This window comes from Homo sapiens, chromosome 6 (genome assembly GCF_000001405.40).
Source record: "Homo sapiens chromosome 6, GRCh38.p14 Primary Assembly".
Taxonomy (NCBI): domain Eukaryota; kingdom Metazoa; phylum Chordata; class Mammalia; order Primates; family Hominidae; genus Homo; species Homo sapiens.
Genome location: NC_000006.12, coordinates 103,042,254 through 103,114,342, shown reverse-complemented (window position 1 = coordinate 103,114,342; position 72,089 = coordinate 103,042,254). Strand labels below are relative to the sequence as shown.

Genomic DNA, 72,089 nt, shown 5'->3' with positions numbered 1-72,089 from the left:
CATACACAGGTATACACACATGCATACATACAAGAAAACAGATAAAGTGTATTAGATATCTATGTTCAATGTATCTTTTCATCCTGTAACTTTCTATTCCTTATTGCTTTCTTATAAAGGAATAAGAGGTGTATAATAACACACTCATATTTTCAAGATAGTTGTATGGGATAATAGTTACTGTTATAGAAGAATATAGGACTGAATTACAAACTGCCTATTAGTGGTGCCTTTAGAAACAAAGATCATCATGTCAATTGCTGGTATTCAGTGTCTTCTCTTCTAGCCCCAGGAAGCTAGAGAACACCAGAGAGTAAAATAGTCACCCCCTTGAGGTCATTCTCATCACATGAGCTGCAATTCTTAATAACTTCTACCTAACAAACTCTACTTTCATGAATCCCACCCATTTTAAGATGCAAAAACTTATTTCAAAAATCGGAGGTTATCTCAGGCTTTGTGGTCATAGAGACATATGCCAAGACCTTAGATATTCCATTTAATATGCTATGTGATATTGAACAAAGATTCATCAGGTGAAAACTACAAAGTCACTGAATGAAGTAGCACAACAATAGGAGTAGAATGATTGGTCCGTAATGACTAATAAATAGTGAACTTAGTATTACCATAAAATTACCATTTTTTAGAGAGAGAGAACTTTGTTAGAACATAGGTTTCCTCTGTGTGTTATACTTTACAGATGATTAGTCATGCCTTTCAAAATATAGAGGTGTCCAAAATCAAGTCCAAACAAGCCTTAAGACCTTAATAACTGCAGGCAGTGCAATAGCTGAACATCTTTTAAACTCATCAAGAGTAGAGGGAGAGGGGGATGTACATCACACAAGAAGCAAAGCCAAAAGTGAATATTTCACATTGAAACCTACAACAAGGGTGGTTTATATCACTCTTAAATTATTCACTTATTTATTATTTCAATAACTATATTATCTATTGTAGTTTTAGCACCATTCTTGACAGACTTTGAAGACACAGTGCTGAATATTCAAGGGGCCTCTGCTCTTGTGAATTGCATGAATACAGATCTGCAGAAATAAATTATTTTGTTGAAGTTATTTCATGTATTAGTTTTTAAGTGTATGCTCCTCTCTAATAAATAAATAATTATAACAATTTTAGATGGTTGTAAAAGAAAATAAGAGCCGGAAAGTTGGTAAAATGAAAAAAAGGAAAAGGAGATCATAAACACGAGACTTGATCATATTCTGAATATAAAGAAGTAGAATAGAGCTGCCAACTGAGGTTTGTGGTTCATGCATTATTACACATATAGCTAATGCAGAGTATTTTCATTCATTCACATAATTAACATGTGTGCCATTAATGGCAATAGTAATTCAAGAGAAAGAAAATAGAAGATTAGAGCTGCACAGTCCAATAAAATCGCTATTTGCTACATCTGGCTACTTAAATTTAAATAAAATAAAACTAAAACTTTAGTTTCTCAGTCACACTAGCACATTTCAAGTGCTTAGTATCGAAATTCTGCTAATGGGTGCCATATTGAACCACACAAACACATACTATTTCCACCTATATGGAAATTTCTATTGGACATTGCTGCTTGACAGTTTTAAGTGTCAACAGGAACTGCCAGGGATAATATCTTAAAGTGTTCTGAAACTCAGAAAAAAGGCTATGATTATTGATAAATAATGTAAAACAATAAATATGAGAAAACATCTAAAAGGTGAATATCGAATTTCAGGCAGGAGGATTAAGTACAAATGTCTACACGTTGCAATAGTCAGTAGGAAAAGGTAGAAATCATGAATGAGATGATATGAAAAAATACAAAATATTTTGAGAGCAAAAAGAGAACAAAAGAAAGAAGTTTCTAAAGGATTAGACAGTCTTAAAAATAAATAAACAGCTAAATAATAAAAAACTAATAGTTATTGGAGACTAACAATCAAGAAAAAGATGACTACATTGGTGAATTAATACCTCTAATATATTTGTGTCTGCAATTGGAGTACTTTTCTTAAATAAGAGAAGTTGTAAATGAGAAAAACTTGGACTGGACCTTAAAATATTTATTTGAATAGTAATATATTTTAAATTATTTTGATTCATAATGGGAAATGAAATGGGAGACATGTAATTGAGCATGGTTCAGATTATATATTCAGCAGAAGATTAAAGAGCCATGCCTGGGCAATGGTTAATCTAGTCACCTGAATATATCTATATCTTCTGTATACATGTTACACACACATATGCATATACAAATGCACACACATACATATAGAGGTTCCAAGTGTAAGATAATTAGACTCCTTGGAGTCCCCAATGTACCTCTGTGTAAGGAATAATATAGCATTACTATATATCACCTCAAAGTATCTTTCTGCACAACATAATTCTCTGAAAGAAGTTCACTACTAGTGCCAGGACTATACCATATAAAACGGCAGTAAAAATGCCACTTTTGAGATTGCTTATAAATTCTTGGGAACAAATGATTCCCTATTAAGCTACAGTTTAGCAAGAGCATTGATGAGACACCAACTAACAAGCAGAATCACCAGTATTTATCTTGGATTATGAATATTTATCTTGGCAAAGAGTGGCTGTGCCAAGACTATAACATCGTAGAGGGTCTGGCCTTACAGAAACCAATGATTAGCAGGCAAGGCTGACTTAGAAATTGTAAAATTAGTTGTATGCAACCAGGTTTTTTAGAACAATTTTTTTTAATGGTTTTCCCTAAAAACCATTCTGAAAACACATCAGTGATTCTCACTGAACTGCAATTTCACTAAGGAAGTTTTCCTGATCCTCTCTTCTTGTCGTTGATAGTGTTGGTGATGGTCTTCTGCTGATGACTCCAGAGAAGAGGAAGAAGGACATTATATATTTAGCCTCATCTGGAGTCCATATCATTCCAGCACTTAATGGCAGTGTCACCAAGTCTACCCTATCTTACTAGCCTCTGCCAGACTAAACCAACAAATCTATAATGAGAATACTTGATTTTTTTTAACTCGAGTGTTAGGTAGATTTTAAGTGTTTAGTACAGTGTGACAGACAGAAACGTTGTAACTCTCTTTAGATTGAGACTGCCTTGTATTGTAGAAAGCAGACATCGCCATATTACAATCATCTGGTTGAAGATAGGAGGTGCTCTGCATGAACGAACTACCTCTAATGATCCCAATCATTCTGACTAATGAGGATCCTTCAACTCCTCTTTCCTTCTGCCTGTACTCCTTTCAATATTTTTCAGTCTGTTGTGTTCAGACTGAAACCTTGCTCTCTTGCTCTCTGGAATGAATTTCTCTACCATGAAGATATAATTTTGCCTCTTGATTCTCTGAGCATCATGACCTGGAACAGAAGTTCAGACATAAATAAATGAAGTTCCAACTGGCAGACTCCATGAAGGGAAGATGGGCTCCAGTCCTGTGATGGGGTAAATGGATTGTTCAACTCTAGTTGAGTCTTACCTCAGAAGAGCCAAGTCTGCATTTCTTGTAGATTATGTAAGAAGTAAATACAAACACAGATCTGCAAGACAAACTTTTTAACCCTTGTTACGTTAGACCTTTTCAGTAAATTTTAGAAGCTATTGACACATTTTTGCTTTTCTGTCTTGTAATACAGTACAAAATAAACCATTTTAGCTACAAATGGCTTTCTCTTTAGTATATAAATTTATGCTAGTGGTATGAGATTATGTAAAACATCCTCTTTCTCTGATGCAAATTGGGTAGAAACATTGATAATGTGGTTCAAGTAAAATATTATATGTAAACAAATAATCATGACACACTGCATAGGCAGTCAAGAAAAAGATAGCAAAGGTATTGAATAATCACCTAACAAACTTATATTTGTATTACATTTGATCTTTATATCAGAAAATTTAGAGTTCTTATAGTGGCAGGGACATTAATTTTCAGAACTAAGTTTCTGTAATAATTTCATTGGCTACACTGTGGCAGGTTGAAATATAAATATATTAAATGAAACCTGAAATCACATTTTTAAATGGAAAACTTTATATTAGTTAAAGTTTGCTTTTAAAAAAGCCAACTAGTTGTGAACTTAAATATCCATTGTTTCCTTTTTCTTTAATAATAGAACACAAGATTTTTAGCTGAACACATAGTTGTCTCAAATAAACAGTACAACTCCCCAGCTTCCCTTGCAGCTACTTAAACTCATGTTCATGGGTTATGGGAGTTGCATGCGGAAGTTTCATGCTTATTTGTAAGAAATGCCCTTATATAAAGATTCATACTCTTCTTTGGTCTGAACACATTCCTACTGAATGAAATATATGTGTGAGGAGTACAACTAGAATTGCCATATCAGATTATGAAGAGCACTCTGAAGACTGCAAAGCAGTTAGATGATAAGTCCATCTAGACTGCAACTGCTGTACTAATGCTGCAGTGTGTAGTTTAGTACTGATTTACATGAGATATTTTCTGTTGCGTGAGTCCATGTCATTTGTGATTTTCTGTTAAGTACAGTTGCACCTAATTGTAAAAGTGCTATAAGTTGTAATCACATCTTGACCAAGAACTTAAATATCACAAATAATAAAGTGATACAAGAGACAACATTTTGTCTCTGAAAAATGTAACCTATTTTATGACACTTTAAAAAAGAAAAGATGGGAATTGTGAGTACCATGTAGTGTACCTGACTTTTGTCAGTGGTTAAACATTCATTTTTGAAAAATGTGTTGTTTTTCTATCAATTGCTCAATAAATACATGGTTTTATTGTTTATGCTATTTAGATTTTTGCTAAGCAATATAAGAGCAAGAGGTACAAAATATTTGGGGTTTTTGTTTTGTTTTGTTTTTGAGATGGAGTGTCGCTCTGTCTCCCAGGCTGGAGTGCAGTGGCACCATCTTGGCTCATTGCAACCTCTGCCTCCTGGGTTCAAGTGATTCTCCTACCTCAGTCTCCCGACTAGCTGGGATTACAGGCATGCCCCGCCACACCCAGCTAACTTTTGTATTTTTAGTAGAGACGGAGTTTTGTCATCTTGGCCAGGCTGGTCTCAAACTCCTGACCTTAGGTGATCTGCCTGCCTCAGTCTCCCAAAGTGCTGGGATTACAGGTGTGAGCCAACACACCTGGCCGATATTTTGGTTTTTAATAAGGTTACTCTGTCTTTGAACAGCAGCCTTTACTTCACCAGCTGTGTACTCTAAAGCTGTTTACTTTGCCTGTCTGAGCCTCAGTTTCCTCAGAAGTAGGATGAAGATAGTAATAATACTTCACAAAGCTGTTGTGAGACTTAAATATGATATAAAATAAAAAGCTGTTAATATTTTACCAGACATCAAGATCATATTTAAAACTTTCATTATTGTAATGATGAAAATGAATACAGAAATGATCAATACATGAGATAAGACTACATTTGAAATGTACCACACATTTTATTTCTCACATTAATGTATTTAGATATTTATTTCACGTAAACTTCAAAATAGAACAAAAAATAAAGAATATCTTGGTCATGTGCATCAAAATGAGCTTAAAGGTAAATCTTATATTGAGTTAAGTTCTGGGAACTATAAAGGGTTAAACAATGAAGTGTAATCTAATCTAAGTGAAGTGAGTGCTTCTGCAAAATTATATTTACTCCAATTATTTTTCAGTATCCCTTCTTAAAATCTAATGGGTCAGGATTAATATAATAATTCTAGTACAATTTAGGAAACTTAGGTTTTCTAGGTTTCCCGCCTGGAGTCGGACTGTGTACAAACTAACTTATTTACTGGAGACAACCTGTTAACTAGAATTAATATAGCAATTGGCATTTTCATATGATATTTTTCTAAATTCAATAAGATATAATCAATTGATTTTAAAAAACAAGCTTTATCATTTTAGACATATTTGGAAATTTATTTCTGACTTGATTGTAGGAAAATTAGGTTTGTCAAGTCACAGAGTTCATGAGCACATCAACTAACCCAAGCAATCATGGTTACCAACAGTACAACATATGCAACTTAATGACACAATTTGCCAAAAATTACAAAAACTGAATCCCTGCTGAACTCTCTTAAGTGGGGTACCTAACTTCAGATGCTTTTGGTTTGCATAATGGCTTCCCACATGAAATAAGATAATAAGAAGCAGAAAAGACTCACAAGCAAGGCTTGACTTGTTCCAACTGCTTGTGAATTAAAAACAGCTGTGGACAGTAGGAGGTTGGTCTCTACTTAAATAAAATGTTGGCAACATAGATAATGATATCTCTTTCTTGAAACAAAATGTTAAGAATCATTAAAAGAGAAGTAAAGGACTTATAAACATTACCAAGCACTTTCAGTGAGGTAGTTATATTTTAGGAATATTTAAATTTTTCAATCCCTTGATTTCATTTTCTGTACTAGTCATTTTCTAAATTATATTTAAATCATTGCAAATATCACACAAATTTGAGCTCCTTTCTTTTTTGCAAATAAAGTTTTGAACCATGATTAATGTAAATTAACCATAGTTACATGCCGGAAACAGAGCAACATCTGATTTGTAAACAACATTCAAGTTTAATTGAGCTGTGAATATTATAAGTAATACTGGTAAGCACTAACCTGTCAAGAATAGAAGCAGATCTTCCAAAACATAAGCAATGAATACAATCATAACAGACAGTTGTGTCTGTGTGCTTTGTCTGTGCCTGTTTAAATAAATATCAAACAAGTTTGTATGATATTTGCAATGATTTACATAGACATAGACAAAGTGCATAGACACGTGCTTTCCCATTTCTAATATATATAATATATAAATGTATTATATTATTACATAATAATAGGGAATATTTGTGGACTGTCTTGTCTTTTGGTATCAATAATTTCAGAAATAAGATCTTTGGAAAGTTGTTCCTAATCATTTCAAAAATTAATGCATAACACAATTGTCTGTTATGATTGTATTCATTGCTTACATTTTGGAAGATCTGCTTCTATTCTCGGCAGGCGTGTGCCTACCAGTATTATTAATAATATTCACAGCTCAATGAAACTTGAATGTTGCTTACAAATCAGATGTTGCTCTGTTTCTGGCATGTAACAAAGAAATAGAGGACAGCATCTTGCAAACTGAAACAGAGAATGTTTTTCAAGGGATTAATAGCAGTCACTGGTTTCATGATTCAATAATTCATGATCACAGACAAAAAGGACAATTTTCCATCTCTTACTTTTTTTCCTCAGTTGTTAAAAATGTACCCATGAAAAGGTAACTTATCTTTTAGAACGTTTTTTTAAAAATTTACAATATATGCACTATGAAAATGTAATATTCATGAAAGAGAAAAAAAGGACACTATAATTAATAAATAGTACATTGTCTTTTCACTGACTTTACATTCAATTTTAGAAGAGGCAGGATCGTAGGGACAGAACTGGATGGGAGATGGATATCTTAGCTGTAGCTTGTTAGGAGTCACTAACCAGCTCTCAGATGCTGGAAAACATCTCTGCATGATTTCATTTTCTCAATAAAAGTTTGACACGAAGTCTTGGAATTAAGAATTTTAAGAGTCCAAAGGCTAATTTAAATTTTTCAAAACACCTGATTTGTAAAACAATTACTCATCAGGAAATTATGTCAACAAAAACAAAGAATCTTTGTATTTTGAGGAGTCTATGTCAATCCACTTTAGCAGCATGAATTATATCACTCTGAAGATAGTTGAAAATTTAATTGACAATATGTACCTATACAGACATACATATGTATATTGTGTATGCATTTGCACATGTATATTTGTGTGTGTGCATGCACACGCATGTCATTTCTGTGTTTCTGTGCAACACAACTTCATTTCCTGGAATATATGGTATAGAAAGTGGAAGGTAGGATTTTTTTTTATTAAAAAGTTTAGAACAATTTTGAAGGATGATCACTGTATTCCTAATATATTTCACTTCTAGAATCTCTTCCCTGCTCCCACCTCCCGATTTCAATTATCACCTCAATGCTAACATGCCTTAAATATATAACTTTCTTTGGTTCTGTCTCATATTTCAAACTGTGTACTGAACATTTTAAGTCTGTAACCTTATTATCACCTCAAAGATATCTGCTCTGTTTTCTTTCTTATTATCCCTTCCTTTCCTCTTTCAAAGAGGCCACTATTTTAGTGGTTGCTTTGGCTAAAAATTTCGCAAACGATTTTGCTGTTTTTGATGGAAGTATAACATCATATACACACAAAATTGTACAACTTGATTAATTTACCCAAAGTGAAAAGAGCACAAAATTATCACCCAGATTAAGAAGCAGAAAGCAGGGAGATTTGTGAAGGCCCTGAAAGCCAGGGAATGTGGAAATTGAATCACTAACACATAATCGCCCCCATATTGAGAGGTCTTTATTCTGCATGGAAAGCTTAGTTTGTCAATGTGAGAAGAGCAGACGAAGCTGGGAGAGTGCTTCACAATGGAAGGTGAGATTCCCAGTTTAGAGCTTAAAGGCAACTTCAGTGAGAGGTAGGCTGGGCCTTGTTACCAATTGAGAGCACCTTTTCCAGGACAAAACCTGCACCAATGAGAAACTGCTAAGAACAGAATTTAAATTGGGCAGGACAGAGACATTAAAGACAAGACAAGAGAATATCCAGATAGAGAGTGGAGAGAGGAGCAGACTAGGTAAATCTCAAGAAATCAAAGTTAGATTTTTTAACATTTCTTGATAAGAGCAGGAAGGAGTCCTTATTGTCGGTGTAAGTTAAATAGCACTACTTTAGAAATAAAAACACAGCAGAAAGACATGCCCACGCAATGTAAATATTTTAGCCTCACAGTTTAATATGAAATGAAATAACTTTAGGAAAATTCTAGAACGATTTATGAAAAAACAGAGAGTTATTAAACCTTGGTCTTAGCTTCATAGTCACCCTGCTGTACTCTGCTTTATGATGCCAAAGCAGTGGGCAAACCACATTTCTTCACCCCAAGCTGTCTACCTGTTATGCTTGACCAGTGGAAAGCACTACCCAGAGGTCTGGGAGGCTAAAGAAGAAAGAAGAGTCATGTGCTTTCCCATTTCTAGATAAATCTTATAGTCCCTGTCAGCCTGACCCTAACAATGTGTTTTAACCTGACAGCTGAAGCTCATTCCAGTAGCAGCTGTTGTTTCTTGCTTGCAGATTTGTCACGAAACTAGTTTTACTTTGTTCCCTCAGAGATACCAGCACCAGCCCAATGGCACCCCTTCCTCATAGGTCTATGTCCTAGGCCCATGGGGTCCCTCATCTGAACTCAGATACACTGACATCAACCACATATTCAATGGTACAGAATCTACCTGGAAAATTTTAACAAAATGGTCAAAGGTAAGGCATAATCTAGTAAACTGACCTGGATTTATAAAAGATAAAAGTTAATATGGGCGTGAAGGAAAAATCTGAGTCATTTATAAAGAAAAGATAGACATAAAACTTTATGTGCTTGGTGCCTTATGTAGAAGGCAATGTAGAGTCATATTTATAATCCTTAAATGAGAGCCATAATGAGCCCAGGATTTATATCAATCTGAACTGACCCTCAAATTTAACACTGCAGGCAAATTGCTTTGTGTGTAATAATTCAGAGAATCTTGTTATCTTGAACCTTCTCCTGAGAAAACAACTGGAACATGGGCTTCAGAGAGAAAAAAGTTACTAGAGTTGTTTGAATGTATAACTGGTAGTATGTGAGAGAGAGATATATATATAATATTCATACATACATATCAAATATATATATTTACATATATAGTTTATTGTAGAACTAATCATAAATAGTAGATGATGAAGATTATAGACTCCATAATGCTTATACACTCTGGGAATAAAATTATGACAAAATATCAAAAAGTACAAGAAGGGGGAAAGCACAAGACAAGTAGAGTAAGATCCCAGATTTTCACAGAGATGTTATCTGAAAGTAAGAAGGTATTACTAAAATTAGATGCTGGATATAATGGAAGGGAACAGTAAGAAGTTACTAAATAAAGATATTGTTCACAGTGAGGAATTACTATCAAAAACTAAAGTTAGACACATGCCCCCATATTCAAAGATAATATAAAACAAGGAGCACAATGAATCTCAAATGAACATAAAATTATTTTATTTAAATAAAACATAAAAATAACATAACTAAGGCCAAACATATTAGATTTATCAATAAAAGTAATAAGTTTAGTTCAAAAATAAAATGCAACACATCAATTGGCTAACAAAACAAAAGCTAAACCTGGGCTTTATGCAAGAGAAAAACTTGGAAGAAAGAAATTCAGAGCCAGGCACAGTGCTCATGCCTGTAATCCCAGCAACTCAAGAAGCTGAGATGGGAGGATTGCATGAGGTCAGTAGTTTGAGACCAACCTGGGCAATATAGTAAGACCTCATCTCTACAAAAATAAACAAATAAATAAATAAATAGCTGAGAGTGGTGGCTTACACCTGTTGTCCCAGCTACTATGGAGGCTAAGGAAAAAAGATTGATTGAGCCCAAGAGTTTGAGACTGAAGTGAGCTATAATCCTGCCTCTGCATTCCAGCCTGGGTGGCAGAGCCACAACCCAACTTAAGAAACAAAAATCACAATGGTTAAAAATAGAGAATAAAAATTCCCAATTTAGTCTCAGATATGTAAAGATCTTAAAAGCCACCACTACTGTTTGTACAACCAGAAAAGAAAACAAATTGCAACCAAGAATTTCATATCCAGCCAAACTAAACTTCAACACTGAAGGAGAAATATGTTTCTTTTTTCACACAAGCAAATGTTAGGGGAATTCATTATAGACAGGTCTGCCTTACAAGAGGTCCTAGAGGGAATACTAAACATGGAAACAAAACACTGTTGCTGGCCACCACAAAACACACTTAAGTGGATCATTGGCACTATAGACCATAGACCATAGACCATTGGCACTTTAAAGCAACTACCCAATCAAGTCTACATAACAACTGGCTAACAACATGGTGACAGGCTCAAATAGGGCAGCAAACAAACATACTTCAAAATAGTAAGAGCCATCTAAGTGAAACCCACACACAACATTATACTGACTGGGCAAAAGCTAGAAGTATTTCCTTTGAGAACCAGAACAAGACAGGAATGCCTATTCACACCACTCCTGTTGAACACCCTAGCCAGAGCAATCAGACAAGAAATAGAAAGCAAGTTGGAAGATAGGAAGTCAAACTATCTCTCTTCATGGTGCACTTGGCCAGGAAGCATGTGAAAAAATGCTCAACATCACTAATCGTTAGAAAAATCCAAATGTAAACTACAATGAGATACCATCTCACAACAGTCAGAATGGCTATTATGAAAAGTCAGAAAATAACAGATGCTGGAGCATTAGTGGAGAAAAGGGAACACTTGTGCATTGCTGGTGGGAATGTGAATTAGTTCAGTCTCTGTGGAAAGCAGTTTGGAGAGTTCTCAAATAAATGAAAACAGATCTACCACTCGGTATAGCAATCCCATTACTCAGTACATACCCAAAGAAATATTAATCATTCTATCATAAAGAAACAGGCATGCATATGTTCATTGTAGCACCACCCACAATAGCAAACACAAGGAATCAACCTAGGTTCCTATCAGTGGTGGACTGGATACATACAATGTGGTACATGAACACCAGAGAATACTAAATAATCATAAAAAAGAACAAAATCATGTCTATTATAGCAACATGGATGCAACTAGAGGTCATTATCCTAAACAAAATAATGCAAAAATGGAAAACCCAAATACTGCATGTTTTCAGTTATAAGTGGGAACTAAACATTTAATACACGTGGACACAAAAAATGAAATGATAGACATCAAGCCCTACTTCAGGTAGAGGCTGGTGGGAGGATGAGGATCAAAAAACTCCCTATCAAGTACTATGCTCAATAGCTGGATGATTAAATAATTTATGCACTAAATCCCAGTGGCACACAATTTCCTCATGTAACAAACCTGCACATGTACCCCTGAAAATAAAATAAAACATGGAAAATAGGTGAAATTCATGAAATCTTAGAAAAAGAATTCAAAACATTTTTTTCCACTACCACAGTCTCTCATAAGCTCTTTTTTTAAAAAGCTTTTATTTTAAGCTCAGGGGTACATGTGCAGGTTTGTTACATAGGTAAACTTGTGTCATGGGGTTTTGTTGTACAGATTATTTCATCACCCAAGTATTAAGCCTAGTACTCATTACTTAGTTTTCCTGATCCTCTGCCTGCTCTGACCCTTCATCTTTCCAAAGGTGCCAGTGTGTATTGTTGTTCCCCTGTATGTGTCCATGTGTTCCTATCATTTAGCTCCCACTTATAAATGAGAACATTCAGTTTTCTGTTTGTGCATTAGTTTGCTAAGGATAATGACCTCCAGCTCCATCCATGTTCTTGCAAAGTATATAATCTCGTTCTTTTTTATGACTGCATAGTATTCCATGGTGTATATTTACCACATTTTCTTTATCCAGTCTATCACTGATCAGTCTATCACTGATTGGCATTTAGGTTGCTTCTATGTCTTTGTTATTGTGAATAGTGCTTCAGTGAACATAAATGTAATATAATATATTATATATAATATTATAATATATATAATATTATATATAATATATTATATATATAATATATATTATATAATAATTTATATAATATAATTTATATTCCTTTGTGTATATGCTGAGTAATGTGATTGCTGGGTTGAATGGTATTTCTGTCTTTAGGTCTTTGAGGAATCGCCAGAGCATCTTCCACAATGATTGAACTAATTTACACTCCCACCAATGGTGTATAAGCATTTGCTTATATACCACAACCTCCCTAGCATCTGTTATTTTTTGACTTTTTATTAATAGCCTATCTGACAGGTGTGAGATTGTAACTCATTGTGGTTTTGATTTGCATTTCTCTAATAATCAGTGATGTTGAGCTGTTTTTTATATAATTGTTGGCCCCATGTATGTCTTCTTTTGAAAAGTGTCTGTTTGTGTCTTTTGCCCACTTTTTACTGGTGTATTAGTCAGAATGTTCTAGAGGGACAGAACTAATGGAAAATATATATTTTTTCATTGTAATATGTATAATACATATTATATAGTTCATTATAATATATATAATATATATATAAAGTGGAGTTTATTAAGTATTAACTCACATGATCACAAGGTCCCACAGCAGGCCATCTGCAGGCTGAGGATCAGGGAGAGCCAGTCTGAGTTCCAAAACTGAAGAACTTTGAGTCCAATGTTCGAGGGCAGGAAGCATCCAGCATGGGAGAAAGGTGGAGTCTAGGAGGCTAGGCCAGTCTCACCTTTTCAAGTTTTTCTGCCTGCTTTATATTCGCTGGCAGCTGATTAGACTGTGTGCACCAGATTAAGGGTGGGTTTGTCTTCTCCAGCCCACTGAATCAGATGTTCATCTCCTTTAGCAACACCCTCACAGACACATCCAGGAACAATACATTGCATCCTTCAATACAATCAAGTTGACCTTCAGTATTAACCATCACGAATCGGTTGTTTGATTTTTTCTTGTGAATTTGTTTAAGTTCTTTGTAGATGATGGATGTTAGACCTTTGTCAGATGCATAGTTTGCAAACATTTTCTTCTATTCTGTAGTTTATCTATTTACTCTGTTGACAGTTTACTTTGCTGTGCAGAAGCTCTTTAGTTTAATTAGATCCCATTTGTCAATTTTTGCTTTTGTTGTGATTGCTTTTGCTGTGTTTGTCATGAAGTCTTTGCCCATGCCTTTGTCCAAAATAGTATTGCCTAGGTTGCCTTCCAGGCTTTTTAGTTTTGGGTTTTATATTTAAGTCTTTAATCTCTCTTGAGTTAATTTTTGGATATGGTGAAGAAAGGGCTTCAGTTTCAATCTTCTGCATATGGCTACCCAGTTATCACAGCATCATTTATTAAACAGCGAATTCTTTTCCCATTGCTTTTTTTGTCATGTTTGTTGAAGATCAGAGGGTTGTTGGTGTACAGTTATACTTCTTCGTTATCTGTTCTGTTCCATTGGTCTATGTGTTTGTTTTTGTACTAGTACCATGCTGTTTTGGTTACTGTAGCCTTGTAGTATAGTTTGAAGTCACATAGTATGATGCCTCCAGCTTTGTTCTTTTGCTTACAATTGCCTTGGCTACTGGGGCTCCTTTTCATTTCATATGAATTTTAAAATAGGGTTTCTAGTTCTGTGAAGAATTTCAGTGGTAGTCTAATAGAATAGCATTAAATCTATACATTGCTTTCTGGAGTATGGCCATTTTTACAATATTGATTCTTCGTATGCATGAGAATTGAATATTTTTTCATTTGTTTGTGTTATCTCTGATTTCTTTGAGAAGAGTTTTGTAGTTCTCCTTGGAGAGATCTTTTACTTTCCTAATTTCCTGTATTCCTAGATAACTTTTTCTTTTTGTGACAATTGTGAATGGGAGTTTGTTCCTGATTTGGCTCACAGCTTGACTGTTGGTGTATAAAAATGCTAGTATTTATCCACATTGATTTTATATACTGAGACTATGCAGAAGTTATTTAAGAGCTTAAGAAGCTTTAGGGCTGAGACTATTTGGTTTTCTAGATTTAATACCATGTTGTCTGCTATCAGGGATAGTTTGGCTTTCTCTTTTCCTATTTGGATGCCTTTCTTTCTTTCTTTTGCCTGATAGCCCTGGCCAGAACATCCAATAATACATTGAATAGTAGTGGAGAGAGAGGGCACCCTTATCTTGTGCCAGTTTTCAAAGGGGATGCTTCCAGCTTTTGCTGATTAAGTATGATGTTGCCTGTAGGTTTGTCATAGATGGCTCTTATTTTTGGAGGTATGTTCCTTCAATCCACAGTTTGTTGAGAGTTTTTAACATGAATTGATGTTGAATTTTATGGAAAGCCTTTTCTTCATCTATTGAGATAATTATGTGGTTTTTGTCTTTAATTATGTTTATGTGATAAATCACATTGGTTTGCATATGTTGAACCAAATTTGCATCCCAGGGATAAAGCCTACTTTATTGTATTGAATAAGCTTTTTGTTGTTCTGCTGGATTTAGTTTGCCAGCATTTTGCTGAGGATTTTTGCATCAATGTTCATTAAGGTTATTGACCTGAAGTCTTGTTGTTGCCATTGTATCTTTGTCAGGTTTTGGTATCAGAATGATGCTGGCCTCAAAGAATGAGTTAGGGAAGAGTCCTTCCTCCTCAATTATTTTGAGTAGGTTAGTAAAAATGGTACCAGCTCTTCTTTGTGCATCTGGTAGAATTCAGCTGTGAATCTGTGTGGTCATATAATTTTTTTCTTTTTTGGTTAGTAGTCTATTACTGCCTCAATTTTAGAGCTTGTTATTGGTCTGTTCAGAGATTCAATTTTTCCTTGTTTAGTCTTGGGAGGGTGTATGTGTCCAGGAATTGACCTATTTCTTATATACTTTCTAGTTTATGTGTGTAGAGGTGTTCATAATATTTTCTGATGATTGTTTGTATATCTGTGAAGTCAGTGGTGATATCCCCTTTGTCATTTCTGTTCGTGTTCATTTGAACCGTCTCTCTTTTCTTCTTTATTAGTCTAGCTAGTGGTCTATTTTAATTTTTTCAGAAAACCAGATGCTAGATTCATTGATTAAGACTGGTTTGTCATGTCTCAATCTCCTTCAGTTTAGCTCTGATTTTTGTTATCTCACAACTGGATATTTATCCAAAGGAAAATAAATCAATATATCAAAGAAATATATGCATTTGCATATTTATTGCAGAACTACTCACAATAGCAAATATGAATTCAACCTAAGTATCTATCAACAGATGAATCAATAAATTAAATGCAGTATATATAAACAATGGAATACTATTCAGCCATAAAAAATAATGAAATCATGTCATTTACAGCAACATAGATGGAACTGGAGTTTATTATGTTAAGTGAAATAAACCAGGCATACAAAGACAAATATCACATATTTTCACTCATAAGCGGGAGCTACAATACTTGGTATTATGGATACAGAGAACAGAATGATAGATACCAGAGACTGAGAAGAGTAGGTGGCTGAGAGTGGGAGGATGAAGAGAATTTGGTTACTGGGTATGAATATATAGTTAGATAGAAGAAATAACTTCTAATGTTTGAAATCAGCATATGTTAACTATAGTAAGCAACAATATTTTGTATTTTTCAAAGTAACTAGAGGAGAGGACTTGAATTTATACCAACACATAGAAATGATAAATACTCAAGGTGATGGGTACCCCAAATGACCTGACTTCATCATTACACATTCTATGCATGTAACAAACACTCATGTGTACCTCACAAATATGTAAAATATTATCTATCAATAAAAGAAAAAATAAACAAAGAACAGGTTTTGTAATAAGACGGTGGAGAGGGCTAGACAGAAGGGAAAGTTTAAGAGAAGGGTGAGGAAGGAGGAAGAAAGAAAAAACGCAATATTGTCAATGTAAAAGTTTAATAACCACAAGTAAATCAATATTGCCAAAGAAGAGGATATTATAATGAGTGTAAAGCAAAGGCACAATGAACACATTTGTTGAAATGTACAAATTGCCAAAATAGAATGGAGAGAAATAGAAAATCTGATGACACTATAACATATATAGATAACTTGATTCTCCACTTAAAAAGTTTCCACAGGTCAGAACAATTCCTAGAGAGTGCTCCTGGAGCATAATAAGAAATCCACATGGAACAGGTAAACACAACCATACATTTTTTTAAAAAATGTTTATTGTTGAAATAAAACTAGAGGTGGTATAGGAGATAAAAATATCAAGGGAAATATTAATCCTAAACAGAGATGGAAATATAAATTAAATATTAGCATTCCAGGAATGCTGTGTTGATCCAAATGTAAAAATTAATTGTCTATGAATCTTTGTGTGTAATTTCTTATATTTAGTTAGATGTCAACAATCAATCCTGATTAAAAACAAAACTAAACAAAACAAAAACAAGAAACACCATGTTTCGGCAGGATGTAAAGTGAACAAACTCGTATATACTACTAGTTGTATGGTCGCTTGGTATAATTATGTTAGAAAAGTTAGCATGCACTTACTCTTCAACACAGAAAGTTTACGTTCAGGACTTAACCTAGAGAAATGCTTGTGCTTTGAGCCAGGAGGCATGTAGAGAAATATTCACAGATTTGTTCATAGATGTTTAAAAAATAAAAAAAAACTAAATGCCCAACAACTATAGAATGGATAAATATAAATTGTTATAGTGGTATAAATGAGCTTTATTTGCATAAAAAGTTAAGGAAGTACAACTACGCTTATCAAAATGAAATTTGGATGAAATAGAAATATCTGTGAAATAATGAAAAACAAATAATAAAAATAAAACAAATATTGGGCAAAAAAGCATAGAAATAAATGCCTTTTTAAAAGGTTTTAAAACTTGGAAAACTGAATAATATTAATGCATATGCCACATATATATATGTGTGTGTATATTTGGCAAAACTATTAAAATAAGTAAAAAAAAAATTTACACAAAAATTGGGAAAATGGTTACCAAAAGCATGAAGAAGTAGGTGAACCCATGTGGGACACCTATGGTTTTGGTAATAATGTTCTCTCTCAAGTTAGAGGGCATGAGTACAAGACTTTTATTTTTCTTAAACTGTTTATCTCCATTATATGCTGCATTTAGAAAGTTGTATTTCACAAAATGAATTTTTTAAACTGATTTTAGCTAATATTTTGGAATCAAGGGCATCTAGGTTTTAGCAATTTAACAACCTAAGAAATAAGCCAATGTTGTACGTAAGAGATTCTGTCATTTTCAGAATAAACAGAAATACAGGGGGAAAAAAATAAGACTGTGGATTATCCATTCAGGCTTATAAAAGATATTATCAAAATTATTGTTTCATTTTTCTTTTTGATATTTAATTCTACCTTTCTTTTTGATTGGGAGATAAAAGTGCCTGGCAGATAATTAGTGGAAAAGTTCAAATTTTATTCCATTGAGCCCAAAGTCTTTTAGTATTTATGTCATTTAATGCATTTCTTGTAACATTATAAATGTCTGAAGCACTTTGTAAAGCTCAATTAGTGTCATAGTTATAAAATCATTGTTAACTACTAAAACTATTAGTTGATGTGTTCTTTGATAAATTTTCCTCAAAGTTATATCCATTTAAACTTTTAGTTAATCATATGTAAATGAAGCAAGGCTTAAACTTAACAGAATTGCTGTATAAAAGTTAATCAAAATTAAAAAATTTCTTACAATTTTTATTACAAAATTTATTTATGTGAATGTTGTGAGAAATGTTACTCAAAATGCTGTATAGGTCAGATCAAAATATATCTTACTGGCCTATTCATTAAAAAAAAAAAAGAAAGAAAGAAAAGGAAAAGAAAACTCCTTAATTCAGATTAGTTTTATATGTACAGGATTTTGAAGAGTCTAACATAAAAATTAGAAAACTCATAAAACCTCAGTAAAATATATCTAAAAACTTACATATTTTATCTTCAGTATACTTTCTCTGTAAAGGGCAAATAATATGTATGTTAGGTTTCATACATATGTGGTCTTTGTCACAACCCTGAACTCTGCCCTTATAGCTCAAAAGCAGCCATGGACAATACACAAACTAATGGGTGTGACTATTAGTGTTCTAATAAAACTTTATTTATAACAACAGGTAGCTGCCTGCTCTTGCAGGCCTTCATTTGCTAAATTATGTTGTGGACTTTAATTAGCATGTTTAGTTTTTAATACAATTATAAAGATGATAAAGTTCCGTTGTGGACTTTATTTAGCATGTTTAGTTTTTAATACAATTATAAAGAGGATAAAGTTCCTTTGTGTCCCAAGTATCTTTTTTGACTTTACACTTGTTTTCTGGTTTGTTTCTCAAAATCACTTTTCTTTACTGAAAACTCTTCTGTTTAGGTTATACTAATTGTAGCCCTGATTACTTAGCTTAAGAGCCTCCAATCCACTGTACCTGATTTCAGGCCTATTCCTTTTCCCTTATTTCAGCTACAGTAATATATTTCCAAACACAACATTCATCAAATCTCTCTACATCTTAGTATACTTCATGGTGTCTTGTTGCTTTTTTTTTTTTTTATTGAGACGGAGTCTCGCTCTGTCACCCAGGCTGGAGTGCAGTGGCACAATCTTGGCTCATTGCAACCTCCACCTCCTGGATTCAAGTGATTCTCCTGCCTCAGCTTCCTGAGTAGCTGGGACTACAGGTTCCTGCCACCACATCCGGCTAATTTTTCTTTTTTCTTTTTTTTGTATTTTTTGTAGAGACGCGCTTTCACTACATTGGCCAGGATGGTCTCCATCTCTTGATCTGGTGATCTGCTCACCTTGGCCTCCCAAAGAGCTGGGATTGCAGGCATGAGCCACAGCACCTGGCTGTTGCTTATATTATAATTATGTACCAATGTTCTTTTGTTTAAAATAATAGTTGATGATGATGGTGAGGATGATGATGATGATGATGATGATATCTGAATGCAATACTCATGTGATCCTTAAGATTAATATAAAACTTAATTATTGAAATTTAATGTGTTAAACGTTTAAAATTAAAGGCCAAATGAATGATCAAAGTTTGATGAGTTTGTAATTACCTTGAATTAATGACATTAATTATTGTTCTAATAATACTGTATATTGGCTTATGAGGTATATTCATGAATTATATAATATAAAAGTATTTTTGGATATTTCCAAATATGTGCAGTTGAAAATCGTGATTCTAACATTTTTGTGTGAACAAATGATTTAATATGTATGTATTTATAATTTGCCATACCCTCAACATGTGAACAAGAATAAGTTAAGTAATGTAAGGAAAAACATGGATTTCCACTTCAGGTATTAGGAACATGGCAAGGTCTGGGTGAGTCTGGGGTTTTCTTAAGTATCTATGTTTGTTCCATGCCCATTTCTGTTGGAGTGTATGTCACTGCAAAAGGAATCAATATGTTCACATGTCATGAATGTTTTGGAATGCCTGTTAACATAACACTTACTTTATAAAATGCAATTCTTATTTTCATGAATGAGCATTCTAAGAAATGTACAAGCCATCTCCTTTAACCAATGAAAAAATTATTTCCTGGGAGGTCCCATTATGTACCTTAGAACTTGTAAATAATTTTAAAAAATCTAGAAATAGATGTCCAGTCCAAACACCTATGAATTGAAATAAATTGATAGTTATTTCTAATTTTCTCATTATATTTTGTTTTACATTAATAAAAAATGTAAAATATTTTCTTCCAAGTCAATGGATTTTCATCATTCTTAAATGACACATCCAAGACAAATGTCTATATACAAAAAAAAAAGGTTTGATCTTCACTTGATGAAGTTATGTCAGGAGTTGTTTAATTTTAGAACAAATTGAGGTGCTAAAGAATAAATACGTTGCTTTATGTGACAAACTGAAGTTTAACTCTGATGATCCCATAGCTAATTTTAAAGTAATCTTGTCACAATATTGCATTAATTTGGAAGTATACTGGATGTTGGATGCTAAGGATTGCTTAAAAGCCAAGCAATGTATTCCTAATTAACGAGATGTGGATTCTATTTGTTTTTATTGAAATAATATCTGTTTTGAATACCATTATTATAATCTCTACTGAGACATGCAATAAAATTCTACTGCAGGGCCAGGCATGGTGGCTTACACCTGTAATCCCAGCACTTTGGGAGGCCAAGGCGGGTGGATCACCTGAGCTCAGGAGTTTGAGACCAGCCTGGCCAACATGGTGAAACCCCATCTCTACTAAAAATACAAAAATTAGCCAGGCATGGTGGTGCATGCCTGTAATACCAGCTACTAGAGGGGCTAAGGCAGGAGGATTGCTTGAACCTGAGAGGCAGAGGTTGCACTGAGCCAAGATCATGCCATTGCACTCCAGCCTGGGCAATGGAGCAAGATTCTGTCTCAAAAAAAAAAATTATACTATAAATTATGATATAAAGAATATGATTATAAGGTACTCCACTTATACATTTCACAAAATATATTTCAGAACTAGTTCAACTTGGCATAAGTACTTAAAAGCCAAATTTAATAATGTAAATATATATAGATATTTCAATTATTATAAATATTCTAACAATATTGCTTATAATTTTCTTTAATTTGTGGGAGAAACACTTTATTAATTGGAATTTATAGGGCCATTTAAATAAAAGCTATAATATTGAATTCAATTAGAAGCATTAATTATTCAAAGTTTCTATTGGGGGAACCCACCCCCAGTATTTCAACATAGGTTCTTTCTATTTTCCGTAAGTGTCAGCTGGCTGAGAAATAAAGAGAGACAGTACAAAGAGAGGAATTTTACAGCTGGGCCGCCGGGGGTGATATCACATATCGATAGGACCGTGATGCCCGCCTGAGTCTCAGACCAGCAAGTTTTTATTAAGGGTTTCAAAAGGGGTGGGGGTGTAAGAACAGGGAGTAGGTACAAAGATCACATGCTTCAAAGGGCAAAAAGCAGAACTACTAATAAGGGTCTAACAAAGATCACATGCTTCTGAGGGAACAGGACAAAGGGCAAAAGCAGAACCACTGATAAGGGTCCATGTTCAGTGGTGCACGTATTGTCTTGATAAACATCTCAAACAACAGAACATAGGGTTTGAGAGCAGGGAACCGGTCTGACCACATATTTACCAGGGTGGAGTTTCCCAACCCTAGTAAGCCTGAGGGTTCTGCAGGAGACGAGGGCGTATCTCAGTCCTTATCTCAACTGCACAAGACAAACCATTCCCAGAGCAGCCATTTATAGACCTCCCCCAAGGAACACATTCCTTTCCCAGGGTACTAATATTCATATTCCTTGCTAGGAAAAGAATTTAGCAATATCTTTCCTACTTGCACATCCATTTATAGGCTCTCTGCAAGAAGAAAAATATGGCTCTTATTGCCCAACCCCACAGGCAGTCAGACCTTTTGGTTGTCTTCCCTTATTCCATAAAAATTTCTGTTATTCTGTTCTTTTCCAAGGTGCACTGATTTAATATTGTTCAAACACACGTTTTACAATCAATTTGTACAGTTAACACAATTATCACAGTGGTCCTGAGGTGACATACATCCTCTGCTTATGAAGATAACAGGATTAAGAGATTAAGTAAAGACAGGCATAAGAAATTATAAAAGTATTATTTGGGAACTGATAAATGTCCATATTAATGTGAAATCTTCACAATTTATGTTCTTCTGCCACAGCTCCAGCCGGTCTCTCCATTTGGGGTCTCTGACTTCCTGCAACAAGTTTCATAACATCAACAATGCTTGTCAATTGTATATGAGTACCAAAGTAATCTTATTCATTTTATTTATAAAAACTGTTAATATTTTTGAATATATATGCATACTGTACTTAATTTTTGACAATTTTCACTAAACTGGTCTTACATTAGACCTAAACTTGTAATTCTGGATTACTTTCAGTAATAGTAGTTTTAGTGTTAAATGAGCATATTATATGTTATCAGGAAGGAACAACACACAGTGTCATAAGTGGCTTTTTCTCCTTCAAACATGTAGAATATAATGACAGATAGGCAACTATGTAGGATAAACTAGTTGTAACATATCATGAGAAATGTCTTCTTCCCTTTGATTCCCTTGGGTAGGCTGTTGCTTATAAGATTGCCAGTATTAATAAAATGCCACATTCAGTCTATGTCCCTGAACTTTATTATTGAAGACTGTATTCCTATTGTTTTGTTCTCTTTTTTATACTTTTATTTAAGGTTCAAGGGTACATGTGCAAGTTTGTTTTAAACTTGCATCATCGGGGTTTGTTGTACAGATTATTTTGTCACCCCAGTACTAAGCCTAGTAACCAATAGTTATTTTTTCTGCTCCTCTACTTCCTTCCACCCTCCATCCTCTTTTAGGCCCCAGTTTCTGTTGCTCCCTTCTTTCTGTCCATGTGTTATCATTTAGCTCCCACTTACAAGTGAGAACATGCAGTATTAGGTTTTCTGTTCCTGCACTGGTTTGATAGGAATAATGGCCTCCTGCTTCATCCATGTTCCTGCCAAGGACATAATCTCGTTCTTTTTTTATGGCTTCATGGTATTCTATAGTGTATATGCACCACATTTTCTTCATCCAGTCTACCATTGAGGTCTTCTTTTGAGAAGTGTCTGTTCATGTCCTTTTTCCACCTTTTAATAGGGTTGTTTGTTTTTCTCTTGTAAATTTATTTAAGTTCCTTATAGATGCTGGATATTAGACCTTTGTTGGATGCATAGTTTGCAAATATTTTCTCCCATTCTGTAGGTTGTCTGTTTACTCTGTTGATAGTTACTTTTTCTGTACTTGATATTTATAAAAGTAAATATTTAAAAATATGAAGATCTTCTTGTTTTCTAATAAGCTCTATAGCAGTGAGCCAATAACCCTACAGGGGCAAGAACACCAAGGCAAAGCTCAGTTGCCCCTGGACAAGTCCGGCATCCTGGTTTTCTATGGACTAAATGCCCCCTAACATTTTCCAAACGCTTTTACATAAAAAAATTTAGATATTGGATTTTATATAAAATTATTGATTGTAATCCATTTTCTAACTAAAACCCTCAATTCTTAGTTTATGATCATATATCCATTTATGAAAAGTTAAGTACTTAAAAATCACTTTTTTATATTTGAGCAGCAAGAAGTTACTTTCTATTGCTAATTATGGCTTTTCACTTATCCCACTTTATATTATTGCATTTTTTTGAACATCCTCACAGAATTGTGAGCATTTGTAAATTGAAGTGTTTCTAAATGACTATAAATATTGTTTTCTATGTAAAACAAATTCACTAATTGGCAAGAGTGACCCACTCCAAACTTACTACCAGCAAATATAGATGAAAGTACCATGTATTCTCCCCAAATTAAGATGATCTCATGTCATCTCTAATTCTCTACCCCAAAACCCAAATGAGCCAATAATAAAATATTCTGAATTTTTAAATATTTTAAGTCTATTTTGTTTCAATTATACAAATTGTGATTTCTAGTGTTTAGAACTGCTAATTATTTTTCTATATTCATCTAGTATTCTTGCTTAACTAGCAGCCTTGCTTAACTTTCTTATTACTTTGACATGGGCAAGATTGTTCATTTGGAAGTTACCTTTGAAGAAAATGGGAAGAAGCCCCGGTTAGATTATATGTTTGTCTAAAACAGAGACAATATTATTTAAAACAACTATAATAACTCTCTTTGTGTGATTGTCTCATAATGGAGTTCCTGTATTTAACCTTTGTTCATTCCTTACAGGAGGAAAATAATTAGCATTTTATAATGATAATTTAGATATGTCTAAAACCATCTCCCATTGCTTTTCTTTTTTCTTCTTCTTTTTTATTCTTCCTCCCTTTTCTTGGTAAAATTTGAAAGTTTATTGATCATTATGTACATACACTAGAATTATCTAGTCCTAATAAATATTGAGAAATGTCTAAACAAAAATAAAAGTAAAATATAAACTGTGTAGAAAACTTCTTTTGTTTAAACCAAACTGGAACCTGTAATTGAGTTGATCAGCAATTGCTAACTAGTTAACAGATAAGAAGAACCTGAATTCCAATGAAAGAGGAAAAACTCTCAAAATAATATAAAAGTTTAGTTTATTTACCATAGGTTTATGATTTATATTTAAAGAATAGTTTCCTGTAATATCCCTGATGTAGAGAAGACTTTTTGGGCACATTAGTATTAATGTTAAAGATTTAAAGAAAAATATGTTAGACTTACCTACATTTAGTAAGTGAATATTTTATTTTTTTCAATTTCTTTTTCTAATTTTTTGCTTCAGAAACCTAGCAAATATACATAATAATATGTATGACAACGTTAATAGTACCATTACGTTTAACAGTAAACAATGGGAGAATACTAAGTGTGTATTGTAAGCTTAATTACATGCAGTTTACTCATTTAATGAAATCCTAATGAGCAATAAAAAGAAATAGGTTAGAGCCATTTGTTTAATAAGTTTATACATAGATGATTCTCACAGAGATAAGTATAAAATATTTTATACTCAAGAGGCAGAATAATTATACACATACACATTTACTTTTTGATAATCATTTACAGTATTATACCTAAGAAAATGTAAAGAGGTTTGAGTAGAATAATTTCTTCTAGCAATTACCTTTGGGAAGCTAAGATAATAATATAATTAGAAAGGAATACGTGGTATTGCTAATACTTTTTCTTACATTGTCTGTTGGATATAGATATGTTTGTTGTATTATACTTTACATCTTGTGCAGATCATAAGTATTATAAACTATGTTTTAAAATTAATGTCATTAGTTTTATTAAGTTTCTTGTAATATGGGTTGGCTTAACTGCAAATTACGTCTAAAACATTTCAAATGAATACAAAGTAAAATGTATAAAATGACAAAATTCAAAGCTCAAAAAATTTTAAGAAGGAAGAAGAGAAAGAAAAAAGGAAAAAGAGAGAGAGAGGCAGAGGAAATCATAAGGGGTTAAATAACAGTGTCCTCCTCATTAGTGACAAAAAGACAATTTAATACTTGAAAGGATTTTCTTAAGGGAAATCTTGCATGAAACAAACATGTTTAATTGGAATTGCCAGAATCAATGCAAGGGGATGTAACAGTTGCACTCTTGACAGAACCGAAATTGCAGAACTAAAGTTAAATTCCTTAGCTGTAAAACAGTGAAATGGTACAGTAGTAAGCCATTATGCAAAGCCTATGTTATTCTGAAGAAATGGAATGGGAAATTGGTGCCAAGGAAAAACTGGAAGGATCATTTCATACAATGTATTTTGGCTTTCAGCACTCCATTAAAATACTCCTGGGCCAGGTGCAGTGGCTCATGCCTGTAATCCCAACACTTTGGGAGGCCGAGGCAGGCGGATTACAAGGTCAAGAGATCAAGACCATCCTGACCAACACTGTGAAACCCATCTCTACTAAAAATACAAAAATTAGCTGGGCATGGTGGTGCATGCCTGTAGTCCCAGCTACTTGGGGTGCTGAGGCAGGAGAATCACTTGAACCCAGGAGGAAGAGCTTGCAGGGAGCTGAGATTGTGTCACTGCATTCCAGCCTGGAGACAGTGAGACTCTGTCAAAAAAAAAAAAAAAAAAAAAAAAAAGCCTTGCAGAAAACCTAAATAAAAGTACACATTTAAAAAAATTATATAAGCACTTTTAAAATAGAAAAAAATCAAACTCATGCATGAATACTTAAGATGATAATATAGAAGATCAGATAATATTGTGACTTCTGAATTCATATGGAATGACATGTATTACGATGAGTGTTGGTATGCAGTCATAGTTTTAACTACCCTCTGGTCTGATGTAAGAAAATTAAGATTTAGCTCCTGCATGCCCCAGAATTGAAAGTCTATATTAAAGGCATGAGAAAGCATGCCCTGTTGAACATTTGTTCTTCTTCATTGTAGCAACCACAAGAGGAAATTGAGATCCAAGGCATCTTTAAAATGAATGATGTGTACAATAGGAAAAATGGGGGATAGTTTTACTTCAGATTTTAAGTCCACACTAGGTATGATCTTAACAAACAGGTAACCTTAGGATTGAATTTTCTAGGATGAATGTGGTGTGTGTGTGTGTGTGTGTGTGTGTGTGCATTTAAAAATTGGACTTTAATTTTTAAAGTAACTTTGGAGATGGACTAAATGAATTTGACTTATGTTACATAAGAACAAATACAAATAAAAGAACCTTAATTCTCCCTATTGAAAGTATAGGAAGATATTTTTCCTTATCTTAGAGTATTTACTTTGGAAAAGTTGAATTTCTAAGTTATTCCCCTGTTTCTTGGAAATGCATGTAGATTTTGTAGAAAGCTAAATAAACCTCTTGCAAGCCTTAAGAATAAGGGTTGTCTTTCTCAAGTACCTGGGAACCATCACTTTGAAATGTCATAATCAAGGAAGATAGTGGCCCTACTCTTTCTGTCTGTGGGAAGGATGGAACCTAACTCTGACTGAGCTGGCCTTCAAGTTGCAAAACTAACTCTTGTCATAAAGATTTTAAAAAGTTTATTTTGGGGGCGATAAAGCCAAATAGCTAACACAGGTAGTAAGTGCAATTATCAAGTAAACAGAATAAACTATATGTGGCAAATGGCACTTTACGTAGTCTCATCTGAGAACTAGTTATTTATTGTTTATCTTGAGAACATGTATTTAATGAGTTGTATCTGCTTGGCTGTATAAAATGGTGAGATTTCTTTCTGTCTTTGCAATCTTTTAGTGGATTGCCTGAGATTCATATCACATTCTAGTTAAATGTTCATTTAATAATAAATTATTTTCTTTCTCTTCTCCCTTTGTGAAGAGGTTTTCTGTGTTGGAAGAGTATTTTGTTTTGTTTTTAATTATATTTCCTTAATAATTGCCACAATAGATTTGTTAAATCAAACTAAAATTTTGCCTGAAAAGGCTTCCATGCTCACATACTTGAGATCTTATGTACAAACCACAGCCTAACTTAGTAGGGCAGCAAACTAAAAACCTGATTTAGGAGAATGCTGCTGTAATAATAGTGGAGTCTTAGCCAATCACAGCAGCCATACTTCAACCACTCACAGATGGCCAAATGTTCAAACTGTGCTAAAATAAGTCAAATGCTGAGCTGTAACCAATCTTCCATTTTCTATATGTTACTTTACTTTTTCTATTAATAAATATTTGACCATGCGACAGTCCTGGGAGTCTATCTGAATCTATTCTGATTCTGGGACATGCCCGATTTGTGAATTTTTTTCTTTTCTTTTCTCTTGCTCAATTAAATTCTATTAAATGTAGTATTCCAACATTTTTCTTTTAACAGATTATATATTCTGAAATTATTTTAAAATCTTCAACAGTCAAATTTCTAATTCTAACAATTATTTTGAACATTGTGAATTAGACAAAATTTAATCATGACTTATTTTCTTATAATGCTACGGGCAATGATGTAGGAGGCACTTGTTATGAAGCCATCTGTCTTCTATGTAAATTCATCTTGTAAAATCCTCTAGTTTCTGAAAATTACAAAAATTTTTAAAGTAAATTATGTAACATTCTGAAAATCATTAATTATATTATTTAATCAGAAACTGCTAAATGTCCTTCTTTCACAATGCCTATGTCAAGAAAATAACTAGGTCCTAAGCTAACATGTCACTTTTTTGTTCTCAGGGTCTATTCAGAATGACCATAAACTGTTAAGATGCTACTCTCTATAATGCAGTAGCATTGTAGGCTGATGCTTAAATCATTATGTGTGTTTATCCTTCTAGGCATGAGCTGTCTGAAAGAAGGGTATTATTCCTAGTTATTGTTTGTGAGAATCTTGAGGGAAAGAGAATGAAAGAGCAGACATGAATATTCCATTATAGGCTGTCTCTCCAGTGTGCAGCCTCTTCCAGAGACTGACTGTATTAAAAATTATTTTAAAAAATGGAAAGGCAATGAATCTGGTTGATCAAACTCCATCTGAATATATTTTGGTTATTTATATTAAGGATATTCTGTCAAATACCAATGTAATATTAAATATCAAATTGCACATTAAAAAAGATTTGGACATGCTGACATTTTGGTTGTTCAACTCTCTTCAAATTATTTTTAAATGATTTACCCCATTTCTAACTCTTTCAGTGTCTGGGTAATAAAAATAGCAAAAACCTATAGATACCTGGTGCAAAATTAAAAACCTATGCTTATTTCTTGGAAGTTAATAGAAAGAATAAAAGAAAGAAGTATACAATAAATGTATTGTGATAAACAAATTTTAATTTCATTAATATTTTAGAGTATATAATTAAATAGGAAAAATAGAGTATATAATTAAATAAGAAAATGGTTAATTTATTAATCTAAGGCACAAATATGCTTACCAACAAATTTTTTGCAATTCAATTATGTGACTAGAAAATCTATATTCAACATCATAAGTTCTTAAGATGACACCTTCTACAATGAAAAGTTAAATATATCAAATAACTTCTTTTAACCTATATTATCAATATTATGAGACAGCAGACTAAAAAAATCAGATTTCCTTCATCCCTTCCACCTTATAATCCAGCAAGTTCTCTAAAAAACTGTGAACATTACTTATGTGACTATTTTACCCCCAAGTGGCTGTATTAGTACAGAATGAATTGCTAGTACTGATACATCCATGTAGGCCTAGTTGTACAACGCAGATGTCAAAGTATTGCATTCACTTTATCCATGGAATAAAACGAACGGCTTGTTGGCTTGTATACATTTTATAATTTTTCTCTGTGCCTTATTTAAGAATGCCTTTATACAACATAAAATTGTTGATCTAACTTTATAAGATAAACCCAATGTAAATAGATTTACTTCTAAATTATAGGGGAAGTTAAGATAAATAAATGAATATTATATGGCAAATAGTAATTTAGTTTTCTTTTTTCAAATTAAATGCCTATCTGCCATTATTATTGTCAATATTAAAATATACCACAAAAAAACTTACTTTTGAAAACAAATATTTTAGTTTATAAAATACTAGGTATTTTTAAATTTTGGTGATGTGTAAAATTTCAAAACTCATTAAAAATTGTGATGACCTAAAAAGATGCAATAACTCCAGTTTAGAAAAATTAGTTTCACTATTGCCTTTACATTACATACACACATGCACACATTCGTTTTGTGTGTGTGTATATATATACACACATATATATACATGTGTGTGCGTATATATATATACACATCCATATACATATATATACACACATCCATATTTATTTTTATACATTGTGCATATAATTTTCTGGTAAAGATTAAATATAACTCTATATTTTTGTATTTTGTATTTTGCTGGATGTTAGGACTAATATTATTTAAAAAATAAACCCTAAAAAAGTTAATTTTATAGAAGTCATCAAATGGTAGTTACCAGAAACTGGGTGATTAGGCAGAGTGTGGGTTAAAAAAATGGTGGTCAAAGAATACAGAATTACAAGTAGACAGATAGAATAAGTTCAAAAATCTATTGTACAGCACTTTTGCTTATAGTTAATGATACTTTATGTTATTCTTGAAAAATGCTAAGAGAATAGATGTTAAATGTTCTCACCACCAAAATATCTATGTGAGGTAATGCATATTTTAGTTACTTAGATTTATCCATTCTACAATATATATACACCTCACAACATCATATTATACACAATAAATACAAAATTATGTCAATTTAAAATAAAATATATTTCTTTAAAAATCAGCTCTAAATATTACTATTGAGAACAAAAGGTATATAAGATTTTAAAATTTGTTTTAGGATTTTTTCTGTTTTCTTCCACCTCTCCAAGTCTTACATACCTTGTTTTTTAGCTAGGTAATTCTGCAACTATCAGGCTTTTGATCCTGATCCCTCCAGTCATGGAGAGATTCTATTTACTAAAGATTCCTTCATGAGATAATAATGTTTTCATGTATTAATTTATTTAACAAATATTTATTGAAAATCTACTCTGTGTCAAGCACTTTTTGGGATGCTTATATTAGTAAATAAAAAGTATATCTGCCTTCATTGCACTGTCATTCTAGTGAGAACACTTCAACAATAAATAATAGATATAATAAATAAACAATATGTACAGTATGTTAGAAGATTAAAGAGCTATAGGATAAACAAGGAGAGTGATACCCATGGGAATGAGAAGGAGAGTAGTTCCAATTTTAAATATGATGACCAGGTGACCTTCTATTGGGATAAGACTTCAGAAAAACTTAAAGGAGGCGGGAGATTAGCTACACAGATAATTAGTGGAAGAATATTCCTAATATACATAGACATGATATTATAATTAAAATGCATTAAATTCATTGTTATATGGAGAATAGATTGTAGGACAACAAGAGTAGAAATAGGAGCAGAAAGCAACAGCAATCTGCAGCTAGAAGAGGCACAGGAGAGCTGAGAAGAAAGACCCTGCCTAGCCTAACTGCAGTTAAGCTAGACCTAATAACCTTTGTTTGAAGGGTAAAATAAAATAAAACATATATAAAAATAGAATAAAAGCCTTCAGTCAGAGACTGAGCCCTGCTCAAAGAAAGGTCTTAGTTTTGTTTTAAGATGATTTTTTTTTCTTTAGACGTAGTCTTGCTCTGTTGCCCAAGCTGGAGTGCAGTGGCACGATCCCTGCTCACTGCAAGCTCTGCCTCCCGGGTTCATGCCATTCTCCTGCCTCAGCCTCCCGATTAGCTGGGACTACAGGCGCCTGCCACCATGCCTGGCTAACTTTTTTTTGTATTTTTATTAGAGATGCGGTTTCACTGTGTTAGCCAGGATGGTCTCGATCTCATGACCTCGTGATCTGCCCACCTCGGCCTCCCAAAGTGCTGGGATTACAGGTGTGAACCACCGCGCCCGGCCTTAAGATGATATTTTTTAGAACCATTGTAGGTCCCCCAAAAAATTAAGAAGAAAGTACAGAGGTTTCCCACATTGCTCTGCCCCTTCACATGTACACTCACTTCCACTGTCAACATCCCCAGCAGAATAGTACATTTGTCACAAATGATAAAACTAAAAAGACACATTATAATTGCCTATAGTCCATCGTTTACATTACGGTTTATTCTTGGTGTTGTACATTCTAGATTTGGGAAAACATATAATGACATGAGTTAAAAGAAAAATTTTTGACAAATTTACTTTAGCAGAGCATACTGGAGCAATGAAACAATTCATGAGTTGGTCAGCACTCTGAACCAGTAAAAGTTCAGAGAGCTCCACACAGCAACATGGGTAGACAGTATTTATAGATGGAAAAGGGAAGTAACATAAGGAAACAGCTTGATTTTCCAGCTTAGCATTTGCTTTCTATGGACATGGTCTGGTCATTTGGCAGCCTGTGATTGTCTGAAAGCTTTGCAGCTAGGATTCAGCTACTTGTTACAAGAATATACTCTTAAATTAGGTTACAAATGGTTTACATACTAAGTTAGGTTAAAATTTGCTGTACACAGACACAGCGTTAGGGCAAATTTAATTAACTATTTCCTCCTTTTGGTCAGCCTCTCAATTTTGAGAGATCGATTAAAACCTTGGTCATTAATGCACTTTCTGTTGGCCTCAGTATAGAATTCACAATTCTCCACATCAGGTCAGTTGAATGTTTCTTTATGTCGTCTTTGTGTCATCATTATTCTAACCATAGACCATCTGACATTTAACAGATGGCAGCATATGAGCGTTTAAGACTCTTGAGACGATATGATGCACGAGGGAGACCCTTATGTTGCCTATCAGGAGGATAATGCTAAGAGACTGAAGTATACTCCTTAACAGGAGCCCCCTTGAACTGAGCTGATCAAAATCAAATATATCAAAAATGAGCCATGAGAGAAATCTACTTGTTTTAACCAAGTAGCTTGTTTGTTGATTTCTTGCAGCCGAGTTTCTGCCATACCAGATGTATTTATCCAAGTGTAACAGGAGGTGTTAGCTATTACACACTCCCCCTTGTTCAGCCAAAGTAGTCTAAAACAATCTTGTTATCTAAGATAATGTTAGCAAGAGAATTTAAAGAAGTTTTCTGGGCAACTATAGCTTTGCAGTAGATTCAGCTATAGTAGATCATGTTTGATACATATTTCTAATCATAACCTCATTTACTTTTATGCCAAACCAAAGAAGGAGCATTCTACCAAAAAAATCCCCTTTAGAATGATTTATGCCTGCTGGCAAATCTCACTTTATTCTATGGTATAAATTTTGAGGTGTTCAGTTTGCAGTTGGTTATGGGGTGACAGTGGTACCTTTAGAATCCCAAATCTACATAGAACTCTTATTTTTCACATTTGAGACATGTATCATTGATTGTTACATCCTCCACAGATAAAGATACATCCTGGAGGGTAACAACAGACAGTTCTCTGTAGGATGCCTTGTGCATTAGGGGTCACCAGTAGGGAAGCACTAATAGTATTTGTCTAAGACTCCATTATTGAATTATTGTACAGTTGGATAACACGATAATTGATAATTAAGAGATTAAGGTTATAAATTTTTCTATAAACTGTCAAATTATCTTTCTTTTGCTTTTCTTATGTAATGTCTGGCATAATTTCACTGCAAAACACTCAAAAAACTCAGTAGGTTTTGCCTACTGTTAGATTTAAATGAGGAATCTTAGTATGTGAATCTAAAAGCCTAACCCTATACAAAGGACCAGATATTATACTTGTAATATCAGTACAACTTGTTAAAGGGTGAATCTGAGAATCTCTAAGATTCATGTAAGAATTTAAGTTTTACATGATATAGCCAATATTCAGTTAACTTAGCTGAGGAAGCTATCAATTATAAAATCTAAATTATTGCATTAACTTGCCATATATAAACCAAAAATAAACACAGAGAAAAGAGAAAAGGGTTTCATGATGACAAAGGAGAGAAGCCTTAATCCATTATCTTGGGAAAGCTGTCCATGCCTTGGATACAATCTGCTACTGGAAAAAAAAAAAATTTCCTGGTCAGCCTTTCCTTGAGGTCTTTAATAGGTGTATAGTACCTAGTATCAAGGGTGTGAAGGGGCTCTCTTGAGTTGAGAGATGTGGATTCAGGACTCCAGGCCTGAATTTCGTAACAGAGAAGTTGCTATGGTCCCTGCCAATGGAGTTCAAGGGCAGTTCTTCTATGTTGTTTTTCTTTTTGCGAAAGACTCACTCTCCAGGTTCTGTGTTACAATGGGAGTATATTCCCATTGTACAATGGGAGAATATTCTCATTGTACAATGGGAGAATATTCCATTTCGCCTGCGGAAAATATACTTTGGTATAAGGCATTAAAGCTTTACACTATTGAGACTTGCTAGAGTATATAAGATTGGGAGATACATGGAGTTTTACTATTAGAAGAATAGGCCTTAGAGTAACTATTTTATTCTGCATTTTGTAGTGGAACTGGATATAATTGCCATTAATCCATAATATCTTTGACCAAAGCAATACAGTCAATTCAGTTCATTTTGCCTAATGCTATTGTGTTTGTAATACTTTTTTAAAGTTTTTTTATAACTTGTCCAGTAAAATGAGTACCTCCATTTCTGAAGATACCTCTAGGGATGCCCCATAAAGAGAGCACATTTTTAATATCTTGGTAGCTACTATGATAGCACTGGTCTTCCTGCACAGGAAAGCTTCTATACAACCAGAAAACAGGAACTGAAAATGGCAATTGACTGAAGTCCATCTGTATGTGTTGAAATGTTCCATCAGGTGCTATAAATATATTACCTGAGGTTTTTATTGTCTTAACAGAATTATGAACTTGGCAAACCAAACATTGGTTAAAAACCACTTTAATAATTTTTACAAAGTAATCACCAACTTTCTTCCTTTATATGTAGTATCATTTTATTTAATCCATGATGAGTCGTAGTGTATAGAGCTTTTAACAATGGAAGCTTCACAGGCTTAGGAAGAAACAGACAGCTTCCCAGGCTCTCCATAATTTCACACTTAGCATAGAATCTACAGTTTTTAAAATACCAATTTTGTTTCTCCAATTCAGGTGCATGGCACTGTTTATTAAATAGGATATCATAGGTAATCTGATCTGAATCACTGTTATGGAGCTCTTTCAAATTTCGTATCTTAACAATTTCAGTACTGGCTGACAGCATGAAATCTGCCAAGGCATTTGTTTTTCTTCTGCTGCTTGATGTTGGGTTAGCAGTTTTCTGAACCAATTAGTTTCTTCCTTAGATTGCTGAAAATTCTTACCCAGTCCAATGGTATGATATTAAAGTTATTAGAAACCTGTACCTTTCAGAGTTCTTTCCATGAATCTCCTTGAAAATGAAACATTTTAGACTTACAGTTGCTCAGGAAAGTACCAGAGTAAACAATTAATCATCTGTAAATGATAAGACTTAAAACAGTGATGGTTAAAGATCTGATGAGAGTTCATTACAATCATGGTACAATTGACAAGAAAATTTGATCATTTACATTTCATAAAACATTTTAAAATAATTACTAAATGATATGGTTTGGCGCTAAATCTTGTCAAATCGTAATCCCCATGTGTCAGAGGAGGGGCCTAGTGAGAGGTGATTGAATCATGGGGGCAGACTTCCCTCCTGCTGTTCTCATGATAGTGAGTGAGTTCTCATGAGATCTGGTTGTTTGAAAGTGTATGGAACTTCTTCCTTCACTCTCTCTCACCTGCTCCACCATGGTAAGACATGCTTGCTTCCCCTTCACCTTCTGCCATGATTGTAAGTTTTCTGAGGCCTCCCAGTAATAATTCCTGTTAAGCCTGCAGAACTGTGAGTCAATTAAACCTCTTTTCTTCATAAATTATCCAGTCTCAGGTAGTTCTTTATAATGGTGTGAGAACAAACTAATATAGAAAATTGGTACTGGGAGAGAGGGGCACTGCTATAAAGATACCTGAAAATGTGAAAATGACTTTGGAACTGGGAAACAGGCAGAGGTTGAAACAGTTTGGAGGGCTCAGAAAAAGACAGAAAGATGTAGGGAAGTTTGTAACTTCCTAGAGACTTGCTGAATGGTTTTGACCAAAATGCTGATAGTGATATCGACAATGAAGTCCAGGATGAGATGGTCTCAGATGGAGATAGGAACTTATTGGGAACTGGAGTAAAGATCACCCTTGCTGTTCTTTAGCAAAGAGACTGGTGACATTTTGCCCCTACCATAGAGATCTGTGGAACTATGAACCTGAGAGAGATACTTTAGGGTATCTGGCAGAAGAAATTTCTGAGCACTGAAGCATTCAAGATGTGACATGGGTGTTTCTAAAAGTAATATTTATATGTGTGAAGAAAGAGATGGTCTGAAGTTGGAACTTATATTTAAAAGGGAAGCAGAGCATAAAAGTTTGGCCTTCTGTCGTGATTGTAAGTTTCCTGACACCTCCCAGTCATGCTTCCAGTTAAGCCTGCAGAACTATGAGTCAATTAAATTTATTTTCTTCATAAATGGATGAGATATTTCTTGGAACAATTATCAGTGTTAACCCATCCTGGATATGACTCTTGGAGTGAGTGGATAAAGTGAAATTTAGGTAACAATAATTTGAATCCAGAAGTACGAAAAAGAGAGAGAGAAGAGAGAATTTGAGGTACTGAGTAGATTATATGTAAGAATACTGTTTCTGTCAAAGGAGATGGAAAATGGAAGACATAGCCCATTTCAAAGTTTTCAGCGAATGAGAAGGCATGACTGGAGGATTTATAGTTTGTAATTACAAAAAGTGTTAGAACATGGATGGAGTTGTTCTCAAAGCAAAATGATGTTTCAGAGAGGGAGAACGTAGCATTTCAATATAAAAGCAATGAACATCAAATGTGGCATATGGAAAAAAGGAAAAATTTCCTCAAATTCTGATTTCTTGTTCTATAATTCAAAGAGACCAAGAGACTATTCAGTTAAATATTTGAAGTGGTAGAAAGTGTATTTACCATTGAATAAAATAAAAAATAGAAAGATTTTTTTTTGGTTGGAGGGAATACTTTGAGAGTGGGTTAGAAGGTAGAAAAATTTTGTAATTATTATTATTTCTGTTTTTGAGATGGAGTCTTGCTCTGTCACCCAGGCTGGAGTGCAGTGACACAATCTGAGCTCACTGCAACCTCCGCCTCCCTGGTTCAAGAGATTCTCCTGCCTCAGCCTCCCGAGTAGCTGGGACTACAGGTGTGAGCCACCACAGTCAGCTATTTTTTTTGCATTTTTAGTAGAGACAGAGTTTCACCACAATGGCCAGGCTGGTCTCAAACTCCTGACCTCAGGCGATCCGCCCACCTCGGCCTCCAGAAGTGCTGGGATTATAGGCGTGAGCCTGGTGCCTGAACAGATTTTGTAATTAGAGAAGAGGGAAGACAACTTGGATTTGAGAATAAGGATACAGGGAAGTGAGCTACTAAGGCTGAGTTGGCATGAATTATCTGGTGAATATGGAAAGCCTCATTTACTCAAAGGCTTTTGCTGTAGCTGACTGAGATAGTTTAAAGTTCAGAGTAAGCCCAATTGTCAGTGAAAAAAAATCAGAAACTAGATTAGTTGCCTCCCAGGAGTAACTTCATATTAGAGGAAACTTGAAGCCATTGTGCTGAATTTAACTTATAAGCTCTGCAATGTTACATTCATTTAAGAAAGATTGTTGGCTGGCGCGGTGGCTCACGCCTATAATCCAGCACTTTGTGAGACCTAGACGGGCGGATCACGAGGTCAGGAGATTGAGAGCATCCTGGCTAACACGGTGAAACCCCGTCTCTAGTACAAATACAAAAAATTAGCCGGGAGTGGTGGCCTGTAGTCCCAGCTACTCGGGAGGCTGAGGCAGGAGAATGGCGTGAACCTGGGAGGCAGAGCTTGCAGTGAGCAGAGATCGTGCCACTGCACTCCAGCCTGGGCGACAGAGCGAGACTCGGTCTCAAAAAAAAAAAAAAAAAAAAGAAAGATTGTTGTGTTTAACAATTTTTGCAAAGGTAAAAATAGTAAACATATTTGATTCAATTTTTAAAATATATTTGAGTGTGTATGAAAATTAACACAAAAACCCACCTTCCAAAATGAGGCTTCATACATAGTAAAAGAGTATATTCAAACCGTATATCACTTATTAAAATTAAAAACATTAAAAAAGTAAAAAAGTTTCAGTGAGTGTTGGGAGATTGACTTTTAGTAGAACTAAAAATTCTGACGGTTCACAAAGTTGAAGGTGTTGAAGCTTAAACTAAAAATAAAACTATTATATTATTAAAAATTTGAAAAGTAAAAATGAAGAGATGAAGGAAGAATTAGAGATTAAAGATAAATAACGTGGCATTTTGACTTTGAGGCAATTTTTGCACAATAGAATAATTGTTAAGAACATAAGCAATGACAATAGGTGATAAAGATGGGTAAAGGAAAGTTTAGAGGAAATTAAGGAAAAATAATGAAAATCAGTATTGAAATGATTAGATTTCATAAAAGTAGAGAAAGCATAGGAGGATAAAAGTATAGTTTATTCGATCAAAGGGTTGTTTTAACTATAGGGAATCATTAAGTAGAGTCTGTAAAAGAGGACTGTACTAGAGAAGTGGTCATTAAAAATAGACTACTCATTCGTTTCCCGATTATTTCAAATACCATAATTTGAGATAATATAAAGTAGTTTGCAATTATATAAAGTCCTAATTTGCAATTATATAAAATTCTGGTCATTTAACTTACATTCTTCCTAGTTCAGTCTTTAGTTCTATCAAAAACTTCTAGTTCACTGAGATATTAAACTAAATGTGTAGATATATTAATATATGCATGCACACACATATATAAGCATGTTTAAAGAGTTCTAGAATTACATTGACCTATTTCAGATGATCATATTAATAGTATAAAGATATTAATAGCACATAAGATTAAAAGAAGCATTTATTCATTTATTTTATAATGCAGAAATATATTACCTAAATTATAAATAAAGCTCATATTCAGAACACTTCTATTAGAAGGCCATTTTATTTAGATAAACTTAATTGTCCTTCTGAACATGAGAGAGAATATAAAAGATGGATATAAGATTAATTTAAAGATGGCATGAGATACCAGTAGTATTCAACTAAATTAATCTATATTAAGATAGAATTTGATTATGGCCATTCTTGCAGGAGTAAGGTGGTATGGCATTGTTATTTTGATTTGCATTTCCATGATCATTAGTGATGTTAGGCATTTTTACATATGCTTGCTGGCCATTTGAATACATTCTTTTGCAAATTGTCTATTTATGTCCTTAGCCCACTTTTTGATAAGATTGTTTTGTTTTGTTTTGTTTTTATTGCTGATTTCTTTATGTTCTTTGTAGATTCTGGATATTAATCCTTTGTCAGATGTATAGACTGTGAATAAAGTATCCACAGATGTATAAATCTGTGAAGGTTTCCTTCCACTCTGGGTTGTCTGTTAACTCTACTGATTATTATAATTATTTTCTGTGCAGAAACATTTTAGTTTAATTTAGTTTATTTAAGTTCAATCTATTTATCTTTGTTTTTGTTGCATTTGCTTTTGGGTTCTTGGTCATGAAGTCTTTGCCTAAGTCAATGTCTAGAAGGGTTTTTCTGATGTTATCTTCTAGAATTTTTATGGCCATAATCAAAAAATTAAAAAAAAATAGATTTTGGCATGAATGTGGTGAAAAGGGAACACTTTTACACTGTTGGTGGGAATGTAACTTAGTACAATCACGATGAAATACAATACAGAGACTCCTTAGAGAACTAAAAGTACATCTGCCATTTGATCCAGCAAACCCACTCCTGGGTATCTACCCTGTGGAAAATAAGTTATTATATGAAAAAGATACTTGCACATGCATGTTTATAGCAGCACAATTTACAATTGAAAAAATATGAAACCAGCCCAAATGCCCATCAATCAACAAGTGGAAAAATAAAATGTGATATGATATATATATATATGTATATGTGTGTATATATATGTATATGTATATATATACACACCATGGAATACTAGTAAGCCATAAAAAGGAACAAAATAATGGCATTCACAGTGACCTAGATGGAATTGGAGACTACTATTTTAAGTGAAGTAACTCAGAAATGGAAAAAGCAAACATTATGTCTTCTCACTCAAGTGGGAGCTAAGTTATGAGGAAGCAAAGGCATAAGAATGATACAAAGGACTTTGGGGACTTTGAGGAAAGAGTGGGAGGGAAGTGAGGGTTAAAAGACTACACATTGGGTACAGTGTGCGCTGCTTGGGTGATGCGTGCACCAAAATCTCAGAAATCACCACTAAATAAACTTATCCATGTAACCAAACACCATCTGTCCCCTAAAAACCTAATGAAATAAAAAATAAATTTTAAAAATGGAATTTAAGATGGGAGACCTATAACTGCTGCATTCCCTATTGCTTTTGATTGCTTTGTCAATATCAGCTTACTGTAATGTAAGTAGCATGATGACATATCGTGACTTTAATGTGTATTTCAAGAATTCTGAGTGTTGATTGAGATGCCTCCAGAGCCACCATATGAAAAAAGATAAAGCAGAGAAGATCTGACTCTTATTTATTTTAAATGCTTGCTTCAATCAGGGTACTTTCTTTTTTTTTTTTTTTTTGTATTTTTTCACCTTATGCTTTTGTGTCTTGAAAGGGTATTTCTACATTAAAAAATACTGGAAAAAGCATCAGAAATTAATGAGCGCTGTTTTTCTGGAAAAAAAAAACAGATTAAGAGTTCCTAAATGTATAAATTATGTAGCACAGTTTTTCAATTTAGAAGTGAAAAAATAATTTTATTTTACCTTTTTGTTTTCTTTCCACGTGTAACTTCAAATTTGTTTGATAAGTAGTGTGAGAATAACTCTTTGTATATTTTCTTTACTTTTATTTTCAGATGTTTAAGGTCTACTTTCATTCACATGTGCCTTGAAAAACTTTTGTACTACCTGAACCAATGTCCCTGTTTCCTCACCCCATCATAAAGCAGCTACTTGTCCTTACTTGTAAGTTCTGTATTTAGCTTTTATTCCTGGAATCCAACTCAGGTCATTTCAAAACAATCAAAGAGCTGTATTTTGATAATTTTATTTTTTGGAGATTTCTCCCATTTCCTTTGTTTTTTTTTTTTTTTTTTGTATTCTCTTACAAATTCTTGGAGCCCCCACCTTCGTCTTTTTAACACATTTCCAACATACTTTAATTTTAATATCCTTTCCTTATTGCCTAACCCCATAAATTTGTCATACTAGTAAGTATTCCACCCTTTGTTGATGGAGGCTATTGTCCTTAAATCTTATACCTTTCAATTGATCTTGAAAAACTCATTTACTGTATCATATACCTGTAGTAATCTGTGGTTGTGATACTGACCACATGATTCCCTAGGTCTGTCCCATATGCTGCTGATAACACCTCCAGTTTTTCCATGTGTAAATTGTTTTTGTTTTCGTGTTGCTTTTGGTTTTTTGGCCTATTTTTTGTTAGACTTTCCTGAACTCTTTGTTCACGCCCTGTTATATTTGTATAGTCCCATTGTCTTAATGCTCTCAAGGATCTGTGGCACTGATCTGATAACTTGCTCTTAAAATGTCCCCCAATTTGACAGCATCTCAGAATGTCATGTGCACATCTGTTACTCTTGTTAAGACTAATTGTACTGCTACTAGCACTGTCTTTGTTTATGTCCTTACCAATTATGGACCCTAATATTATCTGCATTCAAGTTTGTGAATCAAGTTTGAGTCCAAGAACAAGAGGAAGCACCATACTCTACCTGTCAGCAATATGAAGAGTCTACTTCAAAGATATATGCAGAATCCAATTCTCTCTTTTACTGAAGCTGCTACCACTCAGGTCTAATCTATCATTTCTGTTTTTGCTTGGATTAAAACAGTAGCCTCCCAACTGTTCTGACTGCTTCTGCTCTTGTTACATAAAGTTTGTTCACAGCAAAACATGCAGAGAGATCTTATTATAAGTCAGATTGTGACACTCTGTGTGCAAAACTCTCCAATGTATTCTTATCTCACTTAAAGGAAAAGTTTATGATCCATAATGTGATTTATAATCTGGCTTCCCTGTTACCTCTCTAACCTCACTTCTCCTGGTTCCCACATTCAGCTTCTCAATTCAGCCACACTGGCCTTCTCAACCTTCTCCAAATCTGCCAGTCATTCTCATCAATAATTTCATTGAATGCAGGAATGTTAGCATGTTTTATATTGCTTAAAATACATGATGATAAAAAATTACATGGCTAAGTTTGCTCAAAATTTATCTATACATGATTCAACTACTTTTATAATTATGTAAAAAAATTGTTTCAATTTAAGGCCACACAATATGCACATTTATTATTTTATTTCTATTTTTAATTTTTGTGGATACAAGCAGATGTATGTATTTATGTAATACATGAAATACTTAGATACAGGCATGCAATGTGTAATAATCACATCATGGTAAATGGAGTATCCATCCCCTCAAGCATTTACCCTTTATGTTATAAACAATCCAATTATACTCTTTTAGTTATTTAAAAATGTGCAATTAAATTATTATTAACTGTAGTTATCCTGTTGTGCTATCAAATATCGGGTCTTATTAATTCTTCCTAATTACTTTTTGTACCCATTAACCATCTCCTCCCCAAGCCCCCCGCCCACTACCCTTCTCAGCCTCTTGTAACTTTCCTTCTACTCACTATCTCTATGAGTTCATTTGTTTTAATTTTTACCTCCCACAAATAAGTGAGAACATGTGATGTTTGTATTTCTGTGCCTGGCTTATTTCACCTAACATAATGACCTCTAGTTTCATTCATGTCACAAATGACAGGATCTCATTCTTTGTTATGGCTGAAGAGTGCTCCATTGTGTAAATGTATCACATCTTCCTTATTCATTCACCTCCTGATGGATGGCTAGGTTGCTTCCGAATCTTGGATATTGTGAACGGTGTTGCAAGAAACATGGAAGTGCAGATATCCCTTCAATATACTGATTTTCCTTCTTTTGGGTGTATACCCAACAGTAAGAATACTGGATTGTATGGTGGCTCTATTTTTAGTTTTTAGAGGTACTTCCAAACAGTTTATCATAGGGGTTATATTAATTTACATACACACCAGCAGACTATGAGGGTTTCATTTTCTCCACATCCTTGCCAGCATTTCTTATTGCCTGTCTTTGGATAAAAGTCATTTAAACTAGAGTGAGATGATATCTCATTGTAGCTTCGATTTTCATTTGTCTGATAATCAATGTCGAGTACTTTTTCATATGCCTCTTTGCCATTTGTATGTCTTCTTTAGAAACTATCTATTCAGGTCTTTTGCCCATTTTATATTGAATTATGAGATACTTTTCCTATAGAGCTATTTGAGCTTCTTATGTATTTTTGTTATTCATCACTTGCCATATGGGTAGTTTGCAAATATTTCCTCCTATTCCATGGGTTGTCTCTTCACTTTTTTGACAGCTTCCTTTGCTCTGCAGAAACTTTTTAACTTAATGTGATTCCATTTGACCATTTTTGTTATGGTTGCCTGTGTTTATCGCATATTACTGAAGTAATTTTTGTCCAGGCCAATGTTCTAGAGAGCTTCCCCAATGTTTTCTTGTAATAGTTTCACAGTTGAAGGTCTTAGACTTAAGTCTTTAATACATTTTGATTTGATTTTTGAACATAGTGAGAATTAGACATCTAGTTACTCTCTTCTGCATGTGAATATTCTGTTTTCCCAGCACCATTTATTGAAGAGACTCCCTTTTCCCCAGTGTATGTTCTTGGCACCTTTGTTGAAAATAAGTTCACTGTGAATATATGGATTTGCTTTTGGGTTCTCTATTCTGTTTTATGAGTCTGTTTTTATGCCAGTACCATTTTTTTTTCTACTATAGCTCTGTAGGATAATTTAATGTCAGGTAATATGATTTTTTCCAGTTTTGTTCTCAGGATAGCTTTGACTATTCTGGATCTTTTGTGGTTCCATATACATTTTAGGGATGTTTTTCCTATGAATGAAGAATATCATTGATGTTTTGACAGGAATTGCATTGAATCTGTAGATTGCATAGCACGGACATTTTAACAATATTGATTCTTCCAATTCATGAACATGAGATATTTTTCCATTTTTTGATGCCCTCTTCAATTTTTTTCATCAGTGTTTTATAGTTTTCATTGTAGAGATCTTTCACTTCTTTGGTTAATTCCTAGGAATTTAATTTATACCATCTCACACCCATCAGAGTGGCTATTATTAAAAACTCAAAAATAACAGATGCTGATGAGGTGTCAGACAAAAGTGAACACTTATACACTCTTGGTGAGCGTGTACATTACTTCAGTCATTGTGGCAATCAGTATGGTCATCCCTCAAAGACATAAAATCAGAATTACCATTTAATCCAGCAATCCCTTTACTAGGCATATATCCAAATGAATATAAACCATTCTAACAAAAATATAAATGCATGTGAATGTTCATTGCAACACTATTCACACTAGCAGACATGAAATCAACCTAAATACCGATCAATGACAGATTGAATAAAGAATATGTGGTACATATATACCATGGAATACTATGCAGCCATAAAAAATAATGATATGATGTCTTTTGTAGGAACATGGATGGAGCTGGAGGCTATTATTCTTAGCAAACTAATGCAGGAACAGAAAACCAAATACCATGTGTTCTCACTTATAAGTGGGAGCTAAATGATAGGAACTTATGAACACAAAGAAGGAAACAACAGATACTGGGGTCTGCTTGAGGCAAGAGGGCAGGAGGAGGGAGAGGAGAAGAAAAAATTACTATTGAGTACTGGCCTTAACACGTGAGTGATGAAATAATGTGTACCACAAACCCCTGTGACACTGTGTTTCTCTGTGTAACAAACGTTCACATGTACTTCCAAACCTAAAATAAAAGATAAAAAAAAAAAGACTGTATTGTCTACCTTCTTTAATGCCTCTTAACAGTGATATGAAGTCAAAACCAGGTACAGTGATTGCTCACTTCATTTTTCACTCTTATGATGATGATTTTTAATGTGTAGTTAGTTATTAAAATTTGGTGTTCTTGTGGTGGAGATGATTTATAAAGGCTTTTATTTGATCATCTTGCTCTGCCCCTCATATGGACTTTCTACCTTTAATTTTTCCCTATCAGTTGGCAGGTATTTGAAGTAATAAAATTAATTTCACAATATGCATTAGCAAAGTGTAATTACCCTGGAAAATCTGTTTCTGGAGAAAAAAATCATAAAATCTGTTTCATAGACAGAAATTGTTTTTGTATTACCTGGTGAAAGACTAATTTCAATCACTCATTTCAACTGAAGTAAGATGAAAATGAATTACACATATAATGCTTAAATGTCCTATTTAATCTTTCTGTATGGATAAAATCACAATTAGATAGATTGCCACAACTATTTAGTAACCAATTTTGTTAACATTCATAGACAAAACATTACTTTTTTTATTTTCAATGTTATTCAGTTAAGAAGTAAATGAAAATATAGAGCTCACAAGCTTTATGAGAAATTTTTCCAATTTTTTTGAGCAATGGCAATTCTTTAATATTATAATTGAAAAGAATTACTTTTATCTAAATCAAAAATCCTTTGCCTGCTTTCCACATGGGTTTTCAATGTCACTGCATTTACAGAATTACCCACTTACAAAATAACAGAAAAATTATCTCATCAGACAGCTATTATACAGTAGTAATTTTGTTTCAGAAGTGTTCATATGTTAAGTGAATTGCCTTCAATAAAGTTTTAAATACGTATTTTAAATTTCATATTAAGATGTAAGAACATTGTTCTATGCAACTCTTTTTATTGCCTAAAATTCTATTCTATTTCTCCAAAGAGATAATGACTAATTTCAGAGGGCAGAGGAAATTTTTTAAAGATGCAATGTTATCTGAATGTCCCCTAAAAATTATATTCCATTTAGAAATGAAGCCTTTTTCTCTCTGGCAGTTTTGTATTTTTTGTGACATGTCAGATACTACCTTGAATTATAATTTTGGAAATGATTGTTTTCACAAAATAACCTATCCACATTATAACTCATTATTCAATAGCGGCACAATATTTCACTATAAAAGTATGCTGTCTTTATTGACTTAACCATTTCTCAACTGATAGACCATTATGTTGTTCTATATATTTTGTTACCTAAATAACTCTACAATGAAGACATATTCATATATACAAATTTATAGTTTTAGAACAAGTATTAAGAATCAGAGTGATGTCACCCAAATGGCAGACTAGAAGTAGGCTTGCTTTACCACCATGCACTCAGTAAACAACAAACACATATGCAACACCAGTATTGCCATCAGCAATATCCCAGCACTCAGATCTGAGGATGAGACAGTTCCTGGAACCACAAAGAAGTGAAAAGAAGCAAACAAGCAAAAAGAACACTCTCAGCTGATAGTAAGAGCATCAGACTTCTAGATTCACAATGCCCCTCCCCCAAACAGGCACAGTGAGTGCAGACAATTTCCTCCAGACTCAGTTTCAACACTGAAAAAATGAGATCAAGATGGACAATCAGCTTCCTCATCATCTTGGATTTCCTTACGGGAGAGCTGCTCTTCCTTCATATACAGGAAGTGTCACGAGTGCCTTAAGTGAGGGGAAAAAAAAAAAATACCTGAAGGCAGCCAGACTCAAAAAGTGGGAGCGGGACTACATCTCAAGCCCATAAAATCTGCTTTTATCCAGGCCAAAAAAGATACCAAATCAGAGCGGCAATTTAGTGGCACTACGCTGTAAGGGGCATGTTTCATGGATTTCCCGGGCACAAACCCCTAGTCAGCCTTCCACCACACAGCTTGGATATCCCTTTGGTGACCTACTCTATACAGGATGGGCAATGTCCCAATATTTTGCTAGAGGTGATATTGGGTTTAAAGCACGATCTATTACTTAAAAGAAGGTAGTGAACAAGTGTAAAATATATTCAACAGGTAGACTACAAGGGTTCTCAAAGAAAACATATGCAAGAAAAAATTTAAAAAGACAGAAAAGACTGGCATAAATAACTAATGCTTCAATGTAAAGACATAGAAGTATATCCATAAGAAGCAACAGCCAAGAGGGAACCATGACTTTCCCAAAAGGACAAAGCAAGAAGTCAGTAACTAACCTTAAGAAGATGATGATGTATGAGTTCTCTGATGAGAATTCAAAACAGCAATCTTAAGGAAACTCTGTGAACTTCAAGATAACAAAGAAAAGCAATTCAGAAATTTATCAGAGAAATTTAACAAGGAGATAAAAATTTTAAAAAATCGAATGAAAGCCTGCAGCTGAGAAGTATATTTGCTGAACAGAAAAATGCATTAGAAGCTGTTAAGAGTAGAATGGATAAAACAAGGAAAAAAATCAATGACGTTGAAAACGGTATTTAAAGACACTCAGAGGAGAAAGAAGAAAAGAGAATGGAAAGGAATAAAGAACACCTACAAGATATAGAAAATGGCCTCAAGAGAGCAAATCTAAGAATTGTTGATGTCCAAGAGGGAGTTGTAAAGGAGCCAGGAGTAGTCTTATTCAATAAAATAGTAATTGACAACATTCTAAAATTTGAGAAATATATAAATATTCAGGTACAGAAAGGTCAGAGATCACCAAACAAATTCAACCCAAATAAGACTAACCCAAAATATATAATAATCAGGCTCTCAAAGGACAAAAGCAAAGAGATGATCTTGAAAGCAGTAAGAGAAAAGAAGCAAATACTATATAAAAGAGCTTCAATTCATTAGGCATTGGAGTTCTCAATGGAAACCATACAGGTCAGGAGCAAGTGGGATGAAGTTTTCAAAGTTCTGAAAGAAAAAATAAAAAATGCTAACCAAGAACACTGTACTATCCTTCAAGCATGGAGGAGTTATTAAGTTTTTAACATAAACATGAGGAAATGTAATACCACCAGACCTCTCTTACAAGGAATTCTAAAGATAAATATTAAATCTGAAAAGAAAGACACTAACATACAAAAAGAAAACATTGAAAGATGTAAAATCAACTGGTAAAATGAGTATAAAAACTCAGGTTATTCTAGAGCTGTAATTATGTTGTACAGTACACTCATATCTCTAGGATGAAGATGAAAAGATGATTCTATCACAAGCAATAATAGCTAAGATATTAATAGAACGGCAATATGAAAAGAAATAAATTGAGATGACAAAAAGATACAATGTGAAGGTGGATGGAGTTAAACTCTAGAGTTATTTTTAGTTTTTTCTTTGTTCATTTCTGCTATTTTCTTTTTTTTCTTCAGACAGAGTCTCGCTCTGTCACCCAGGCTGGAGTGCAGTGGCGCGATCATGGCTCACTGCAAGCTCTGCTTCCCAGGTTCACACCATTCTCCTGCCTCAGCCTCCTGAGTAGCTAGGATTACAGGTGCCCGCCACCACGCCCAGCTAATTTTTTTATTTTTTATTTTATTTTTTTATTTTTAGTACAGACGGAGTTTCACCATGTTAGCCAGGATGGTCTGGATCTCCTGACCTCGTTATCCACCCTCCTTGGCCTCCCAAAGTGCTGGGATTACAGGCGTGAGCCACCACACCCCGCCCATTTCTGTTATTTTCTTTGTGATCAAAGATAAGTTGTCCTCTGTTTAAAATAACTTGTTATATCTATTAGATGGTTTTGGTAAGCCTCATGATAATTGCAAAGCAAAAACCTACAATAGATATTTTAAAATGAAAAGCAGCAAATTAAAACATATTACCAGAGAATTGTACTTAACCAAGAGAAAAGGCAGCAAGGAAGAAAGAGATGAGTTATAAAGCAACCAGAAAACAAGTAACCAAATGACAGTAGTACATCCTTACCTATCGATAATAGCATTGAAAATAAATAAACTAAATTATCCAATGAAAAAACATAGAGTGACTGAATTAAAAAAAAACAAGATTCAACTTGCTGCCTATGAGAAACCCACTTCACTTATAAAGACGCACACTTAAATGTGAAAGAATGTAAAAGATAATCCATGAAATGAAAACCAAGAAAGAACAGGAATATCTATATAACTATCTATAGCTATATCTATATATCAGATAAAACAAACTACAAGCCAAAGACAGTAAAAAAATTAATAAATAAAAGATCACTGTATAATGATAAAGGAGTCACTTCAGCAAGAAGATATAACAATTTTAAATATCTATGCACCCAATACCAGAGTAGACAAATATATAAGGCAAGTATTTGTAGAGCTATTGGGAGAGATAAAATACAATTCCATAATAATAAAAACCAGAGTGGATATAAATGAAATTTAAACTTAAAAAATACAAAAGATAAGTAAATAAAAATGTGCTTTTTTGAAAAGATAAAACTTGACATACCTTCTAGAGATGAGACCCAAATAAATAAAGTTAGAAAAAGGAGACGTAACAACTGATACCCAAAAAAATACAAAAAATTATTAGAGATAATTATGAACAACTACATACCAACAAAGTAGAAAATATAGAAGAAATAGATAATTTTTGAACACTTTCAATCTATCAAGATTGCATTATGAAGAAATTTTAAAAAGACCATTAATGTGTAATAAAATCTAAGCCATAATAAAAAGTCTTTCATCAAAGAAGAGCCTAACACCTACATGAACACATATGTTTATTTCAGCACTATTCACAATAGCAAAGACTTGGAACCAACCCAAATGTCCATCAACGATAGACTGGATTAAGAAAATGTGGCATATATACACCATGGTATACTATGCAGCCATAAAAAAAGGATGAGTTCATGTCCTTTGTAGGGACATGGATAAAGCTGGAAAACATCATTCTCAGCAAACTATTACAAGGACAGAAAAGCAAACACCGCATGTTCCCACTCATAGGTGGGAATTGAACAATGAGAATACTTGGACACAGGGTGGGGAACATCACACACACCGGGGCCTGTCCTGGGATGGGGGGAGCGGGGAGACATAGCATTAGGAGATATACCTAATGTAAATGATGAGTTAACAGGTGCAGCACACCAACATGGCACATGTATACATAGGTAACAAACCTGCACGTTATGCACATGTACCCTAGAACTTAAAGTATAATTAAAAAAAAAGAAAAGAAAAGCCTAACACCTGAAGGCTTTTCTGAATTCTACCAAACATACGAAGAACTAATACCAGTTCTATCAAAATATCAAGAAAATTAAAGAGGAAGGAATACTTCCAAATTTATTCTATAAGGTCAGCATTACCCTGATATTAAAATCAGATAAAGATTCAACTGAAAACTACAGGACAATATCCCTGATAAACATAGATGCGAAGGTTGTCAATAAAATACTACTAAATCAAAAAACATCATTTACCACGATCAAGTAGGCTTCATCCCAGGGATGCAAAGATGATTCAACACATCAGTATCAATAAGTATTATATATCACATTAACAGAACCAAGAAAAAAATTATATGATTATATCAATAGATGTTTTAAAAGTGTTCAGTAAAATTCAATATTCCTTTATGATAAAAACTCAACAAATTAATTCTAAAAACAAGCCTCAAAGCAATAAAGAACATATATGACAGATCCACAGCTAACATAATAAATGGGTAAAGATTGAAAGTCTTTCCTCTATGATCTGGAACAAGACAAGATTGCCCACTTTTACCACTTTTCCTCAACATAATACTATAAGTCCTAGCCAGAGCAATAGGCAAGAGAAAGAAATAAATGACATCCAAATTGAAAAAAAAAAGTAAAATTATCCTTGTTTGTAAATAATTTTATGTTTAGAGAAACCTAAAGACTTCACCTAAAAAAATGTAGAATTTGTAAACAAATTCAATAAACTTGCCTGATACAAAATCAACATATAAAAACAGAAACTTTTATATATGACAATAGGGAGCAATCTGAAAAAAATACATAAAACAATCTCATTTTATATAGCTACAAAAAAAAACCATAACAACTCTAGGAATAAATTTAACCAAAGAAGTGAAAGATCTCTACAAGGAAAACTGTAAAACATAGTTGAAAGAAATTGAAAAAGACACACACAAAAAAACAGAAAGACATTTTACATTCTTGGATTGAACAACTAATATTGTTTAAATATCTATGCTACCAAAATAGCTGTACTACCAAAACAAAAATATGGAATTAAGTGTCCATCAATGAATGAATAAAGAAAATTTAGTACATATACATAATGGAATTTTATTCAGCCATTAAAAAATGAAATCATGTTATTTGCAGCAACATAGATAGAACTGGAGGTCATTATAAGTGAAATAAGCCAGGCACAAGAACACAATATTGCATGTTCTCATTCATATGTGAGAACTTAAAAAGTGGATCTTATGAAGTAATGAGTGGATTGGTGGCTACCAGAGACCAGGAAGAGAGTGGGGAGGGACAGATGAAGAGACATTGAGTATAGGTGCAAAAATACAGATGTATAGAAAGAATAACACCTAGTGCTTGATATTTTAGTAAGGTGAACTGTAGTTACTAATATTCTATTGTATACTTCAAAATAGATAAAAAAAGAAAAATTCAGATATTTCCAGCATAAAGAAAATAAACATGTTAAAGGTGATAGATATTCCCATTACCCTAATTTAATCATTACGCATTTTATGAATGTATCAAAATATCACAAGTGCCCTGAAAATATGTACATCTACTAGGTTTCAGTAAAACAGCAAATACAAGTATCAGAGACTACATAGATTTTAATTTTTAATAGATGTGGCCACATTTTCTTCCTAAAGACTGTAACTCTTTACATTGTCATGATAAATGGTTTGGGAATCCAATTCTTTAAACTTTTTCCTGATTTTATTACTTTATAATTTTTTCTAAGATTATATATTGCCTTATTGTTCTTTGTTACTTTGTTCTTTTGTCAACTGCCCTTTTAAAATTTCACATTAATAATAAACACCATATTATTATGTATATTAACACTCTGTTATCTGTGTTGCAAAAATATAGTTCTACTGAGCCACTTAAAATATGCATTTATTGTGTCTTGCCTTTACCTTTTAAAATGATATTGTATACTTTCTGGATATAGTTTTACTTTATCCAATTCAGTTGTAATAAATTACCTCAAACTTTGTGGCTTAAAATACAAATAATAATTATCTCTCAGTGTCTTTGGGTCAGGAATTTTGGCATAGCTCGGGAGGGTCCACTGAGTCAGCATCTCACATAGGCTGAAATCAAGGTGACGATTAAGGCTGTAGTCCTGTTATCAGGTTAAACTGAGAGAGGATCAACTTCTATGCTCTCTTGTGTAGTTATTAGTATAATTTAGTTCTTCCCAAATTGTTGGTTTAAGAGCTGCATTTTCTCACTGGCTGTAGGCCAGATGTCTTTCTTAATTCCACATCAGATGTTTCTCCCCCTAGGACAGCTCATAATATGGCAATTGGCCTCTATCTGAATGAACAAATGAGAAATAGTGAGAAAAACAAAAAGCCAGCCTTTTAACACTCAATCTCAAAAGTGATATTCTATCATCTTTGCCATCCTTTATGGCATAGAAGCAAATCATTTGGACCAGACCAAACTAACAGTGAGGGGATTACACAAGGTCATGAATATCTGGAGGCAGAAATCTTTGAGAAGCGTCAGAAGCTGTATGGCACAGATGCTTAAAATCTTATTTAGATAAATTTGCCTGAACATTGCTTTATTATTTATGACTTTGACAGGAAAAAAGTGTTTGTGGCTTGTTAAAATTACTTTACTATGCCTAGAATAGTGCTTGGAATGTAATAAACACTCATTATTTGTTAAATAAATGCATAAATAAGTAGATATACTATTAAAATACTTAATATGATTTTAATTGCCTTTATGTCTTATGTGATAGAATTCAAAGATGCCCATAAAGCCCCAGTCCATCCTGTGTCCATGCCACTTGCAATGTAACGTGATACATCCCTCTATCACAAGGTGTACTTTATATTTCCACACAGCAAATCTAGGCTTGTCTGATTTGCTTTTGCAAATATAATGGAGTGTGGCAGCAGTGACAGTGCTAGCTCTGAGCTAGGGGCTAAAGAGATTTTGTATGAATCTACACTGCCTTTGAGCTCTACTGCTACCATATGAACAAGCCTGAGCCAACAAGCTGAAAAATGATAAACCACGTGAAAAAGACACAATCTCAAACATCAGATCTATCCAATCAGAAACATCCCACCTCTCTACAGAGTGGCAGCTCCCTGGTGATCAAGAAGTGATTAAACACATAACTGTACCCAGCCAACACCATCAGGATGAGTTGAGCCTGGCTTAAACTTATGGTTCTGTAGAACCATAGAATTGTGACATGAATCAATGTTTATTGTTTTGAAGTGGTTAATTACAGAGTAAAATCTAAATAATATAACTCATGAATATTTTTAATCTTTAGGTTTACAGTAATGTTGAAACATAGTACTGAATGTTTCTGCATATCTGTCATTCAGTTTTTGCAATTTAATTAGTGGAAGGGCTTTTCTGTGTTATTTGTCTTTGTTAGTAAGTTTTAAGTTTATTATATTGTGATTACAGACATTTGATAAAATATTTCAGTTTATAAAATTTATTATTCATATATGTACATAATACAGTTGTAAATATATACAGAATAAAAGAAAAAAATAAAAAATAAAAAACAAAAAAGAAAAAGAAATATATATATACATACACATGTGTATACTATGATAGTGATTACATTGCTTAAATTTTATTTCCTAATGTATTTTTTTGTCCACCCACTTAATTTGTCTTGTCCTAAGAGGAATGTATTAAAGTTCCCATCATTGGTATATTTATATCTATTTCTCTTTGCGTACCCGATAATTTTTGCTTAATAAATGTTTTCTATCTTATTTCATGCATACATATACATAAATGTTATATATTCCTATGGTCTATGGATTTTAGCAGTAAAATGTACCTTGTTTAAATGCTTCTGATTTTGAATTTTACCACGTCAGATACAAAGATATTATTCCTGCTCTTTTGCATCAATTTTTATGGTAAACATTAGTCCATCCCTTAGTTTTTACCTTTCTAAATCACTCTGTTTTACATATGTCTATAGTATACACCATATGTTTGGGTTTTGTTTTAGGAGCAAAATTGAACTTGCTTTTGTTCAACAGGACAATTGAATCCATGTACATCTCTTATTATGACTGATATGTCTGGTCTCAGCTCTATCATAATATTTTACAATTATGTACATTTTGTTTTGTTTGCTATGTTTTTTTTCTTTCCATGTGTATACCTTGATACTTATTTTTAAATATTGGCTTTAAGAAAGGTTTATGTCATTATTCTACTAAGTATTTTTGAGCATATATTTTATTTAATGTCCTTTCAAGTCTCATTTACTTAATAGTTTTATTATTAATTCATAACAGGTTTCATTTTTTTCTTACTGTACTTATTGACTATACAATGGTAGCTTATTGCTTTTCTTATTTCCTTCTCCTTTTTCTCCTGTTTTTTTTTTAGCTGCATTATTTTTACCTTGTTACATTGTGACTTTACTACATTTGGACATTTTTAAAATTTGAAGAATTTTTCCGAAATTTATAAATGTAATAAAGTCACAATGTAACAAAGTAAAAATAATCCAACTAAAATGACATGTTTATATACATATGCACTTTAAAATATTCACCATCAGTTCTTTTTCTGAAGTTTTGTTCATTATTTGGTTAGATAAAGCTCATCTAGGAGATTACTCAGGAAGGGCTGATTGGTGCACAATTTCAAACATTATGTATGCCAAAAACTTTTTGTCTATAGTGTTGATATTTGAAATTCAGCTTGGTTAGACTTATCAAAGGTTTAATAACTGGTTCTGGTGGAACTTTTAATAATTTAATATTAAATGGTAATTGCTATCTTTGGCTGCTAATCAGAGAAAAAATTTTCTTTTTTATTAAATTTCAATTTTTATTCTTTAGAATTATTTCATGTTTTTATTTCTGTTTTTCATTTAGAGGTATATGTACAAGTTTCTAATATAGGTGAATTACATGTCATGGGGTTTGGTATACATATTATTTTGTCACCCATGTAGTAAACATAGTACTGATAGGTAGATTTTCAATCCTTTTTCTCCTCCCAACCTCAAATAGGCCATGATGTCTGTTGTTCCCTTCTTTGTGTCAATTTTTACTGAATATTTAGCTCCTACTTATAAGTGAGAACATGTGGTATTTGGCTTTCTATTCCTGAATTAGTTTTCTTAGGATTATGGCCTCCAGCTCCACCCATGTTATTGCAAGGAATATGATCTCATGCTGTTTTATGGCTGTGTAATATTCCATAGTGCATACATACCAAATTTTTTTTATCCATTCTAACATTGATGGGCATTTAGCTTCATACTATGTATTTGCTGTTGTGAATAATTCTGCAATGAATATACACATGCATGTGTCTTTGTGTTAGAACAATTTATATTCCTTTGGGCATATACCTAATAATAAGATTACTAAGTCAAGTGGTACTTATGTTTTAAGTTCTTTGAGAAATCTCCACATTGCTTTCCATAATGGCTGAACTAATTACATCCCACCAGCAATGTATAAGCATACCCTTTCCTCTGCAACCTTGCCAGGGTCTGTTATATTTTGACTTTTAGTAAAAGCCATTCTGACTGGTATGAGATGGTATCTCATTTTGGTTTTGATTTGCATTTATTTAATGATTGGTGATGTGGAGTATTTGTTTAGGTTTGTTGGCCACCTGTATGTTTTCTCTAGCAAAGTGTCTGTTCATTCCCTTTGCCCACTTTTTAATGGAGTTGTTTGTTTTTTATTTGTTAATTTGCTTAAGTTCCTTATATATTTTGGATATTAGGCTTTTGTTGGATGCATGGTTTGCAAATCACACATAAATAGAGGAAGATTTCAATACCCTACTGACAGCATTAGACATATCCTCAATGCAGAAAACTAACAATGATATTTGAAACCCAAACTTAACATTTGAGTAAATGTGCTTAACAGACAACTATAGAACTCTCCACCCCCAAAAAAAGAATATACAGTTTTCACATCTGGATATGGCACACACTCTAAAATCAACCACACAATTGGCCGTGAAACAATTCTCAGCAAATTAAAAATAAAAAGTAAAAAAAGTATACCAAACACACTCTCAGACCACAAAACAATAAAAAATAGAAACCAATACTAAGAAAATCACTCAAAACTATACAATTATGTGGAAATTAAACAACCTGTTCCTGAAATTTTTTTATTAAACAATGAAATTAAGGCAAGAAATTAAGATATTCTTTGAAACTAGTGAGCACAAGCATACAGCATACAACAATCTCTGGTGAAAAGCAGCGTTAAGAGGGAAGTTTATAGTGCTAAACACCCACATCAAAAAGTTAGAAAGATCTCAAATTAACAACCTAACATCACACTTAGAGGAATTAAAGTAAAAAGGGCAAACTAAACCCAAAGCCAGAAGGAGACAAAAAATAACAAAAATCAGAGCTGAACCAAAAAAATTGAGACACAAAAATCCATACAAAAGGTCAATGAATCCAGAAATTTGTTCTTTGAAGGAATAATACAGAAAAAAAAGAAAAGGTCCAAATAAATGCAATAAGAAATGACAAAAGCGACATTGCCACTAACTCCACAGCAAACCCTCAAAGACTACTAAGAATACCTCTATGCACACAACCTGGAAGAAATGCATAAATTCATGGAAGCATACAACTTCTCAGGATTAAACTAGGAAGAAATTGAATCCCTGAACAGACCAATAATGACTTCTGAAATTAAGCCAGTAATAAAAACTCTGCTTGCCAAAAATCCCAGGACTTGACAGACTCAGAGCCAAGTTCTATTAGATGAACAAACAAGAGCTGGTACCACTCTTACTAAAATTATTTCAAAAAATTGAGGAAGATGGACTCCTCCCAAATTCATATTATGAGGCCAGCCTCATACTGATACTAAAATCTAGCAGTGACACAACAAAAAAGGAAAACTTTGGCCAATATCTTTAATTGAACACTGATGCAAAAATTCTCGACAAAATATTAGCAAGCCAAATTCGCCAGCACATCAAGAAGCTAATCCATAACAATCAAGTAGGCTTTATCCCTGGAATGCAAGGTTGGTTCAACATAAGCAAATCAACAAATGTGATTCATCACACAAACAGAATAAAAAACAAAAATCGCATAATCATCTCAATAGATTCAGAAAAGGCTTTTGATAAAACTCAACATACTTTCATGTTAAAAACATTCAACAAATTAGGCATTGAAGAATTATACCTCAAAATAATAAGAGCTATCTCTGACAAACCCATAGCCAATATCATACTGAATGAGCAATAGCTGAAAGCATTCCTCTTGAGAACCAGAACACAACAAAGATGCCTACTCTCACCACTCCTATTCAACATAGTACTGGAAGTCCTAGCCAGAGCAATCAGGCAACAGAAAGATATAAGAGGCATCCAAATAGAAAGAGAGAAAAATCAAACTGTCTCTGTTTGCAGACAATGTGATTTTATATCTAGAAAATCCCATATTATCTGCTCAAAAGCTCTTTGATCTGATAAACAACTTCAGCAAAATTTCAAGATACAAAATCAATGTACAAAAAGCAGTAGGATTACTATACACAAATAACGTCAAAGCTAAGAGCCAAATCAAGAATTCAATCACATTCACAATACCCACAAAAAGAATAAAATACCTAGGAATACAGCTAATCAGGAAGGTGAAAGATCCCTATGATGAGAATTACAAAACACTGCTCAAAGAAATCAGAGATGACAGAAACAAATGGAAAAAAACTTCATGCTCATAGGTAAGAAGATTCAGTATCATTAAAATGGCCATACTGCCCAAAGCAATTTACATATTTAATTTAATTAAACTGAACAGTTTGAAATTTATATGTCATTGTTCACACAATTAGAAATAAAAGTATTTTCAAATTCATTCATATGGAACAACAACAACAAAAAAAAGCTCAAATAGCCAAGACAATATGAAACAAAAGGAACAAAGCTGGAGTCATGATGTTACTTGACTTCAAACTATACCACAAGGCTACAATAAGAAAAACAGCATGGTATTGGTACAAAAACAGAAACATAGACCGGTGGAAAAGAGTAAAGAGCCCAGAAATAAAGCTGCATACCTACAACCATCTGATCTTCAAAAAAGTGGACAAAAACAAGAAAAGACTCCATATTCAGTAAATGGTGCTGGCATAACTGGCTAGTTATATGCAGAAGATACTTCAACATATACAAAAATCAACTCAAAGTGGATAAAGACTTAAATGTAAGACATAAAACTATAAAAACCCTTGAAGATGACCTAAGAAATACCATTCTGGACATAACCCCTGGTAAAGATTTAATGACAAAGATGCTGAAAGCAAGTGCAACAGAAACAAAAAATTGACAAATTCAACCAAATTAAACTAAACAGCTTCTGTATAGCAAAAGAAACTATTGGAATAAAAAGACAATCTGCAGAATGGGAAAAAATTCTTTTTTAAAAAATACAAAAACAATTTTAAAAATCAAGGTAAAGTATGGAAAATCACAAAATCAGTAGTCTGTTAATTGCCATGTGAAGTCTCCATAAAGCCTGATTCCCAGGCTGCACTACTACCAAATAATCTGTTTCTTTAATACACAATTTCATAATACATATATGAAACCCCTTAAAATCCATATGCATTTTCAAATATTTTACCTAAAATTCCACGTATAATTTAAGAGCATTTAAACATGTGCTATAGAATTGGGGGAGAGGGGGATCTGACAAAATGAAAATGTATGTAAGAAAATCTGTCTATACTAAAATACCTTGTACAAGATGAGGGTAAAATAAATATAGCAGATGGCATTTTATTTTCTTTAAAGACAAAGCACTTTATTAGGTCAAATAAGTCATGAACATATGAAAAGGTAATTTTCAGTCTATTTTTCTTTGTTTTCCCTCTTTGTACATAGACATAATTACAGGAAATATTTCACTTTATTTCTAGCATTTCTAAAGGAACAACAATGCAGCAAATGTTACTATGAGTAACAATTGACTGTCAACCTTATTGTTTATATAACAGCTGAGCATGTACTATATCCATAGTGGGTGGGTGGCTTATATTAATATCAAATGACTCTTAACATGCAAGAACTCAGGCTCTTTTCTTGATTTTCTGTTGTTGTTTTCTACCAAAATAATTGAGAGATACTGGCTTTCAAGCATAAAATTTCCTCATCTTAAATATTGACAATAATTTGCACCTTATAATCTTTTGTTCACCTGATACAGACAGGAAGCAGGGAAATACTGGGTAGAAAAGTGTTGGGTCCCTGGTGAGAGTTCCACCGTCAAGCCTGGACCCACAGCCCTAAATGAGAACCTCACATCCCCATCTTCCTGCTGGAATGTTGCCTTTTGGCATGGTCTGCCACTCCTCCTATCCTGTACCCATTAAAACCACTAGCTCCACTGGCAGAGGAGCAGAATGGCATGGCAGAGAAGGACAGAAGAAAGAACCATCTGACTGTCAAGAGAAGAGGCAGCTGGACATCAGACAGTATTGTTGGAGAGGAGATTGGCCAGGGATGGCCAAACTCCAGGGGAAGACCACCTTCTCATTCCATCCGCTTTCCACCTCCCCATCCCATTGAGAGCCACTTCCCACTGCCCAATTAAATCTCCACATTCACTATCATGCAAATCTGTGTGACCTCATTCCTCTTGGGAGGAATTTGGTATGCACTGGGTGTGGGAACCCATGCTCCCTCTTGTAAGGTGTTGAGCATGGTGACCTAGTAAAGGAGCCACCCTTGTCGCAAGTCCTGCAAAGGGTTCAAGGAAACTATCTTGTTTCACTATGAGGACCAAATTGACCGCATCTGTAGGCCACATTTGGTTTATAGTCCATAAATCTATGGTTTCTGAGAACATTTCAGCAAAGAGGAAACAGTGAAAATAAAATCCTAAAAAGAGTAACCCAGAGTTAATACACAGATAAGTTAGAATGAGCAAATATCATTTCACATGGGTGATAAGAAATATAATGTCTTATGTACAAAATATTTATCATACAAAATGCTTTACAGAATTTATTTCATTTAATACAAATAGCATGTAGTTCAATGTTTTACCTCCATCTTTTATAGCAAGTTAACTGAAACTTAAAAAGCTAAATAACATGACTGTTTTAGGTAGGGTTACCCAGGAGGAGATTTTGAATAAAGATATTTTAGTACAAGTTATTTATTAGGTAAGTAATCTCGTGAAGCACTGGTGGGAATGCAAAGTGAGACAAGGAAAGGAAGAAAGTCAATACAGAGTGGCTTAATGCACAGATTACAGTACAACAGGATAGATAATGTTGACTATAACGTGCCTCAAAATTGATCTACCCTGACCCTCTTCTCCCAAAAATAAAGGAAGTGGGCTATGTATCCACCATTCCCACTTGCCATTGGTTAAAGACTACCCTCAAGAACGTTAGTTGCCTGGTGCTCCTGACATGGCCCATGCTATTGCTGGAAAACATCTCTATGGCTAGAGGTAGTTCTCAGGTATTAGGTAGTAGGAGTTTGCAGAATAAGCATATAAACATGTATGGATCCCTTGAGTATCAAGGGGTAATGGGGTTTCAACCACATCTGCTACACTCAACCAAATTAGCATAAGCATTTAAGCAAGGGATGGGAACAAAACCAGGAGATGGAATGAGTGAAGCAGACAAAGAAATGTAAGATTATAGGTAAAAGCTGGAACATTATGGTATCATAGAATTCAAGTGTAGGTAGAATGGAATATTTATGCAAATTAATGGGATCAAATATATTATCCATTAATTGATAAAATGCATTATATTGTTTTGGGAGAAACTATCAAAAGTTCAAATTGTCTAGACTCATGTCAGAACTTGCAATCATGTTGGGGATTAGGTTTCAACACATGAATTTTAGAGGGAACATAAACTTCAGAATGCAGAAATAGGCTTTGAAAGCAGAGTCTGGTTGTACATCATTAACCAGCACAGAAAGGAATAACCCCTGCCAAGTAGCAAGACAGCTTGCTAATTGTGCACTCACTGGAAACAACAGGTAATATTCACACAGAAAGTCATAATATGAAAAATAAATCAAAGTTCAGAACCCTTAAAAATATTCACATTATCTGTTACTTTGTCCACCCTCTGCTGCTTAAAAATTATGTAGTATACTTTTTTCTACTGTATAAAGCTAGCTAAATATTTACTTTCCTGAGTTTCAACTTTCTGTGTCCACTAGAAGAATCTTTTAATACAAATAACAAAACTTTGTCTCAAGTCTTGGCTGCATGACCCATGAGAAAAGTATCTAAAAGAACACTGGATCTGTCAGAGAGATAACTGTTGCTTAGTAGCACATATTGGAGTGCCACTTTAGAAAAGAAAGATATATTGATGTGTGGAGTTAGATTTCCCAGAGAAGCAGTTTACACCATGCTCTGCAAAGTATTTATCTGGCAGTCAGTAAATGACACTGATGATGGTGATCTGTTGGATTTACAAGAGTACCTGAAGGAACTATCACACCTAACTGATAAGCTGAGAAAAAGCAGTGAGAAATAGAATTGGGACCACGAGAGCACCACTTGATAAATTGCCCAAAGCTCAGAGTCCATGAAAAAAGATTGAAGTTTCTACTGAGGATTGATTAATTGGTGATGCCAATAATATTGAAATTTCAAATTTTGGCCAAATACCAAACAGATGTTGCTTAATGAACACTAAATGTTTTGCTTTTCAAAATTCTTACCCTTATTTAGGAAACAGTCAAACAGAAAAATCTACCAAAGGCAAATCCACTTTAACATAAAATGTACCAACACAAAATGACCCAAATCACTGCACATTAACATACCACATCTTAATAAACAAAATCTTTCATTAAAATGTTTTGGGATTGATGACAGCAAATGAAAAAGAAAAATAGAAAACTAAAAACTAAGATTCTTAGAAGAATTGAAAATGATAAGAAATTAAGATTGATGGTAAATCTCTGTATATACTAGGGAGGAAAGTATGACTTACTATTTAATTTTGTGCATTTGCTATATGGGACACCCACAGGTATACTACTCTCCTTGTTCCGAGGCCCCATCAGCCTGCAACTCAGGGCTACCTTAAACTCAGCAGGCTCAATGGAAAGAAAGAGTGTAATTCTCATAAAGCCAAATCACACAGAACTTCAGTAGGAAAAAGAAAGTGAAATAAGTTCAAGATAAAGCAAAGAGCTCAGGGAGCAGAATTGAGAAGAGTTTCATCTATAAATAAAAGCGGCAATGCTACATTGGCCCAATTTATTTTGAAGACACTATTCTTTGATGATTGCCTATACAGTAGCACCTAGGTTTGACTCCTAACGGATTCATCGAGCATTCTTTTGCACTTATTCTCTTCTCTGTTGAATGCTGAATTTCAAGTTGCTGGATAACCTAGGGGAGCTTATTGTCATGGATACAGTTAGAAGTGATTGTTAAAATAGACTCTGAAATGTTTATTTTTCTAAGTGTTCATTTTGAATACTTGTTTACAGTTCTTTTTCATTTTCAATTTGCTCATACAGTACCATTTCAGCTCTCCATGTCTCTGGTTTTAACACTTAACACCAAACCAGAGAAACCAGAGGTTTAGCTATTATAACTGAAATTTCTGCACTTAATTGAATGCTATAAGTACTACCCCTAACATTAGTCACCTTCATTGTTATAAGACTCTTATCTCAATTTAGATTAATATTGACCTTAGATTTAACAAGGTAATAGAAAATGATTATCAATAACTATATCAAATCAAGAAAAGGAATAGATCATGAAAAACATTAACTATTTTTAATGTTTTATTACTATGTTGAATTGCATTGATTCTATAAATGCAGAGTTCAGTAGCAAGATTAAAATAGCAGTAGGAATATTTCAAATATGTTGACAGACACAACCTCAAGGTAAACTCTCTTCATTTCCCCATGTTTGTTGGGCTTTAGAAATGCAAGCACAAGAAGTATAATTGGTTAGCATAATGCCAAAGTCTTTCAGAACTTGAGAAATATGCTTCATCACTTATTATTACTAACATTAATGACAATAAAATATACTCAGCATATCATTTTAAAAAATATCCACTCCTAAATAATTCTTATAGTCTATGACATCACAATTCTGTGAAAGAGAAAATGTGCAACTATATGTGTAATACAGATAAAAATAAATTTTCCAAGACCTCATGTTAATATATGTAAAGTTCAAAATTAGAATCTTCCCCGCTGTTTTTTCTGCAATAACCAAATTCAAACAACACACTTGGTTTAAATTAGTTGGTAAAAATCATTTATTATACCATTCAGAACCTGGCACAACAGGCACTGTTATACATATTACAGGAATAGATGTTTGATAATGAATGACTGTCATCTCTTCAACTATATCTTTTTACCAAAATAGTTCCACTATGGATTGATTTTCATAATTTGATATGTTATCATTACATTAGAGATTGCTTCACAGAGGCTGAACCTCTATCTCTAACTTCCAATGTAACATCTGGCACATAGCAAGTGATCAATGTACAGTTTTGAATAAATGGATAATTGGATGGCTGGAGAAAAAGCTACTGGATTGTCTGCCCAGTTAGAAGAATGCATTTAAAAAATTTTTGGAATTTTGGTATACGGAATTATTATTCAATTGTTTAAGATGAACAATGAAAAACTAAGAAATTCTTAATTTTATCTACAGCAATTATAATCCAACTTTAGAATATATAATGGTGACTGTTATTGGCATTATTCATTTCTGGACTCTACTTCTGATAAAATAATTCAATATATTTAGGTTTGGATCTAAGAATTTGCATCTTCACTGATTTAAATTTATTATAATACAGGCTGTCTATGGTTTGTATTTTAAGTGATACACTTATTTACCATATAGCTTTAATCAGAACAGTCATTTTTTCAAAATTTCTGAGCAAATAAAGCAGTTAAACTTCAGAGTCTAATACAACTAGAAGCATTAAGTTGATCTCTGTACCCCTGTCAGAAGTCTTATAAAGCCAATTAGTATTGCTATAACACAAAAATAATAAGAAGAAAACAATCAAAAATTTAAGTTTATCTGAAGTGTGCAGGGCTTTAAAATGTAAGGCATAGCTCTTGATTTAACATGCCAGAGTTAAAATCCGGGCTCTCTCTTTTAGTTGTAATTCCATAGGTACACACACCCCAGAGGTACACAGTATGACAATTTTTTTTCCTTGAGGGGTAGAAGTTTGTGCATAGAATATTCAGGTTCTAGAATAAAAGAATTTTCAAGCACACTAAAGTAAGAAAGCACCATGAACCAGCATTCCCATTTCCTTTAATAAAAAGGTATTCGTTGTGCATTTGTTTACCAGGTAAATAATAATTAATAGGGCATACTTCAGCCACTTTACTGAGGACAAACCTATTGTTGTCTGTATCTTTGATAGAACAGATTGTACTGTACAGAAATAATTGATTATTAACATTTTTAAAAAAGCCTCTCATGAGAAAAGAACCAATGACTGAAAATTCTCTTTCAGACAGAATAAAAATATGGAACTATCCATCTTATAGATTTCTCTGCCTTTTGCTGTTCTGCGTTTTCTTCTGTCATCAATTATTTTAAAAGCACCAATTAATTAAAATATCATCGCTTGTCAGTCAAAATGGATATACCTCTTATTTTGTCAAACACTTAAAACAAGTGATCCTCAGCATATATAAGCAACATAAGGTAAATATTTAATCATGAATAAACAAGAAAATGTTCAAAAGTAACAAGAATTTTTTTTAAGAATCTCAAATCTTTGGTTCTACCAGAATTGAAAAATGGATTTTCTCTAGTAAATACTCTAAAGAGATGTTAATCCAAGACTTTAAAAATCACAGACAAAACTACACACATGCAAAGCAATGCAATAAAATTTTATTGCAGTTTTATCCCTTTTTTAAAGCATATGTTACATGAGAAAATAAGAGGAAGAAAGAGAAATGAAATCCTGGAATTTGAAATTCGGAAGAAGTGTCAAAATCTTTCTACTTATGCCATTTTATAGGGAGGTAATAATCAAAGAATACATATCTGGATATAATAACAGCAGATAGCTATATCTCTGACACCATAATTCATGTACATTATAATGGGTAGACTTGAATTTTACATCATTTATGTAATAAGCTTCAGATTTTAACCAAGGAAATTATCACATTTTTTAATATATAAAGAATATATCATTTTATATATACAGTAAGTCCTCATTTAACATCATTGATAGGTTCTTAGAAACTCAGATTTTATAAAATGATGTATAATGAAACCAATTTTGCAAATTTTTGTATCAAGAACTCTTGTTTAAATAAGAATGAAGTTCCTGCAGCATATTTTGTTCACAAAACACCAACAAACTTCTAAATAAAAGCCAAACACTTCTAATATTAAACACCAAAATGAATATGAGCTCTACATACATTTAAAAAGATTAATAAAAACAGGTGAGATAATTATTTGCTCAGTTATTCCATTTCAGGGCCATGGTGGCTGGAACCTGTCCTGGTAGCTCAGGGTACAACTGGGCACCAACCCTGAACAGGATGCAACTCCATCAGAGGGTACACTCACATATACATACACACTCACTCTACTGGGATCATAGACACACAAATTAACCTAACACGCACATCCTTGGGTTGTAGGAGGAAACTGGAGTACTCAGATAAAACTCATGCAGACATGCAGAGAACATGCAAACTACACACAGACAGCAACCCTGGACTATAATGAATTTTTTTCACCTCATAGATGTTATAATAAAATGACATTGATTAAAATGACATTATGCTATATTTAATGTTTTTAACAAAAATGTATTTTTTAAATTTACATATACATTATATAAGATTTATATATATAATACATGATCAACATATATATATACTTAGCAATATGATTATACTCATAGCAGAGCTGATATATTCTTTGACTGAAAAAAACACAAAGTGCATCTTTAATCATTAACATAAGAATCCTAATACAAAAATTAAAATTTCATCATAAATTTTCAAAGTCAGTTTTTTGCCAAAAATTTAGTATCGACTTATTGTAGAGTTTACATGAAAAAGCAGAAGAGACAAAATGGCCAACACAATATTGATGTAGAGAACAAAGTCATAGGATTGACACTACATGACTGTAGTAATAAAGGTAGGTTGGTATTGGCTAAAGAATGGACAAATCATCAACAGCACAGAACAGAGAGCTCAGAAATGAGCCTACATAAATAGAGTTAACTGATCTTTGACAAAGAAAGATGGAAGGGCAATTTAATGGAGAAAAAATAGTCTTTAAAAAATGGTGCTAGAACAACTATAATTTCACATGTATGAATGAATGAATGAATGAATAAATCTAGGCACAGATCTTACACCATTTACAAAAATTAAATCAATTGTAGACCTAACTCTAAAAGGCAAAAATATAAATATCCTAGGAAACTAGACGACCTTAGGTTTGGTGATTATTTTTCAATTACCATACCAAATGCACTATGCAAGAAAGAAAATAATAATTTTGACTTTATTAATTTAAAAATCTACTGCTCTGCAAAAGAAACTGTTAAAACACTGAAAAGACAACACATAGCCTAGGAAGAAATATTTGCCAAACACTTATCTGTTAAAAGATTTTGAATCCAAAATATACAAAGAACTCTTAAAACTCAAGAATAAGAAAACAAGCAACCTAATTAAAAAGTGGGCAAAATGTCTGAACAGACATCTCAGCAAACAAGAGAGACAGATGGCAAAAAAGCATATGAAAGGATGCTCAACATCAAAGTCATTAGGAAACAGCAAGTTAAAATAACAATTACATACCATTCACATCTAGTAGAATGGCTGAAATCCAGAGCATCAACAACACCAACAGTGGTGAGGATGTGGAACAAAAGAAACTCTAGTTCATTACTGGTGGGAATGCAAATTGCTGCAACTTAAAAAGATTATTTGGCAGTTTCTTTCCAAACTAAACATGCTCTTACAATACAATCCAGGAATTGTGCTCCTTGGTGTTTACCAAATGGAGTTGAAAACTTATGTCCACACAGAAACCTGTACATGAATTTTATAGAACTTTATTTATAGTTGTAAAACTTGGAAGCAACCAAGGTTTCCTTCAATACATGAATAACTCCGGTACATCCCTACAATAGAATATATTCAAGGATAAAATTAATTAATTATCAAGCCATTAAAAGACAGAGAGAGATCTTAAATGCTTATTGTTAACTAAAAGAAGCCAATCTAAAAAACAATGTATACTGTATGATTCTAGGCATATGACATTCTGGAAAAGGCAAAAATCTGGAAATAGTTAAAAGAGTGGTTTCCAGAGTTTGGGGAGGAAGCAGGTGGCACAAGGAATTGTTAGGGCAGTAAAACTATTCTGTGTGAAACTGATCTAAGAGACACATGTTATTATACATTTACCAAAACTACCAGAATGTACAACAAAGAGTGGAGATTAATATGAACAATGGACATTAGTTAATAATAAGATATATTGATGCCTCTATTGTAACAAATATACAGCACAAATGAAAATGTTGATAATACAGAAAACTGGGGAATGAGATGAAATAAGAGGGTATTTGGAAACTCCACTTTCTACTTGTTTTTTAGACCAGCCTGGCCAACATGGTGAAACTCCGTCTCTACTAAAAAAATACAAAAATTAGACAGGTGTGGTGGCAGGCACCTTAATCCCAGCTACTTGGGAGGCAGAGGCAGGAGAATCATTTGAACTTGGGAGGCGGAGGTTACAGTGAGCTGAGATTGAGCCATTGCATTCAAGCCTGGGAGACAAGAGCAAGATTTTTCTTGAAAAAAAAAATAATAATATATATATTCTATTAACTAATATATATATTTATATGTCTTATAAATATTCTATTAACTAAAAACACTAATAAAAAATGAGAGACCTATTTTTAAAGAAAAACAAACCCAAACTTTTTTATTCTAAATTATCACTAGTTACCGAATTATTTTAATTATTATATATAAAACTTAAGCAAAAAATAAACTCTATGGAAACCTTTTTAAAGTACAAAATTATTCCTAGTGGCTCTAGAAAATTATAGTTAATAAATAACTTTAGAAAAATTTGGAAACACACATACATATATGCACACAAACTAATACAACAATGAAGAGGTGCAGGTTTAGGAAATTGTTTCTAACTTTATTCAATAGAAAATATTAAATGTATTCTGAAAATCAGTAGCATAATTTGAACGGATTAGTATACTTAATAAAGCTTAATTAGTATTAGAAACAGAAATCACATTGTCTCAAAAGACCTGATCGACCTGATCAAAATGAGATTTTTTTGGCATTTTTTCATACAATTTAAAAAACTTTTTATGTACAGAAAGCATATTCTTAGGGAATGACTACTCTTAGCTCATTTGTTCTAATAAAGATTTTATTCCCCTTACCCAGAGCAAGCCATATAGTCCCTTTTCCTTTTTTTCTTTTTTTTTTTTTTTGGAGTGGAGTTGTTTTGCCCTTTTTATCCAGGCTGGAGTGCAATAGCGCAATCTCGGCTCACTGCAACCTCTGCCTGCTGGGTAAAAGCGATTCTCCTGCCTCAGCCTCCCAAGTAGCTGAGATTACAGGTGCGCACCACCTCGCCTGGCTACTTTTTCATTTTTAGTAGAGACGGGGTTTCACCATGTTGGCCGGGCTGGTCTCTAACTCTTGACCTCAGGTGATCCGCCCACCTCGGCCTTCCGAAGTGCTGGGATAACAGACATGAGCCACTGAGCCTGGCCTTATAATCCCTTTTTCTAGGATAGGATTCTCCCTATATGTAATCCACAAAAATAAAGTCTTCAAAACTGAGTTCAGAAGATATTTCCATTTATTTTTCAATTGAAAATGAATTATTTACACTCTAGGTTTATCACTTTCATTATAATTCTTTGGGAATCTGCAGTGTTAGTTCTCCCTATGTTCTACCTCTGCATTCTGGTCCAGGCGGGCTCCACCATCTCCAATATTTTGGTGGTCTGAATGTTCGCTGACCTGAGAGTCACTGTAATGTCATTTTGTTTATTTACAGGCCAATATGTAGTACTATTATAATGCCTTTGGAGCAGAAAATAAACAATGTATATCTAGTTCATTGCTTTTACTGTTTGAAAATATAGCTCAATTGCCTTTGAACTCATTAATTTTCTGTGCTCTTCAATGAAATGGTGTCTCATGTAACACTTGAACAAGAGTGAATTATTTTGCCTCAGAAGATGAAGAGAAATAGTTACGCCCTATTGAACTTTTAATATAAACCCACTGCTCTTTGAAATGCTTAATGATTACAGAAAAGACCTATAGGGAGCCACCAGACTAGATATCTTTCAGAAGAATAAATAAAAAAGACAGGTAATTAAAAGCAAATTCAGTTCTTAGTTTTGCTGCTCAGTGCATATGCTCACTATGGGTTAGTAGATCAGAAGTAGCGGAGCAGAATATTAAGCTGGTGATAGCCTTTGTCTAATACAAGACAGCTATAATGTGTTTTTGACTGCAAAAATCTCAGCAATGGAAAATCTACAACCTTAACTGAAAATCCAGTACAAAAGTTGATCTGCTGAACAGCTAAAATTTGTGATAAATTTAAGTTAAAATGGTATATAATTTGAGTAACTCTGAGTGTATTATGTTAAGCTTCTTACACATAAGAACATGTCAGAAATTTCCTAGGGGCAAATATTTTAAATACTTTAGCATTTCTTCTTTTTAATATATCCTGAATTTCAAAGATTTCTAGTCCCTAACCATGTCTTAGATATACTGCCTATAAAACTAGCTAAACTTTCAAACTTCCATTTTCTGTTCTTACTCTACTGTTTGTAATATCTGTTCTGCTCAAACAGCTATATATATTTTTGTTTCACCCATAACAAACTTCATTAGAGGAAAACTGCAGGTAATTTTGACTTTAATTTTTATTTAGACAAATAGGATAAATCTGGAAATGCTACATATGATTTTGTAGTTTGTGTACTACCCAACTTTATAAGAATCATTTACAATGTACATTCTAGTTTACTTTAATGTTCCCTTTCCCTTTAATCTTGAAGTTGTGCTGCATGTAATTTCTACATCCAAACATAGTTTTGACTAGAATTTTTTATGTGGTATCAATGCAGACAGAGTTATAAATCATCAGACACTGGGATCTTCCTAAACACAACTGGTTTATTGGCATTTGGGGCACAAAGTACCTATCCAATATCCATTTTACCTTGGAATTAGAACTCTGATCAGAGTTATTGCCAGCTATGTGCCTCATTTCCCAGCTTTATTTGAAGATTACTAAGAACAATGGGATATAAGGAATAGTCACTGAATTGGCTTTCCAAGGAAGCTCTTTGAAGAAAGATAACTTTTTCATGGCCCTTTTGAAATCTCTCTTTTCTCTATTCCTGTTTGAAGCACAGAGATGATGACTGAAGCCGCAAAAGAAAACAGGTAACCAAGAGATGAGCTTGACAACAGAAACAATGCAGTAAAAATGATAGGTGTTAGAAAAAGAAATTGGGACATTCATGGTATATCAGCTATGGACTCCCTGTTTTTGAATTCTTTTATATCAAAAAATAGAAAACTTTATCTTTAAATATGTTAAATCACTTTTTTTCACAGAAATATATAATTACTAATGCGTACAATATTGCTTGTTTGAAAAATCTGAGTCAGTTCATTATATAAATTCTTAAGTACCCAGCACATACTGGGCAATTTATAGTTAATCAGTAAATATGGAGATTGCTGATACAATTGGAGATGAGAATGACTCAGGTAATTCTCAACATTTGAAGTTAAGCAAATTAGAAAATTTCTCAGCAAAAATGTCAAGAAACAGCTGTAAAACCATTTTTAGTACTGCAGTACAGATGGAAAAACAAAATCCTAGGTATTTATATTTAAGTTTTCAACCGTTGAAAATTATAAACAAAAAATCCAAGAATTGTTAGTTTGCTCCAATGTAGATCTCAAATAGATAAATGCCTTGCCTAGTATCAAAACTGGTAAAAATGCTGGAGTTCAAACATAGATCTGAAGGGTCTAACATGCCCAGGCTCTTTTTGTGTTATTTATCTTCTATATAGCTTAAAGATGAACAGAATTAATATATGCTTCATAATGTTTGATAAAGTGATTTATTTATTTATTTATTTATTTTTATTTTTATTTTTTTCTGAGACGGAGTCTCTCTCTGTTGCCAGGCTGGAGTGCAGTGGCGTGATCTAGGCTCACTGCAACTTCCACCTAATGAGTTCAAATGATTCTCCTGCCTCAGCCTCCTTAGTAGCTGGGACTACAGGTGCGTGCCACCATGCCTAGCTAATTTTGTATTGCACCATGTTGGCCAGGATGGTCTCCATCTCTTCTCCTCATGATCCACCCACCTCGGCCTCCCAAAGTGCTGGGATTACAGGAGTGAACCACCATGCCCGGCCGATAAGGTGATTTTCTTATGGAAAATAACAAACGATTTCCATAGGGAAAAAGATGATGATGATGTACCAAAAATATGTTTCAATTTTCCCAACAAAATGTAGTCATTAAAATTCACTAATTTATAAAACAAAATCATACAACCCTTTCTGCTTTTGCAGTTTTTTGCTTTTGGTAAAAATTTGCCAGTTGTTTAATAAGAGTGAGTGTCACTATATACTTTTGAAGTGATAACATAAAACTTGGAAATAAATAGCTTGAGACGTGGTAGAGTTGAGTCAGCTGTGATTGACTGCCCCAATTTTTCTAACAACCCTTTTACATGCCTTTTACAATATAATTTTGCAGATTTCGCCTCATCTCTATTAAATGGTAGAGTCTAGTTTGATACTCCTTGAATCTGAAGGAGCCAGATGGCTTATTTTAACAGTAATTTTAATTTTATTGTCAGTGTGATATTTCTGAACCGAGGCCTCAAGGGACTTGACAAGCGTCTAGAATCTCTTCTGAACCTCTTTTGTCTTACCATGAGAACAAGCCATTGCTATCGTGCTGGATGATAAATGTCACTTGGAAGAGAGCCAAGGAACCCCAGCCAAGAACCATATAACCCCCAGATGCAAATCCACCCAGCTGATTAGCAGCCACTTAAGTGAGACCACCTGAAACAACAAAAACCTCTCCCCACAGCCTACTTTTGATCAGCGAATTATCGTTTTAAATTACTCAATAATTTTGGAGTGCTTTGTTACACAGCAATATTGTGGCAACAAATAACTTATACAACAGCCCCAAATGAGTACATTATTCTGAGTTAGTAGGCAAATGTTCTAATTTTGGTGCAATCATGTGATTAACTGAAGTG

General features: G+C 33.5%; 1 annotated feature.

Annotated features, from left to right (window-relative positions):
* Positions 8,098-8,599: an enhancer, noted in NCBI's record as "NANOG hESC enhancer chr6:103553619-103554120 (GRCh37/hg19 assembly coordinates)". NCBI's record gives its function as "activates a minimal SCP1, AML or CMV promoter by ChIP-STARR-seq in primed H9 embryonic stem cells {active_cell/tissue: H9 hESC(primed)}" and the evidence as "EXISTENCE:reporter gene assay evidence [ECO:0000049][PMID:30033119]".